This window comes from Salmo salar, chromosome ssa17, assembly GCF_905237065.1.
Source record: "Salmo salar chromosome ssa17, Ssal_v3.1, whole genome shotgun sequence".
In the NCBI taxonomy this organism is placed as follows: Eukaryota; Metazoa; Chordata; class Actinopteri; order Salmoniformes; family Salmonidae; genus Salmo; species Salmo salar.
Genome location: NC_059458.1, coordinates 18,782,808 through 18,854,896, shown reverse-complemented (window position 1 = coordinate 18,854,896; position 72,089 = coordinate 18,782,808). Strand labels below are relative to the sequence as shown.

The window sequence follows — 72,089 nt, the reverse complement described above, 5'->3', positions numbered from 1 at the left end:
GCTAGCTTGGATAGAAGAATGGAGGAAAGAACAAAGGGAAGGAGAAGAGAATTTATCCAGCCTGCCGACTAAGAAATGTAGATATGTTTTGCTCCCACTCTCGGTCTGCCTGACTGCCAGATTGCTGAGGGGCAACATAATCAATGTACATGCTAGGCTAAGTCTAACTTAGTGAATACCGAAGGTAATAGTTAATCATGATTCGTCTCGGTCTTTACAATTCCTGAAACATGTCAATGACCTGATGCATGACCTCTCCAACAGTGCTTGGCCACCCACTCGGTTAGCAGTGACCTTTTCAGCCACAGCCCAGCAAAAGGAGAGAACAGAACCGCCCCTCCTTAAATCCAGTCATTGACATTAAGTTGTGTGTCAAATGTTTTTTTTCTATTTGATACTCTGACCTTCAATGTGTAATGATTCCTACTAACCAGCTTGGTAAGAGCTAGGTTTGTACTAGCCAGAGTTGTGGACTCTAGTGACATGACTTGGACTCGAGTCTGACTTGAGTCACAAATTTGATGACTTGAGACTCGACTTGACATAAAATCACTCTAGACTTGACTTGGAGCCTCAAGACCTGGGACTTTGACTTGAAATTATCTGGCCAGGTTTTGTAACATTTTGTCACAAATTTTGTGGCAGAGTCTCCGTGGATTACCCTAGCAACAAAATGTGCAACAGATTGGCTATTGAAACACACTCGGTCCTCTGATTGGACCAGCAACCCCAGCCATTTCTTGATCTATTTTAAATGTAAGAATATGTTGCAGAATTAAACTTTAATTGGTGCCTATGGAAACAAATAGAAATATAATGAACAATCCAACTTTCACTATCCAACTTTATCCCTTGAAATACTTTTTACAGTATGTAATAAACTGTAGTCAAGTGGTCATTACCAAGTTATGATGGTCTTAACTATGACCAGTACATAATATAGTGGCCAGAATTATGACCAACTGGTCCTATGGTGGTCAGTAAAATATGTCATACCCTGGTCAGTAAAAAGGCGTAACAAAAAAGCACATTCAAACAGTGACGTCTTTTCAACCAGGTTTTGCCCACTGGGTAGTGATCTAGGTTAGAGAAGGTTCATTGACAGTAGAAGTAGTATCTTTACCTGTGGATAGTCTGACTTCGTCTCCTTGTGTTTTATGAAGCCAGACAACCAGGACAGTGTGGTGAGTATTTGTGTTTGTATTCCTGATGCTGCATCCCCACTCTTCCCCTTAATTTTCCTCCTCAGTCTGACATATCGATCTCTCAATTTCTTCCATTTCGTCCTGCAAATCTGTTCTTCTACTCTCAGAGTTCGGGCTATCTCCTTCCAGCTGTTGCTGGTTATTGTGAAGTCTTTATAGTCTTTCAATGAGGTGTTGTACAAATTGTTGTACCTTCTGACCTCTTCAATTAGCTTTTCCTCGAAACTTGGGTCGTCTTGCGTCTTGCTTGGCTTAGCGTCATCAGTATATAGGGGCTCATCTTCATCTTGGTTGTCATGCATTGTTTGGTTCAGTTCTTCCTTCTCAAGTTCCGCCATTTTATCGGATGTGTTATATATCTGAACAGAACGGCTGCGGGTAAAAACAGAGGCTGCAAACCAACGAAGTCTGGTGTGCTATTCTATAAACAAAATTTGTCTGCTTCTGCAGGTGGCAATTGAAGCTTTTGATTAGATTTGATTCAAAGAAAATAAAAATCCCATCATCAGCTCTCACGATCCAAGGCTTGTTGTTGCTACTGCATATCTATCCTACTGTCTACGGTATGCTATTCCTCTCTCCACATCAGACGCAGTGTGGTCACGTTTAGAAAGAACTAGACAAACAGAGCAACCTAAACTACCGATTGATAACGACTCTAGCTAACTATTTTCTGCAATCATTGGCACTTGAGAGTTGGCATTTTACATGATCCGATATGCAAATCACATGCACGGCGAAATGTCGTAAAATGCATACAGACGTTTCACTTTACTTCTCAATGCCGAGTATGGAAAGTCCAAAGGGCCAAGAAGTGGGGTCATCACTAGTTACCACAGCCACAAAGTCAAAATGTCTAAACCCCGCCTATTTAAAACATTTATATTTTTTTTAATCTGATTTTAAACCTAACCTTAACCGTAACCACACTTCTAACCCTTTGTCTAACCTTAAATGTTTTTTTTTTTTTTTATCTGATTTTTTACTCTAGACACTTTTGACTTTGTGTATGTGGTAACTAGTGGCAACCCAAAAAGTGTGCAGAAGAGAAAACTGGGTAAACCTGGTTGAAAAGACCTCAGTGTGATGTATTTTTATGAAGTCTTATTCTGGTCGGAAACTGGTTGAAAATTACGTTTTTTTTGTTGTTTTGTTTTACGATAATTGTGATAAATCTTACCAGCTGGTCATAATTGTGACCACTATATTATGTGCTATATTATGTAGCCTACTGGTCATTGTTAAAACCTCATCATAACCTGGTAATGACCACCTGACTACAGCTGATTATCAACATTCTTAGAAAAAAGGGTTCCAAAAGGGTTCTTTGGCTGTCTCCATTAGAGAACCCTTTTTGGTTCCAGGGTGAAGCCTTTTTGGTTCCACATACAACCCTTTTGTGTTCCATGTAGAACCCTCTGTGGAAAGGGTTCTACCTGGAACCAAAAAGGGTTCTTCAAAGGTTTATCCTATGGGGACAGCCGAATAACCCCTTTAGGTTCTAGAGGACACCTTTTTTTTCTAAGAGTGTACTGTAAAAAGTATTGCAGAGAATTAAGTTGGATATTGAAAACCTTGTTCATTAAATTTCTATTTGTTTCCATAGCCACCATAATCTGCAACATATTCTTACATTTAAAATAGATCAAGCAATGGCAAAAACAAATCTCCGTCAGTTTTTTGCACATCTGCATACAGTAATTGTTTCATATTTCACCCACAGACATTACATGCATAGAAATACTGGAACACAGAACATAAATGCCCATTGTTTTAGTTGATTAATGATTAATATGAGTGTTGTGATGGGGTAGATCGTCATCAAGGACCTCTGAGCACAGAAGGCGATGTGGAGCATAGTGGCCCTCTTGAAGAGTCATGTGATGGGTCAGATCTGCAGTGAAGAGAATCATTTTGTGGAATAGACATTGGCTGGAATGCGGTTTTAACCAATCAGCATTCAGGATTAGAACCACCCGTTGTATAAAAACGAGAATCTAACACCGGATCCGGAAGTTCAAATGTCGTCGCTAGCTAGAGTAAAAAAAAATAGTGCTTCGTCCCGTTTTCTTGGTAAACTAATCTGGCTCCTCAAGCCACCTAATGGATATACACTACACAAGGCGGACTTCCTCTCTGGGCGTAACGCAAGAGTCTGCTGCCCCCAAAAACGACTCCACCCACGAACATGCACGCACACGAATATGCACGCACGTAAACCGTGTAACCACCTATAGAGATGTTTTCAAAAAAGAGCAACTTGCTCATACTTTGCATCCTTTTCCACCACTACGGCAGAGCCATATTTTAGAACTTTCCAGGGGGCCCGCAACACACCAACTTCCAGAGTTTTCTGGCTTTTCAATGACAATTACTGTCAGCATAAAAAAAATATATAATAACGATTGGCATAATGTGGGCATGCCGGATACAACAGAACAGTAACTCACAGTAAAATATTTAAGTCAGAATCTACTAGTGCTGAGCGATTAACCGACATTGTTTTGTTTGTTATTAAACAACTAATTAACCGACGCTTCAATTACTTGAATTGCAATTTGTTTGTTTTGTGTATGTGAGCCTAACGCACTGTTTCTCTAATCATTCAAGTCAGAAATCAAGTCAGGATCTATGGGACACAGAGTTGTAGTTTTTATTAAGAAGATATTCAACCTAGTTTAAAAACCTCTATGGGCTAGGTGGGACGCTAGCGTCCCCCCCGTGGTGCACTCCATCAACAGCAGGTGCATTTCAAGAGCGGCAAATTTGAATCCAAATAAATGTCAAAATTCAAATTTTTCAAACATACAACTATTTTACACCCTTTGAAAGATAAACATCTCCTTAATCTAACCACGTTTTACGATTTCAAAAAGGTTTTACGGCGAAAGCATAAATTTAGAGTATGTTAGGACAGTACATTTACAAGAGTTGTGTGTAATGTTTTGTCAATTCAAAGACAGGGTCACCAAAACCATAAAACCAGCTAAAATGATACACTAACCTTTTACAATCTCCATCAGATGACACTCCTAGGACATTATGTTAGACAATGCATGCATTTTTAGTTCTATCAAGTTCATATTTATATCCAAAAACAGCATTTTACTATGGCATTGATGTTGAGGAAATCGTTTCCCTCCAATAACCGGCAGTCAAGTCAACACCACAAATTAAATAATTAAAATTAGAAAACATTGGTAAAATATTATATTGTCATTTAAAGAATTATAGATTTACATCTCTTGAACGCAATCAACTTGCCAGATTTAAAAATAACCTTACTGGGAAATCACACTTTGCAATAATCTGAGCACTGCGCCCAGAAAAATACGCGTTGCGATCAGACTAGACGTTATGTTGGGGAGATCTAAAATCGAAAATACTATGTAAATAATCCATTACCTTTGATTCTCTTCATCAGATGTCACTTCCAGGTATCACAGGTCCATAACGAATGTAGTTTTGTTCAAAAAAGCTCATCATTTATGTCCAAAAATCTCCGTCTTGTTAGCACATGACCTAAGCCAGCCGGACTTCTCGTCATGAACGAGGGGAAAAAATATATTTACGTTCGTTCAAACATGTCAAACGTTGTATAGCATAAATCATTAGGGCCTTTTTTAACCAGAACATGAATAATATTCAAGGTGGACGAATGCATACTCTTTTATAACGTATTGGAACGAGGGTACCCAACATGAACTCGCGCGCCAGGTGTCTAATGGGCCATCATCGTTCCATGGCTCTTGTTCGGTCAGATCTCCCTCCAGAAGACTCAAAACACTTTGTAAAGGCTGGTGACATCTAGTGGAAGCAATAGGAAGTGCCAAAATATTCCTCAGCCCCTGTGTTTTTCAATGGGATAGGTTTAAAGGTAATACAACACATCAGGTATCCACTTCCTGTCAGAAAATGTCTCAGGGTTTTGCCTGCCAAATGAGTTCTGTTATACTCACAGACACCATTCAAACAGTTTTAGAAACTTTAGTGTGTTTTCTATCCATATATAATAAGTATATGCATATTCTAGTTACTGGGTAGGATTAGTAACCAGATTAAATCGGGTACATTTTTTTTATCCAGCCGTGCAAATACTGCCCCCTAGCCCTATTAACTCAATGACCATAATCCATTTTGATATCTGTTTAGAACATCTTTCCTTGATGTTCTTCTCCCAAACATGCAGCTGCTTTACTTACAAATGTAAAACAAGATTGCAGGAAAACAGGAACTACCACAGCAGTCAAATCTTTTATTAGTTTTTTGTGTACATTTTGAGAAACTGTCTTTGTTTTCCAGCTGTTTTGTTGTGTAGACTACCTGCTCTGTCCCAACTGCTGTATGGAATGTTGACCGATGCACTCCAGCAAGCAGGCTGCCTGCATGCAGATATCTATTACTGCTAGCGAGGCACAGAGTCCAATCTAAATTACTGCACACATTGTTAATTGCTTAAAAGCTTTTTGGGAAAATATATAATAGTACTATTTTCAGGGTCAAATTCAGGTGCAACTAATTATTTGTGGAAATTCTTACACAGGGACTAAATGAATCATTGTTCATTTGTCAGCGCACTGGAGAGGTTCCAACTAACTCAATGCACCATACATGTTAACCAGGAGCTCTTTTTGGGCAGTCCCAGCAATTGTCTTATATATGGCTGTACACAGACAAGTTATATTTGCATGATTTAGCATAATTAATTCATCATTACTGTTTTGTTTCATTCATGTGACCGACCAATACTGGTTCATAACATGTGACAGACCAACACCTCACGAGGCTTCTCTCTAAACTCAGACTTTGAAACTGAGATATCTTTTGTTTGTTCTCAAAACAAGGTCTGGGTGTACTGCCAAATTGCAGTTACTGATAAGAGGATTTGTTCAGTCAACCACTTGAAATTGGTTGAACACAGAAATTGGTTTCTAGATCAGCACATGAATAGAACACAGAAATTAGTTATAAGAAAACCACAAACATTAAAAATCCCATTACAATAGGGTTTTGTAAATCTTACGCAAGACGACACAAGTTTGGAGGAAAAGATAATTGAAGAGGTCAGAAGGTACAACAATAGGGTTTTGTAAATCCTAATAATCTGTTAACATTTTAGTTAACAGATTATTAGATTATGTCAGTGATTAGGTAGGTTCTCACTTCCTGCAATGCCAAACACCACTTCTGCATTATAGATCGAGGAAATCTGAGACACCAGAGTAGTGCCTCTTCTCGTGGTGTTTTCTGTCGCCATCTTGGGAGAAGCGTTGCCCACAGACAGAGCATTGGTATGGTTTCTCTCCAGTGTGAACTAGCATGTGTACCTTAAGTTTCTCTTTTCGAAAGAATCGTTTTCCACAGTATCTGCACTGATGATTTCTCTCTCCAGTATGAACCCTCCTCACATGCATCACCATGCCATCTTTGCGAGTAAATGTCTTTCCGCATTCCAAACAAGGATAGGTTGCTCTTTCTCCAGAGGTATGTGTTAGTATGTGTCTTTGGTACGATTTTATGTATGGAAAACTCTTCCCGCACTCAGTGCAGTGATACGGTGTCTCTCCAGTGTGTACTCGCATGTGTATTTTGATGTTGCGATACTCCTTCCCACATATTGTGCAGAGAAATGTTTCTATTTTTCTCAAATGTGTTCTTCTGTGTCTTTCAAAAAGTCCCTTGTACAAGAACTGCTTGTCGCAGTCAGGACAGTGGAGGATCTCTCTGTGTACTAAAAAGTGTGCTTTCCAGTCAACCAGGTCTGAAAACCTTTCCTCACACTTTGAACAGCTGTAACTTTTCGTGTGTGTTAGCTGATGTTTTTCAAGCTGCTCCAATAGGACAAAGCTTTTCACACAGTCAGAGCAGTGGAAATTACGTTCCTCCTTCATGTGTGTTTTTTGGTGTAATTTAAGATTATCTAATCGGGCAAAACTTTTGTCACAGTCAGGGCAGTCGTAAGGCTTCTCTCCTGTATGTGTTCGCTGATGTCTTATAAGACGATTCTCTTGTTTGAAGCTCTTACCACAGTCGGAGCAGACGTAGGGCTTCTCTACAGTTCTGAAACTCTCGGTCCAGTTATCAGAAGTACTTTCAGGATCCTCTTCATTCTCCTGCGTTGTTTGGAGTTGTTGTCCTTTTTCTAAGTGTTTATTCTTTCTAACAGAACTTTTGCAAGGCGAGTCTTCGCCTGCCTGTGACTGGACCATTTTTTCCGCTGGTGCACTAGCTCGAATTTTACTCTTCTGCCTGCCTCTGCTGGCTGTTCTCTGCAGTGTGTGCACACGGTCTACATTCAGTTCAGCCTGTTCGATCCGTGTGACATGTTCCTCTTTCATGTGTCTCGTTTTGTGTAATTTAAGCTTATCTAATTGAGCAAAACTTTTGTCACAAACAGGGCAGTGGTGAGGCTTCTCTCCAGTATGTGATCGCTGGTGTCTTATAAGATCCCTCACTTTTCTAAAGCGCTTACTGCAGTCGGAGCAGTAGTGAGGCTTCTCTCCTCCAGGACTGAAACCCTCGATCCAATCATCAGAGTCATCAGTATCTAGGGGCTCCTCTTCCTTCTCCTGCGTTGTTTTGCTATGTGATGGTGTCCTTTTTCCAGGAGCTCTAGCTTGTATTTTACTCCTAACTACAAAATGTCCATCTTGCAGCTCATTATTAGAACTGTGGAAGCATTCCTGCTTGATCGGGTTGTCATCTTGCAGGTCTTCTGAGGTGTCCATCTCCTCTGCCTGGAAATTTAAAATAGCATAATTACTAATGGGCCTACCGTCTCTGTTCTCTAAAACATTAGTTTTGTAATATATAATATAGTCTACTTTTCGATACAAAGTCCAAATTAGAATAGATAGCATACAATAAATACCTAAACAAATAACTTACATTTGTATAGTAGTAGTTAGGTCTAATCATGTGAAATACCTAACAGTATCAACATGATAATGATGATTTCTTTGTCATTAGGCCCAGAGATCCCCATAGACTACTGATCTAGAATAGAGAAGGTTCATTGACAGTAGTAGTCTTTACCTTCTCCTCCTTGTGTTTAATGAAGCCAGACAACCAGGACAGTGTGGTGAGTATTTGTGGTTGTATTTCTGATGCTGCATCCCCACTCTTCCCCTTCATTTTCCTCCTCAGTCGAACATATCGGTCTCTCAAGTTCTTCCATTTCGTCCTGCAAATCTGTTCTTCTACTCTCAGAGTTTTGGCTATCTCCTTCCAGCTGTTGTTGGTCATGGTGAAGTCTTTATAGTCTTTCAATGAGGTGTTGTACAAATTGTTGTACCTTCTGACCTCTTCAATTACCTTTTCCTCCAAACTTGCGTCGTCTTGCGTCTTGCTTGGCTTAGCGTCATCAGTATATTGAGGCTCCTCGTCATCTTGGTTCTCCTGCATTGTTTGGGGCAGTCCTTCGTCCTTCTCAAAGTCCGCCATTTTCCCTGATGTTCGTTTTGTATCCGATCAGAGGGGGTGTGGGTAAAACCACAAGCTGCAAACGAAGTCTTCTGTGCTATTCTATACACAACAGCTGTCTACTTTTTCTTGTAACAATTTAAGCTTTTGGTTAGATTTGATTCGTAGTGAAACAAAATAAAAAGCCCATCATCTGACACGATCCTTGTTGTTGCTACTGCACATCTATCTCACTGGCTGGTTAGGTAGTCCTCTCTCCACACCAGACGCAGCGTGATGAGGTTTAGAAAGAACAAGACAAACACAGAAAGCTAAACTACCGACTGAAAACGAATATAGACGACTAGATCGGATATACAAATCACATGCATGTTGAAACGTCAAAATGCTTCTTCTTCGGGATTGTGTTGGCGGATCGCATTCAATTTAAGATGCTTACACCGCCACCTACTGCACTGGAGTTTAAGACCATTCACGGCCTACCTTCATTAAATGATTTGTGATATGGTCCTATACCATTTGGGGAAAGTAAAAATTACATTACCCTGCCAACTATTTTTGTTGTTGTTGTATTACCCTACCAACGGCCTGGGAGGACAGAACACTACCACTCAACACCCCCTGCAACTGTTCTGCAGTAAAACCTTGCAATCCCAAGTGTTTATCTGCCGCTGCCACTATTTTCTGGGACTTTCGATCCCTTTCTGCAGTACAATTGACAACCATAGCTACTGTATGAATGCCAATAAACCTACCTTACTGAAGCACATATTCTTTCCGACACTCTCTATTAGTCTCTGCCTACTCACAGGAATCCTCTCAGGATCCACATTATAGTGAATGGGGAAATGGTCAATATTCGTGGAATTATTATTCTTTAAATAAAAATATATAATCATGGTACCAACAATTGCTTCTATTACACAAGATGCAACGTTATGTCCTTGAACCGATTATTTTAATATCGCACACATAATAAGTTATAAAGATCATTTAGTTGCTCCACCAGCTTGTAGTACCCCGTCGGCCATCATCTTGAAATACTGGTCGTGTCCGAATACCGTACTTGCGTTTTAAATAGTAAGCATTTTGAGTATGCCAAAAATAAAGTTTTATAGTATGTTACATTTCGAAACTTCATCCCATACCCAATACCATAATTAGTTAGTCTAATTTCAATGTGAACATCTACCCCAACAGGGTATGTTCTTCAAATGATGTATTTAGTTAATTTCCTCTGCTGCTGTGGACACTTAAGGTAAGGAAACATAGTGTAGTGGTACCTGAGCGCGGAGAGGGGCTCACTCACTTTTTTCCAATCTGAGGATACAAGACGCTGGTAAAACTATTTCTGGAAAATATATTCTGATCAATTCAAAATTATATTTAATTACATCTAAAATTCCATGAAAAAAAAAGATGTATTGCAGACTGGAGGAAGGGAAATTGTGGTTTCTTCCGTGTCTTCTCTCTGCCTCTGGCAAGAATGATGAAGAACTACAGGCTACGTGTGTGCACGGCGGATCAGAATGTTGAAAAAAATTAATTCAACGTGTGTCTGCCTTGATGTTTATAAAACTCCATGGACCCACTCTCTACTCTTGCGCAGTGGAACCCAGAACGATATGTGAACACTTGGTTATGCCGAGGACAGCCAAACCAGAGTGGCCACCGCAAGGCTAAAAGGAGCCTGACCCTCTCGAAAAGTTCAGATAGCCCTGCTTGGGGTATTATAGCGTACATTGGCTATTGGTTGAAACGCAGGGCCCGTTATAGCTTGGTATGTCAGGGTGGGCAATTTGAAATGTCAATTGGGCGAAGGTAATAATACATTTAGCTCCTGGATGTTGTAGGGCCATGAGCCGTACCTGCTGTCTGTCTCCAGATTATTAATCCACTGAGGAGAGAGAGATTAGATTACCATCAACATTAGCAATGCAAAAAAATAGTTGGGTTATATACGTTTTTTAACAGCTTGATTGTATACTGAACAAAAATAGAAACGCAACATGCAACAATTTCAAAGATTCTACTGAGTTACAGTTATATAAGGAAACCAGTCAATTGAAAGAAATTCATTAGGCCCTAATCTATGGATTTCAAATGACTGTTTGTCACAGATACCTTTAAAAAAAAGATAGGGGCGTGGATCAGAAAACCAGTCAGTATCTGGTGTGACCAGTGGCGACCCTGTTTTGAGCCCCACATTTTTGCAAAAAAAAAAAAATACGTGTCACATATCAGTTTGCAAACAATGTAAAAAAATATATAAATCATTGAGTTAATAAAGCCGCGTACAAACATGGTCTCTTTTTTTGTTTTCTTGAGTAAGGCAGCTCCAACATGCATGTGTTTCAGCCCAGCTCAGTGCTTTCTGTGGTGGTGGGGCAAGCTAGCGGAAAATACAGTGCGTTGCACTGTGATTGGCTCAGTGTTCTGTCACTCATGGGTACACAACGTCACCGCCAAGTCTAAGGGTAGAGCTCGAAAATTCAAGCCCCTTGGGTGCTGCCATAGAGTTACATTAGAAGTGCCCATTCAAGAAGGCTTAAGGTCATTGGCCACAGATAAAATGATGTAAAATCACATTATATCTACAGTAGCTTTGATTGGACTGATTGGACAAAATCTTAGCTAGCAGTCATCATCATGAATCAAATCGACAATCTACTGGTAAATCCTTTTTAATCCTTGTCATATGAAGAGAAATAATTAAGAGAAATTATAGATAAAACGTATCGGTGCTCATCGGCCATTGGACAAGATTAAGGGTCTCTTTTCCTAGTTTAAAATTGTAAACATTCAATATTTGCCATGCTGTCAATGAAGCATGATTTGTGCCACGGTTAAAACAACGGCAAAATCTGACTTTAGTGTGTTCAAGACAACTGGGAAATCAGGGAAAATGAGCTACGACTGGGAAAAAAACTTTCATCCAACTCGGAATTGTAAATCGGGAATTCGGACCTCTTTCTAGAGCTACAACGTGAAGATCACTGACGTCATTATGATTCAACCTTTTTTTTTCTTTCGAGTTCACAGTTGTCTTGAAAGCACCATGAATCCAGAGAATGGCAGAGTTTGATGACAAAGTTTTGATGACAACATTTTCCCACGAAGGACCGCTGCACCACCTTCCTGTTCAAGTGAGCACAGCATAACAAGGTGAGTCCAAAAATGTCTTGTATGCTGCTGCATAAATTATGTAATATGCCAGGGAGATATGTATACTGTAGCTTAGAAAGAAATACTATGTTTATGTTGTGCAGTAAGCTGTTAGTGGCCCATGTGCCTCATCCTAATAATTTGGTCTATTTTCACCTCTTAAATTCACCTACTGTTCTGACTTGGTGGTGCACATGTAGCCTATAACCTGTTTTTGAGAAATGTAATCATCGAATATTGTAAGAGCTTTCATTGTCTGCTTATATAGCCCCTTTATTTATCCTACTGTTCTGACTTGGTGTACAGGGAGAGCACTGTAAGAATGGCCCATGTTCTGAATTCTGTCGCTGTACATTTCAAAAGTGAACAAATTAGTTATATTGACTACGTCCGTCCTAGCTAGCTCATTAATGTCTTAATCGAAATTACGGATTGCCCCTTATCCGCTTGTCATCCCCTTATGCCATCGTTTGTTCATCTCAATTGTCAGTAGAAACCATATTTGTTTAAGCAAGTCAGCCATATCACCTATGTTTTTTTAAAGGCAGTAAATGAGGCTGAATGAACTGTTTCGCTGCCAGACAAGGCTCCGCTGATAGCCAGGTGTAGCAGTGGTAAGGTGTTGGGACTTTGCTGTTGGGACTCTGCTGTTGGGACAGCTTTATGTAGGCTCTAACAGTTTGTGGGCACAATTTGTCACCGTTATAGTGCAATTAATGTATTGTTTAGTATTGTGTTGTGTTGTGTAGTGGCTTTGCTGGCATGCATCCCACATTTTTTGTTTTGTTTGCCCCACCAAGATTTACATGCTAAAATCACCACTGGGTGTGACACATTCCTTTGCATAGAGTTGATCAGGCTGTTGATTGTGGCCTGTGGAATGTTGTCCCACACCTCTTCAATGGCTGTGCGAAGTTGCTGGATATTGTCGGGAACTGGAACATGCTGTCATACATGTCGATCCAGAGCATCCCATGGGGCCGTGCATTATCAAGCTGAAACATGAGGTGATGGCGGCGGATGAATGGCACGACAATGGGCCTCAGGATCTCGTCACGGTATCTCTGTGCATTGAAATTGCCTGCTCATACCATAACACCACCGCCACCATGGGGCACTCTGTTCACAACGTTGACCTCAGCAAATCGCCCGCCCACACAATGCCATCTGCCATCTGCCCGGTAAAGTTGAAACTGAGATTTATCCGTGAAGAGCACACTTCTCCAGCGTGCCAGTGGCCGTCGAAGATGATCATTTTCCCACTGAAATCGATTACGACCCCGAACTGCATTCAGGTCAAGACCCTGGTGAGGACGACGAGCATGCAGATGAGCTTCCCTGAGACGGTTTCTGACAGTTTGTGCAAAAATTATTTGGTTGTGCAAACCCACAGTTTCATCAGTTGTCCGGGAAGCTGGTCTCAGATGATCCCGCTGGTGAAGAAGCGGATGTGGAGGTCCTGGGCTGGCGTGGTTACACATGGTCTGTGGTTGTGAGGCCGGTTGGATGCACTGCCAAATTCACTAAAACGATGTTGGAGGAGGCTTATGGTAGAGAAATGATCATTCAATTCTCTGCCAACAGCTCTGGTGGACATTCCTGCAGTCAGCATGCCAATTGCATGCTCCCTCAAAACTTGAGACACCTGTGGCATTGTGTTGTGTGACACCAGGTGCACCTATTTAATGATCATGCTGTTTAATCAGCTTTGTGATATGCCACACCTGTCAGATGGATGGATTATCTTGACAAAGGATAAAATGCTCACGAACAGGGATGTAAATATATTTTTGCACACAGTTATAGAGAAATAAGCTTTCTGTGCGTATGGAACATTTCTGGGATCATTTATTTCAGCTCATGAAACATGGGACCAACAATTTACTTTTTTTTGTGTAGTTTCAAAGGACACACACAAAGGTGTCTGTAATCATGGCCAGCTGTGGCATGATTTCATTGGTTGATTTACAACTATCAATAGAACATATAAAAAAGCAAGAATGGTTTACATATGATCATAGATACATCATATAGGCCTGCAAACACATTATGTACAATGGATAGCAAAAACACAATCACAGGAATGGCTTCAGATCAAACTCTACATTGAGACCGAAGGGAGTGAGGGTCTTTAAATTAAAGATCCAGACAGCCTCTCGTTTAAACAATAAATTGTCAAGGTTGTGTTCGAGGGACGAAATAGGGTGGTTCGCTTCAATAAAGTAGGGTACGTCGAGTTTTTGTACCTAATGGTGCTACGATGCACCATTTTACCACAAGGACAAGTTATAAGATAAATAACAGCCTTAGTGAAGCACGTTGTGACTAATTGGGTTCTGTTTCCCTGTTTGGGGGTGTTTGAAGAATCTACATTTGTTAGTGCCATTGCATTGAGCGCAGCATTTACACTTGTAGTTTCTGTCTGGTAGACGCGCAAGCAGACTTTGTGCGGGGGTATTTTGGGGTGGTAAATCAGAGTTACCAATTGATCTTTGAGATTTCTGTCCAGCAAGAATACTACAAAGGGAGGGCCCGAAAACACATTACCGATACTGTCATCTGATCTTAGAATGTGGCAATGTTTGAGAACGATTCCCTTTATTTGTTGTTAGGTTCTGACAGAGTGAAAAACCTAACGGACAACTTGTCAAAGCTCAAACCAAGTTTATTCACCCACTGGGTCAAACAGCTGCAAAAGACAAAGACATGTTTACACAAGCACATATATTTATACCCTCCTTTTAGAAGGTGTCCACTCCTTGCACCTCTAGACAGCCAATACAAATCAAAGTCACATGCGCCGAGTACAACCTTACAGTGAAATGCTTACTTACAGGCTCTAACCAATAGTGCAAAAAAGGTATTAGGTGAACAATGGGTAAGTAAAGAAATAAAACAACAGTAAAAAGACAGGCTATATACAGTAGCGAGGCTATAAAAGTAGCAAGGCTACATACAGACACCAGTTAGTCAGGCTGATTGAGGTAGTAAGTACATGTAGATATGGTTAAAGTAACTATGCATATATGATAAACAGAGAGTAGCAGTAGCGTAAAAGAGGGGTTGGCGGGTGGTGGGGGCACACAATGCAAATAGTCTGGGTAGCCATTTGATTATCTGTTCGGGAGTCTTATGGCTTGGAGGTAAAAACTGTTGAGAAGCCTTTTTGTCCTAGACTTGGCACTCCGGTACCGCTTGCCATGCGGTAGTAGAGAGAACAGTCTATGACTGGGGTGGCTGGGGGTCTTTGACAATTTTTAGGGCCTTCCTCTGACACCGCCTGGTGTAGAGGTCCTGGATGGCAGGCAGCTTAGCCCCAGTGATGTACTGGGCCATACGCACTACCCTCTGTAGTGCCTTGCGGTCAGAGGACATTCAATTGCCATACCAGGCAGTGATGCAACCAGTCAGGTTGCTCTCGATGTTGCAGCTGTAGAACCTTTTGAGGATCTCAGGACCCATGCCAAATATTTTTAGTTTCCTGAGGGGGAATAGGTTTTGTCGGGCCCTCTTCACGACTGTCTTGGTGTGTTTGGACCATTCTAGTTTGTTGGTGATGTGGACACCAAGGAACTTGAAGCTCTCAACCTGCTCCACTACAGCCCCGATGAGAATGGGGGCGTGCTCGGTCCTCCTTTTCCTGTTGTCCACAACCATCTCCTTAGTCTTGGTTACGTTGAGGGATAGGTTGTTATTCTGCCACCATCCGGCCAGGTCTCTGACCTCCTCCCTATAGGCTGTCTCGTCGTTGTCGGTGATCAGGCCTACCACTGTTGTGTCGTCTGCAAACTTAATGATGGTGTTGGAGTCGTGGCTGGCCATCTCTGTTGCTAGGCAGGAACTTAAGTGGTGACTGTTCCTTCTCACTTCATCTGACATGACATCGGCCTGAATTCCTCACTCCTCCCTAATTCACCGCTGCCTTATCAGTGACTGAAACCAGACGGTTACCCCTTTCCTCTCTCCCTAGGATCCATGAGATTCGACAATAACATGTTCTAACAGAATGTAAGGTCTCTACACTCCCTCTTCCTCACTCAGTAACTTTCCATACACCTAGTTGTTATCCCTCCATTTACCCCAACATATACATTCATTATACATGTACAATAATCAATAAGTTCTAATACAGTAACCCGAATACGTATATTTCAAGCTAGAATCCAACATTGTTCAGAGCACTTTAAATAGCGCATAGTGAGAACGCAATAATGATTATTTTGGCGAGATGGTCCTTGAAAGAGCACGTCTCGATTTGTTTTGGATTTTCTCAACAGCAGTATTGATTTGATCATTTTTGTACCCTCTTTCCTTGAAATTTCTTTGCATCTCAGCCATGTTTCCTGAAAAATCCTGAAATTTCCATCCCTAACTGTAACATTTTCCGACAAGATAGAACTGCTAAAGGGGGCGTAGTTGCAATCTACTGCAGAGATAGCCTGCAGAGTTCTGTCATACTATCCAGGTCTGTGCCCAAACAATTCGAGCTTCTACTTCTAAAAATCCACCTTTCCAGAAACAAGTCTCTCAACGTTGCCGCTTGTTATAGACCACCTTCTGCCCCCAGCTGTGCCCTGGACACCATAAGTGAATTGATTGCCCCCCATCTATCTTCAGAGTTTGTACTGTTAGGTAACCCTAACTGGGACATGCTTAACACCCCTGCCGTCCTACAATCTAAGCTAGATGCCCTCAATCTCACACAAATTATCAATGAACCTACCAGGTACAACCCCAAATCCGTAAACATGGGCACCCTCATAGATATCATCCTGACCAACCTGCCCTCTAAATACTCCTCTGCTGTCTTCAACCAGGATCTCATCAATCACTGCCTCATTGCCTGCTTCCGTAATGAATATGCAGTCAAAAGACCACCCTTCATCACTGTCAAACGCTCCCTAAAACACTTCAGCAAGCAGGCCTTTCTAATCGACCTGGCCCGGGTATCCTGGAAGGATATTGACCTCAATCCGTCAGTAGAGGATGCCTGGTTATTTTTTAAATGTGATTTCCTCACCATCTTAAATAAGCATGCGCCATTCCAAAAATGTAGAACCAGGAACAGATATAGCCCTTGGTTCACTCCAGACCTGACTGCCCTTGACCAGCACAAAAACATCCTGGGGCGTACTGCCTTAGCATGGAATAGCCCCCACGATATGCAACTTTTCAGGGAAGGTAGGAACCAATATACACAGGCAGTTTGAAAAGCTAGCCTTTGCTTTCCTAACAGAAATTTGCATCCTGTAGCACAAACTCCAAAACGTTCTGGGACACTGTAAAGTCCATGGAAAATAAGAGCACCTCCTCCCAGCTGCCCACTGCCCTGAGGCTAGGAAACACTGTCACCTCCGATAAATCCACGATAATTGAGAATTTCAATAAGCATTTTTCTATGGCTGGCCATGCTTTCCTGCTGGCTACCCCTACCAACAGCCCTGCACCCCCCACAGTAACTTGCCCAAACCTCCCCCATTTCTCCTTCACCCAAATCCAGATAGCTGATGTTCTGAAAGAGTTGCAAAATCTGGACCCCTACAAATCAGCTGGGCTAGACAATCTGGACCCTCTCTTTCTAAAATTATCCGCCTCAATTGTTGCAACCCCTATTACTAGCCTGTTAAACCTCTCTTTCGTATCGTCTGAGATCCCCAAAGATTGGAAAGCTGCCGCAGTCATCCCCCTCTTCAAAGGGGAGACACTCTAGACCCAAACTGTTACAGATCTATATCTATCCTACCCTGCCTTTCTAAGGTCTTCGAAAGCCAAGTTAACAAACAGATCACCGACCATTTCGAATCCCACCGTACCTTCTCCACTATGCAATCTGGTTTCCGAGCTGGTCATGGGTGCACCTCAGCCACGCTCAAGGTCCAAAATGATATCATAACCACCATCGATAAAAGACAATACTGTGCAGCCGTGTTCATCGACCTGGCCAAGGCTTTCGACTCTGTCAATCACCACATTCTTATCGGCACACTCAACATCCTTGGTTTCTCAAATGACTGCCTTGCCTGGTTCACCAACTACTTCTCAGACAGAGTTCAGTGTGTCAAATTGGAGGGCCTTTTGTCCGGATCTCTGGCAGTCTCTATGGGGGTGCCACAGGGTTCAATTCTCGGGCCGACTCTTTTCTCTGTATTTGTCAATGATGTCGCTCTTGCTGCTGGTGACTCTCTGATCCACCTCTACGCAGACGACACCATTCTGCATACTTCTGGCCCTTCTTTGGACACTGTGTTAACTAACCTCCAGATGATCTTCAATGCCATACAACTCTCCTTCTGTGGCCTCCAACTGCTCTTAAATGCAAGTAAAACTAAATGCATGCTCTTCAACCGATCGCTGCCTACACCTGCCCACCCGCCCAGCATCACTACTCTGGACGGTTCTGACTTAGAATATGTGGACAATTACAAATACCTAGGTGTCTGGTTAGACTGTAAACTCTCCTTCCAGACTGTAAACTCTCCTAAACTCTCCAATCCAAAATTAAATCTAGAATCGGTTTCCTATTTCGCAACAAAGTATCCTTCACTCATGCTGCCAAACATACCCTCGTAAAACTGACTATCCTACCGATCCTTGACTTCGGCGATGTCATTTACAAAATAGCCTCAATACACTAGTCACCAAATTGGATGCAGTCTATTACTGTCGCCCACAGAGCATTGGTATGGTTTCTCTCCAGTGTGAACTAGCATATGTATCTTCAGAGTATGTTTTCAAGAGAATCGGTTTCCACAGTATCTGCAATGATGATTTCTCTCTTCTCTCTCCATGTCTCACAGTGCCATCTCTGCGAGTAAAAGTCTGAGCATTCCATACAAGGATAGGTTGCTCTTCTCCAGAGGTATTATGTGTTAGTTTTTGTCTTTGGTACGATTTTATGTATGGAAAACTCTTCCCACACTCAGTGCAGTGATATGGTTTCTCTCCAGTGTGTACTCGCATGTGTGTTTTCATGTTGCGACACTCCTTCCCGCATATTGTGCAGAGACATTTTTGTATTTTGCTCAAATGTGTTCTCCGGTGTCTTTTAAACTTTTCTTGTGTGTTAGCTGATGTTTTTCAAGCTGCTTCAATCGGACAAAGCTTTTCACACAGTCAGAGCAGTGGAAATTACGTTCCTCCTTCATATGTGTTTTTTGGTGTAATTTAAGATGATCTAATCGAGCAAACTGAACTGAAAAAAAAGGTCTCCCTGGTGTTCTAGCTCGCATGTTACTCTTCTGCCTGCCTTGTCTTGCTGTTCTCTGCTGTGTGCGCACAGTCTACATTTAGTTCAGTTCGATGGTTCTGTGTGACAATATGTTCCTCTTTAATATGTATTGTTTTGTGTAATTTAAGTTTATCTAATCGAGAAAACCTTTGTTCACAAACAGCTTCTCTCCTGTATGTGTTCGCTGGTGTCTTATAAGATCCCTCCCTTTTCTAAAGCTCTTACTGCAGTCGGAGCAGTAGTGAGGCTTCTCTCCTCCAGGGCTGAAACCCTCGATCCAATCATCAGAGTCATCAGTATCTAGGGGCTCCTCTTCCTTCTCCTGCATTGTTTTACTATGTGATGGTGTTCTCATTCTGGGAGCTCTAGCTCGTATTTTACTCTGCTGCCTTTTACTCTCTCTGACTTTGCTGAATGTTCTCTGCTGTGTGAGCAGCCAGTCTACATTGGATGCACTGCTGGTAGCTTTGAAGTTATGCTCTGGCAGGTCCTGTTGCTTTTTTACAAGTTCAGTTTGATGAATGCGTGTGACTTAAGCTTTATCCAGTGTGAGTTCTGGACCCATTTGTAATTGCTTGGACAGTCTTCTGTCAAGTAAGCCTGCGACTAGTCTGTCTCTTATCATCTCACTGAGCAGAGCTCCATAACCACAATGTTCTGACAAACAATGAAGTGCAGTGATAAAATCATCAGCTGTCTCTCCTGCTTCTTGTTGTCTTTGGTTGAATTTAGTTCGTTCTAGTATTACATTCCTCCTAACTGCCAAATGTCCATCTTGCTGTTCATTATTAGAACTGTGGAAGTGTTCCTGCTTGATCAGGTTGTCATCTTGCAGGTCTTCTGAGGTGTCCATCTCCTCTGCCTGGAAAAACATTTAAAATAGCATAATTACTAGTATGCCCAATACCTAAACAAATAACTTAGGGTCTTCACATCTTTACAGTAGTAGCTAGGTCTAATCATGTGAAATACCTAGCAGTATCAACATGGTAATGATGATTTGTTTGTCATTAGGCCCAGAGATCACCATAGACTAGTGATCTAGGTTAGAGAAGGTTCATTGACAGTAGAAGTAGTATCTTTACCTGTGGATAGTCTGACTTCGTCTCCTTGTGTTTAATGAAGCCAGACAGCCAGGACAGTGTGGTGAGTATTTCTGGTTGTATTACTGATGCTGCATCCCCACACAACATGATGATGATTTATTGTCTGTCATTAGGTCTAGACATTACTATAGCATAAGTGGGCATACGACATGATAAAGATGTCTTTTTCTGGTTTAAATCTTTTTGATGTCATTAAAAAAAGTCTTATTTTGGATTATATCTTGTTTTTGATTGAAATCTGATTGAACTACAATCCAGTTATCTAAATGCTACTAAAGTAATAGACACCAATCTATATAAACATGTGCATAGTGTTTGTGGGCCATGCACCCATTGGATATAAGAGCATTAGAGCCATTACAATTAATACAATTAGAGTAAATGTTTGTTTTCAGCAGGGTTTGCATGATTCAGTTTAGCACAGTTGGCAAACAACAGCATACTCTACCCAGTCAACGTGCTGGGCTTGGGCCTATTCCATTTGAGACCTATAGCTATCAGACAGTGGTCCCTAATTTAGAGAATCTCTGATGCTATAAATGCTTTTGCTTTTACGACAGGCTATGGCAGTGTTTTTCATAGTTGCAGTCCACCCAATTGAAAAGTGCACATTCACTTCCATAACATTTGTTCTAGGCTACCAGCATGCAAGATAAACATCCACAATAATACAGGACACCCTTACAGGAATGCACTGACATTAAAATGCAGTACAATGAGATAATGGTTGTTTAATTAATGATACAGTGCATTCGGAAAGTATTCAGACTCCTTGTCTTTTTTTTTCTCATTTTGTTATGATACAGCCTTATTCAAAATTGTTTTATTTATTTTTATTATTCCCCATCATGTTTTTGCTTTGTAATTATGGGCTATCGTGTGTAGAACGATGAGGATTTTTTTTTTTATCCATTTAAGAATAAGGCTGTAACGTAACAAAATGTGGAACAGTCAAGGGGTCTGAATACTTTCTGAATGCACTGTATCTGGTCGCTTTTGCTGTGTGTGTTGGCTTCTAATGATAATATGTTGTCTGTGTTGGCTAATTGCACAGTTTTTATTGTGCAAAACATTTGTTCTGTTTCACTGAATGCAATTTCAATGTTCCATTATGACTAATTAAAATTGTTTTCAGAATTTCATAAATAACACAAAGGCCTAGGTATTTTATTTCAATATCCTACTTCAATCCACCAGGATTTACAAAACACTATTTTTAAATTGCATTTATTTCCATCAAGAATTAGTCAAAATTATTGCACCTGAATTTGACCCTGAAAATATGACTTTTCTATTTTCCCTTAAAGCTTAAAAGCAATTAACATTATGCGTGCAGTAATTTTATTTACATTTCAGTAGCTAAATAACGAGGTAGTCATATCAGTTCTAGCTAAAACTTGAATTGGAATCTGTGCCTCGTGTGCAGAAATAGATTATGTACGCAGGCAGCCTGGTTGCTCGAGTGCATTTCTTGAGCGTCAACATTCCATACAGCCTTTTTTTATTTTATTCATTTCACCTTTATTTAACTAGGTAGGCTAGTTGAGAACAAGTTCTCATTTACAACTGCGACCTGGCCAAGATAAAGCAAAGCAGTGCAACACAAACAACACAGAGTTACACATGGAATAAACAAACATACAGTCAATAATACAATAGAAAAAGTCTATATACAGCGTGTGCAAATGAGGTAGGATAACTGAGGTAAGGCAATTAATAGGCCATAGTGGCAAAATAATTACAATATAGCAATTAAACACTGGAGTGAAAGATGTGTAGAAAATGAGTGTACACGTAGACATACCGGGGTGCAAAGGAGCAAAATAAATGAAATAGATAACAGTATGGGGATGAGGTAGTAGGATGGACTAATTACAGATGGGCTATGTACAGGTGCAGTGATCTATGACCTGCTCTGACAGCTGGTGCTTAAAGCTAGTGAGCAAGATATGAGTATCCAGCTTCAATGATTTTTGCAGTTCATTCCAGTCATTGGCAGCAGAGAACTGGAAGGAAAGGCGGCCGAAGGAGGAATTGGCTTTGGGGGTGACCAGTGAAATATACCTGCTGGAGCGCGTGCTACGGGTGGGTGCTGCTATGGTGACCAGTGAGCTAAGGCGGGGCTTTACCTATCAAAGACTTATAGATGACCTGGAGCCAGTGAGTTTGGCGACGAATATGAAGCGAGGGTCAGCCAACGAGAGCATACAGGTTAGTTAACACAGTGTCCAAAGAAGGGCCAGAAGTATACAGAATGGTGTCATCTGCGTAGAGGTGGATCAGAGAGTCACCAGCAGCAAGAGCGACATCATTGATATATACTGAGAAAAGCATCGGCCCGAGAATTGAACCCTGTGGCACCCCCATAGAGACCGCCAGAGGTCCGGACAACAGGCCCTCCGATTTGACATACTGAACTCTATCGGAGAAGTAGTTGGTGAACCAGGCGAGGCAGTCATTTGAGAAACCAAGGTTGTTGAGTTTGCTGATAAGAATGTGGTGATTGACAGAGTCGAAAGCCTTGAACAGGTCGATGAATACAGCTGCACAGTATTGTCTCTTATCGATGGCGGTTATGATATCGTTTAGGACCTTGAGCATGGTCCTAAACGATATAGATATAGGTCTATAGCGGTTTGGGTCTAGAGTGTCTCCCCCTTTGAAGAGGGGGATGACCGCGGCAGCTTTCCAATCTTTGGGGATCTCAGACGATACAAAAGAGAGGTTGAACAGGTTAGTAATAGGGGTTGCAACAATTTCGGAGGATAATTTTAGAAAGACAGGGTCCAGATTGTCTAGCCCAGCTGATTCGTAGGGGTCCAGATTTTGCAGCTCTTTCAGAACATCAGCTATCTGAATTTGTTGAAAGAGAAATGGGGGAGGCTTGGGCAAGTTGCTGTGGGGGGTGCAGGGCTGTTGACTGGGGTAGGGGTAACCAGGTGGAAAGCATGCCCAGCCGTAGAAAAATGGTTATTGAAATTCTCAATTATCGTGGATTTATCGGTGGTGACAGTGTTTCCTAGCCTCAGTGCAGTGGGCAGCTGGGAGGAGGTGCTCTTATTCTCCATGGACTTTACAGTGTCCCAGAACTTTTGGGAGTTTGTGCTACAGGATGCACATTTCTGTGTTAAAAAGCTCGCCTTTGCTATCCTAACTGCCTGTGTATATTGGTTCCTAACTTCCCTGAAAAGTTGCATATCGCGGGGGCTATTCAATGCTAATGCAGAACGCCACAAGGACAGAGCACCCGGTAGGCTACACAACAAAGCTGGAAAACAACAACAGTTTCTCAAAATGTACACAATATTTTTTTAAGATTTGATTGCTAAGTAGTAGTCCCTGTTCTCCTGCATTCTTGTTTTACTTTTGTACATAAAGCTGTGGTTTGTTGGGGAGAAGAACACCAAGGAAAGATTTGCTAGCTAACATTAGCTCTCTGGCGAATACTCCAGGGTCGTTCCACCTCAAAAAGCACAAGAAAGAGGTTTGACATCCACCATCTAAAGATTGTTCTAAAATAATTTCTGTTGTTAGAAACGGATAAGATTAGGATTCCTGCAACATTATTTTGTTGGAATATAATTTGATCTGAGAAATTAAGCTAATTGATTGCACTCAAATGGGCCATTTTAAATTTGTGGGATTTATATCATATTCAATAAATATAGTGGCTAACTTCCAATTTGGACCAACATTTTTAGAACAATGAGCAAGACATGAGGAATCCAAAGAAATTGTCAAAAGCCCCCCATGAACCCACCACACCCCATGCCAATCCCACTCAAACAACAATTATATAGTATAGGTTCTCTCTGTCTGACAACTAGTATTAGATCTGCGGATCAGAGTATTGTTTTGTCATCCTACAGTATGTCATGTATTCTCAGTGAATTTGGTGATGTTTTTTCCCCATTCAGAGAAATTAGTCATTGAAGTTGTTAGGTTTATGTCCCATCCAACATCCTGATATTACCATGTTCTGACCACTAGATGGTGCTGTTCATGCTATTAGAGAATTCCCCCTCATGATTTGGTTTTGTTGGCCACTGTTTGAAATGCTAACTTCTAAGCACCCCAAAAAAAATGTGGCACAAATCCTATGCAAGTCAATGTTACAGCCTTATACTTTTCCCCCTAATCGATCCATTTTATAATAAGGCTGTAACACAATCAATTTTTAGATACTTAATGAGTATTTGGACACAAAGACTGAAAATGCTAATATACAGTGCATTCGGAAAGTATTCAAACCCCTTTACTTTTTCCACATTTTGTGACGTTACAGCCTTATACTTTTCCCCCTAATCGATCCATTTTATAATAATAGATGATTTGCATATGAAGCGCAAAAATTCTAACATAGGTACAATTGACTTGCATTGGATTTGTGCACCTAATGCAAAAAACATAGCATTTGAAACATTGGCCAGGTAAACAAAACCAAAGCATTGGTTGCTGTCATACCTGGTCCATAGACTGCTTACATGGGAAGAAAACCAATGTCATTTTGTAATTTGGGTGAATTATTCCTTTAACATTATTTTTTATATTCACCTAATAGCAGAAATAGTACCATCTAGGGGTCTGAACCTGGAAATATCAGGATTTTGGCTGACATTTTGCAAATGTTCTCATCAATTAAAGATTTGATCTCAATACAGTTTTCTGTTCCAAAAACTATAATATTACATTTTACATTACATTTAAGTCATTTAGCAGACGCTCTTATCCAGAGCGACTTACAAAATGGTGCATTCACCTTATGATATCCAGTGGAACAACCACTTTACAATAGTGCATCTAAATCTTTTAAGGGGGGGGGTTAGAAGGATTACTTTATCCTATCCTAGGTATTCCTTAAAGAGGTGGGGTTTCAGGTGTCTCCGGAAGGTGGTGATTGACTCCGCTGTCCTGGCGTCGTGAGGGAGCTTGTTCCACCATTGGGGTGCCAGAGCAGCGAACAGTTTTGACTGGGCTGAGCGGGAACTGTGCTTCCTCAGAGGTAGGGGGGCCAGCAGGCCAGTGGTGGATGAACGCAGTGCCCTTGTTTGGGTGTAGGGCCTGATCAGAGCCTGAAGGTATGGAGGTGCCGTTCCCTTCACAGCTCCGTAGGCAATCACCATGGTCTTGTAGCGGATGCGAGCTTCAACTGGAAGCCAGTGGAGAGAGCGGAGGAGCGGGGTGACGTGAGAGAACTTGGGAAGGTTGAACACCAGACGGGCTGCGGCGTTCTGGATGAGTTGTAGGGGTTTAATGGCACAGGCAGGGAGCCCAGCCAACAGCGAGTTGCAGTAATCCAGACGGGAGATGACAAGTGCCTGGATTAGGACCTGCGCCGCTTCCTGTGTGAGGCAGGGTCGTACTCTGCGAATGTTGTAGAGCATGAACCTACAGGATCGGGTCACCGCCTTGATGTTAGTGGAGAACGACAGGGTGTTGTCCAGGATCACGCCAAGGTTCTTAGCACTCTGGGAGGAGGACACAAGGGAGTTGTCAACCGTGATGGCGAGATCATGGAACGGGCAGTCCTTCCCCGGGAGGAAGAGCAGCTCCGTCTTGCCGAGGTTCAGCTTGAGCTGGTGATCCGTCATCCACACTGATATGTCTGACAGACATGCAGAGATGCGATTCGCCGCCTGGTTATCAGAAGGGGGGAAAGGAGAAGATTAATTGTGTGTCGTCTGCATAGCAATGATAGGAGAGACCATGTGAGGATATGACAGAGCCAAGTGACTTGGTGTATAGCGAGAATAGGAGAGGGCCTAGAACAGAGCCCTGGGGGACACCAGTGGTGAGAGCGCATGGTGCGGAGACAGATTCTCGCCACGCCACCTGGTAGGAGCGACCTGTCAGGTAGGACGCAATCCAAGCGTGGGCCGCGCCGGAGATGCCCAACTCGGAGAGGGTGGAGAGGAGGATCTGATGGTTCACAGTATCAAAGGCAGCAGATAGGTCTAGAAGGATGAGAGCAGAGGAGAGAGAGTTAGCTTTAGCAGTGCGGAGAGCCTCCCTGACACAGAGAAGAGCAGTCTCAGTTGAATGCCCAGTCTTGAAACCTGACTGATTAGGATCAAGAAGGTCATTCTGAGAGAGAGAGATAGCAGGAGAGCTGGCCAAGGACGGCACGTTCAAGAGTTTTGGAGAGAAAAGAAAGAAGGGATACTGGTCTGTAGTTGTTGACATCGGAGGGATCGAGTGTAGGTTTTTTCAGAAGGGGTGCAACTCTCGCTCTCTCTAGAATATGTCATAGAGTGGACTAAGTAGACTTTACCCTTTGCAAAAGTACACCTCCAATTGACTCAAATGATGTCAATTAGCATATCAGCAGCTTCTAAAGCCATGACATCATTTTCTGGAATTTTCCAAGCTGTTTAAAGGCAGTCAACTTAGTGTATGTAAACTTCTGACCCACTGGAATTGTGATACAGTGAAATAATCTGTCTGTAAACAATTGTTGGAAAAAAAAGATGTCCTAACCGACTTGCCAAAACTATAGTTTGTTAACAAGAAATTTGTGGAGTGGTTGAAAAACGAGTTTTAATGACTCATACCTAAGTGTATGTAAACTTCCGACTTCAACTGTATGTATAGGAGCAAGTTGCTCTTTTAAAGACATCTCTAAGCTATAACTGCCACAAACTTCAACTAGTAGGATGGAAAGAAATACTTTTAGCCAGCTGAGTTTACAATGTTTCTTCAGGAATGTTGTTTCTTTTTTAATCTCAAATTGATAAAGTTGTAATGCGCTGATTCTCTTCACTGCAGATCTGACCAATCACAGCACTCTTCAAGAGGACCACTACACTCCAGATCACCTTCTGTGCTCAGATTTATTTTTGCCATTGCTTGATATATTTTAAAATGTACGAATATGTTGCCAATTTAAACTTGAATTGGTGCCTATGGAAACAAATAGAAATGTAATCAACGTTTTCAATATCCAACTTCATCCGCAGCAATATTTTTTACAGTAGGTAATAAGCTGTAGTCAGGTGGTCATTACCAAGTTATGATGGTCTTAAGTATGACCAGTACATAATATAGCATATATAGTGGTCACAATTATGACCAACTGGTCATATAGTGGTCAGAAAAAGATGAAAAACCTTAATTTTTAACCAGTTTGCAACCAGAATTAGACATCATAAAAAGTCATTTAAGTATTTTCAACCAGGTTTTGCACACTGGGTAGTGATCTAGGCTAGAGAAGGTTTATTTACAGTAGAAGTGGTCTTTACCTTTGGACAGTTAGACACTGTCTCCTTGTATTTTATGAAGCCAGACAGCCAGGACAGTGAGTATTTGTTTGTATTCCTAATGCATCCCCACTCTTCCCCTTCATTTTCTTTCTCAGTCTAATGTATATCTCAAATTCTTCTATTTCGTCCAGCAAATGTGTTAGCCCAAACTCTAAGAGTAGAATCTCCTTCCAGCTATTGTTGGTCATGGTGAAATCTTTGTAGCCTTTCAATGAGGTATTGTACACATTTGTGAACCTTCATTTAGCGTTTCTTCTAAACTTGCAACATTTTTCATCCTGCTTGGCTTAGGATTCATCAATATCTTCTTTGAGCTCCTCTTCATCTTGGTTCTCCTGCATTTTTGGGGGCAGTCCTTCCTCAAATTCTGCCATTTTCTGTGTGTTTTGTATCCCAACGGAAGGAGTGCAGGTAAAACCAGAGGCTGCAAACCAAAGAAGTCTGCAGTGCTCTTCTATACACAACAGTTTGCCAGCTCCAGGACAGCGTGGCCAAAGAGTTTTTATAACTAAACCAAGATCGATCCCAGCCCATCGTTTCAAACGGAACAAATTAGTCATAGTGGGCAGAACAGGCATGCAAATAGCAAAGCCAAGCACGATCCTATTTGTGCGTTCTAGCATTCATGTGCATATTTCTGTTAGGGAACACCTACTCTGAAGTGTGCGTGTGCAATAACTCAATTCGCCTTTGCACTCCTAAACAACGCTATTTTTTACAACTTTGGCAAAGGGTAAAGTCTACAAAATGTAATACTCTGTTCGTAACATTTTAGTTTTGGGAACATAAAATTGTATGGAGATCAAATGTTTAATCGATTAGAAAATTGGCATTATGTCGGCCAAAATCCATCTCGTTCCATCTTCTCCCACTGCGGTTCACTGGGCTTCCTCACTACCATATTTGGTAGTGAGTGGAAACCCAAGCAGATGCTTCATTTATACATCCAGTGAAATATGTCTGGAGTGGCTATTTTTATTTAACTAGGCAAGTCAGTTAAGAACAAATTCTTATCTACAATGACGGCCTACCAAAAGGCAAAAGGCCTCCTGTGGGGGTTGGGATTGAAAATATAAATACATTAAAATATAGGACAAAACACACATGAGAAGAGAGTAGTCGGAAACTTTCCGGTAATTTTCCAATGGGAAGTTAAGCCCAGGAATTTGGGGGATTTTGCTTAAATTCATTAAAGTTAGCTTATAACAGTGAACCTTTTTTGTGGGATATACATAAGGTAATTCTAGGTATTGTGGCATATTTTGGTTAAACAATCCCCAATTCAATGGAATTGCAACCCTCTGCATGTACAGTGCATTCCTCTATCACATGTGCAGTGCACTCTTCCATCACATGTAGAGCTGATTCTCAAGATCTTGCACACTGAGACACAACACTCAAAGCACCCAACAGGCTGACCAATACAAGGGTTGAAACATTGGTGGCCATCTGGGCAAATTTGAGGCTTTTTGAGCCTGACAACGAGCCATCCTCAAAAAGGTTGGAAAGCGATAGTGAAGATGAGGCCTCAGAGTCTGATGTTCAAGAGGTGGACATTGAGGTCCAGGGAGAAGACATGGAAGCCTGAGAGGAAGACAACCAAAGCTTTAGTTTCTAGACTATCATTTTACAGATGCATGTTGAAAATGTTTTTGGGAGATGCGATGGATCATTGGGGAATATTCAATGTTCAGTGAAATCATCCCATGTGAAGAGTCAACTCATTTAATTAAAGTTCAATTCATAACCAGTTTTTTTTTTCTTTCTATTGGAAGGATTTAATCATTTGCACTTATGATACAGTAAAAGGTTTGTCTCCATATGATATGGTAAATATATCCAATGCAAAAAAAACATTACATTTAAATAGTATTAATTCCCACAGAAAGTTTCCACCTCTGAATACTCCCCAAAATGTGAGACCTAAGACAACATATGGTAGCAGCACAGAACAGGGTACAAACATTGTTGGGCACAGACAACTGCACAAAGAACAAGATAGAGACAACAATACATCACTCAAAGCAGCCACAACTATCAGTAAGAGTGTCCATGATTGAGATGAAAGTGTCCAGTTTGAGTGTTTGTTGCAGCTCGTTCCAGTCGCTAGCTGCAGCGAACTGAAAAGGCGAGCGACCCAGGAATGTGTGCGCTTTGGGGACCTTTAACAGAATGTGACTGGCAGAACGGGTGTTGTATGTGGAGGAGCTGCAGTAGATATCTCAGATAGGGGGGAGTGAGGCCTAAGAGGGTTTTATAAATAAGCATCAACCAGTGGCTCTCGCAACGGGTATACAGAGATGACCAGTTTACAGAAGACTATAGAGTGCAGTGATGTGTCCTATATGGAGCATTGGTAGCAAATCTGATGGCCGAATGGTAAAGAACATCTAGCCGCTCGAGAGCACCCTTACCTGCCGATCTATAAATGATGTCTCCATAATCTAGCATGGGTAGGATGGTCATCTGAATCGTTGTCGGCAGATGAAGACGCAAGTTTGGATGCCGGCAGGGTTATCAGTGTGTATGAGGAAGATTGTTTGTGCATCCAATAAGTGAGTTCTGGGGTTTCTTGTCTAGAGAGGGTTAATGCTATGTTATGGTGATTGACTGAAAGGCCTAATTCGGTGGAGGCTGCTGAGGGGAGGACGGCTCTTAATGTCCGCAAAGGAGAAAATGGAATGGCATTGTACACATGGAAACCGTAGCTGTGTTCGAATACTCATACTAACTGCACTAACCATACTATTTGTGATGTGAATTGAGTATATAGTATGCTTATTGGTCATAGTATGCCAAAAGTTCCCGGATGTCGTACTAAATACAAATTCATTTATTTAATTATGAAAAAATGTAATAAAATGTTGAGCAATGTAATAAAGTAATGACTTTTCAAATAAGTTACGTTACACATTATATTGGCTGACAATTTGTTAGCTACGCTATCCTTACGAACCACATAGGATTACAGCAGTAGGTACCAGTATGTTAGCTTGCAACCTAAACTTAGTTGGCTACTAATACATCGAACTTCCCAGGCAGTATTATTAACTAACTACCCAACATTTATTGACTTGATTATTCACATCATTGTTAGCTAAGTAGTATAGTCATTGTGCGTTTCGATGGACATTGTTCATTCTGGCTATCTACTCTTATTCTTAAAATGTTAGCAAGTAATTTGTTATGCTAACAAGCTAGCAAGAGATTGCATAGCAACTGCATCAACTTCTGGTAGACAGGCAAAGTTCTAGTACGCTCAACTGAAACGATACCGTTCGTTTACAGTATACTAAAATTAACTTATAGTATGTAGTATATACTCATTAAGTATGCAGTATGGGTATTCGAACACAGCTCGTGTGTTTGATTTATTTTATACCATTCCACTGATTCCACTCCAGCCATTACAAAAAGCCTGTCCTCCCCAATTAAGGTGCCACCAACCTCCTGTGTAATTACATTGTTACATTTGTAGCTGCATAGTACTGCTGCAGCTTATGTAAATTTCAGATACTCCATGTCGTTTATAAGTGCTTGTATTTCATTGATTGCATGTGTTTTACATTAGATGTTATTGTTTAGAGTTGGTTAAATCCTATGGCCTGTATGCGCACTTTACCGCTGCGTTTTCATAGTTCATGCTAGTGTTAAGTCATGGCCAGAGATTCTCGAACTTTCAGACTGTCCTCAGCGCTCCCGCATGCGCAGTAAAATGTATTACTCTGTGGCACCAGACACAGATCAGAGCTCCACCAGAGTGCCATAAATCTCGCCTAAGTAATTAGTTATCTCGCTCTCTGCGAGATGTTTATGCTGTTATGTAAATAGCCCTGTATAGATGCTATGCCATTCTTTCCTGTGTAGATATTCCTATTGCATAGCTTACAACATTATTTGTTCTTACCTTTCAGAACCACAAGTCCATCCTATGCACAAAAATACTTATATGGTGTGTGTGCGCAACTGTGTGGTGGTGACCAAGGTAAAATAAACATTGGATATGCAAAATCACATGCACGTTGAAATGTCGTAAAGTGCTTGCAGACGTTTTCACTTTGTCTGAATGCCGAGTATAGAAAGTCCAAAAGTGTCCTTGGCTCCCGCCTGCCCTCACTGCCGTTAACAGAATTGCGAGAAAACTGTTCCCAACAGGCTGGGGCGAAGTATAGTGCACCGGTCACCCATGCATCTCAGCTGGCCTGCTGTGTACGGGAGTCCTGCTTGCTAGTTAGCGACACCGGTAGACAGCATCATTCTCCGGTACACTCACTGAAGGTTGTAGCTGTGAACCTTTCATTGACTTGTTTTTAAACTAGCTTACGGTCCACTTGATAATCAAAACAATATAAACATTAACACAATATGAAGTAACTGAACCACCATCGTTCAATAATGACTGCTATTGGTAGTATACTTTTGTTGAAACAAAATATTCAAATACCGTTTAAAAAAACATACATACATATACATATATATATACACATATATATATATATATATATATATATACACATATATATACATATACACATATATATACATATACATATATATATATATATATATATATATATATATATATATATATCGGAAATGAAATTATTTTCCAATAATTTCGTTCTGAACATTACTTTTTTTTCCCTCCACTGTTCCGACCAATTAAATATGTCAATCCATAATTTTATTAAACAGCTCTGCCTATTTTCTGAATTACACTCGTTACGTCATCAGTAGGCTACAGTAACCTATGTTTCAGAGGGGAGGGTATCCAAAACACACGCACACCCACTGGCAAAGACTTCCAGCTGGCAGGCAGACGCTGGAATAAGTTTCTGAGTGACAGAGTGAGGGCTTTGCATATGCACTTTGTTTACGATTTTTGTGGGACTGGAAAACGTAAAATAATGTTATTAATCGGTTCCCATGCTTTTAAAATAATGGTTCTGTTCCGGAACAGTATAGATCACTTTAGTTTTCAGTTAGTGTTACTCAAATAATGTAGTTATTTTCCATATTTTAAGTCCGGTTCGCTGAACCGATTACAACCCTTGATTTAAAATAACCAACTTTTGAAAAAAAAAAAATACTGCTATGAAGACAGTAATACTCAGTCTTGTATCAGCAACAGTCTGTCTGTGAGTCTCTTCAACAGTCTGTGGTGCCAATTCCAGGCCACCAACATTGTAGTTAACAGATTATTAGATTATCAAGTCACAGTGATTAGGTAGGTTCCCACTTCCTGCAATGCCAAACACATTTTACATGACATTTTAGTCATTTAGCACTCTTATTCAAGGCGACTTACAGGAGCAATTAGGATTAAGTGCCTGACTCAAGGACACCGACAGATTCTTCACCTAGTAAGTTTGGGGATTTGAACCAGCAGCCTTTCGGTTACTGGCCCAATGCTTTTAACCGCTAGGCTACTGTACCTGCACCACTTCTGCATTATAGATTGAGGAAATTTGAGACACCAGAGTAGTGCCTCTTCTCGTGGCGTTTTCTGTCTCCATCTTGGGAAAAGCGTTGACCACAGATAGAGCATTGGTATGGTTTCTCTCCAGTGTGAACTAGCATGTGTCTCTTCAGTGTCTCTTTTCGAAAGAATCGCTTTCCACAGTCTTTGCACTGATGATTTCTCTCTCCAGTATGAATCCTTCTCACGTGTCTCAACATGCCATCTCTGCGAGTAAAACACTTTCCACATTCCAAACAAGGATAGGTTTCTCTTTCTCCAGAGGTATTATGTGTTAGTATGTGTCTTTGGTACGATTTTGTATATGGAAAACTCTTCCCACACTCAGTGCAGTGATACGGTGTCTCTCCAGTGTGTATTCGCATGTGTATTTTCATGTTGCGACACTCCTTCCCGCAAATTGTGCAGAGAAATTGTTTTCTTTTGCTCAAATGAGTTCTGTGTCTTTCAAAACTTTTTTTGTGTGTTAGCTGATGTTTTTCAAGCTGCTTCAGTCGGACAAAGCTTTTCAAACAGTCAGAGCAGTGGAAATTACATTCCTCCTTCATATGTGTTTTTTGGTGTAATTTAAGATTATCTAATCGAGCAAAACTTTTTTCACAGTCAGGGCAGTCGTAAGGCTTCTCTCCTGTATGTGTTCGCTGATGTCTTATAAGACGATTCGCTTGTTTGAAGCTCTTACCACAGTCGGAGCAGATGTATGGCTTCTCTACAGTACTGAAACTCTCGGTCCAGTCATCAGAAGTATCTTCAGGATCCTCTTCATTCTCCTGCGTTGTTTGGGGTTGCAGTTTTTCTGAGTGTTGATTCTTTCTAATTGAACTTTTACAAGACAATTCTTTTCCTGGCTGTGACTGGACTATTTTACCTGGTGTTCCTGCACGCATTTTACTCTTCTTCCTGGCTCTGCTGGCGGTTCTTTGCTGTGTGTGCACACGGTCTACCTTCAGTTTAGTTTCTTCCGTCTGTGTGACATGTTTCTCTTTCATATGCATTTTTGTGTGTAATTTAAGCTTATCTAATTGAGCAAAACTTCTGTCGCAAACAGTGCAGTGGTGAGGCTTCTCTCCAGTATGTGATCGCTGGTGTCTTATAAGATCCCTCACTTTTCTAAAGCTCTTACTGCAGTCGGAGCAGTAGTGTGGCTTCTCTCCTCCAGGACTGAAACCCTCGATCCACTCATCAGAGTCATCAGTATCTAGGGGCTCCTCTCCATTCTCCTGCGTTGTTTGAGGTTGTGGTCTTTCTGAGTTTTGCTTCTTCTTCTTCTCTGATTGGCACTGGGTATTGGCTGGGCATTGCTGTTTGCTATGTGAAAGCACACCGTCTACATTTGCTGCACTGCTGGCAACTTTGAAGCTATTCTCCGGCAGGTCCTGTGGCTTTTTCACAAGTTCAGTTTGACGAATGCGTGTGACAGCTTTATCCAGTGTTATTTCTGGGTCCATTTGTAATTGCTTGGACAGTCTTCTGTCATATAAGCCTGCGACTAGTCTGTCTCTTATCATCTCACTGAGCAGAGCTCCATAACCACAATGTTCTGACAAACAATGAAGTGCAGTGATAAAATCATCAGCTGTCTCTCCTGCTTCTTGTTGTCTTTGGTTGAATTTAGTTCGTTCTAGTATTACATTCCTCCTAACTGCCAAATGTCCATCTTGCTGTTCATTATTAGAACTGTGGAAGTGTTCCCGCTTGATCAGGTTGTCATCTTGCAGGTCTTCTGAGGTGTCCATCTCCTCTGCCTGGAAATACATTTAAAATAGCATAATTACTAGTAGGCCTATCGTCTCTGTTCTCTCAAACAACATTCATTTTGTAATACATAAAATAGCCTACTTTGATACAGTTGAAGTCCAAATTAGAATAGATAGCTATTACAATAAATAGCTAAACAAATAACTTAGGTTATTTTACAGTAGTAGTTAGGTATTTCATATGATTAGACCTAACAGTATCAACATGATAATGATTTGTTTGTCATTACCATAGACTAGTGATCTAGGTTAGAGAAAGTTCATTGACAGTATAAGTTGAGAAATGTATTTTCACAAAACATTTTTTTTTGAAATCTATAAATCAAAGCAAGTTGTAGGGCTCATTCAGTAGTTTTTACAACATTAAGTAGAATCATATTGAAAATAATGTTAAACGTATCATTTATATTCCTAAAACATAAGTTGACATTGATACGGTTGTCATCGATTTTAGATTTATAGCCCAGTGTCAAAACACCGATTTATAAACGTCCAAAATCATCATCAATACCTGCAGAAATAAGTTGGGATATTTTGAAGACCAAACATAAAAATGACTACCTCCACATACGTGTCACACGTGTTCAGATGACTTATATTTTGCTAGCTTCGATGCAACCAAGAGTTGTGACATTGTGCACCCTCTTGGTTGCTAACATTTTGATAAATTAGTACCTTATAAAACGGCACACATAACATTTACCAAGCGGCCACTCTAAGTTTGATTTGATTAGCTTGTTCTACTGTAATCAATAGCATGCGTATTCTAGCCAAGGCTCATCTTCTATAACTAGTGCTGTAAACACCTTATCTATTCATATATACTTTCCATTATGTCTGTCTTTACACCATCGTATACACACTGAGGGTACAAAACATTAGGAACACCTTCCTAATATTGGAGTTGCACGCCCTTTTGCCCTCAGAACAGCCTCAATTCGTTGGGACATGGACTCTACAAGTTGTCGAAAGCTTTCCATAGGGATGCTGGCCTGTGTTGACTCCAATGCTTCCCACAGTTGTGTCAAGTTGGCTGGTAGTGGATCTCTACTCCGAATAGCTCATTCCATCTCATCCCACAGATCCTCACTTGGATTGAGATCTGGTGACCGGGCAGGCCATTGCAGTAAGCTTGATTCATTCATGTTCGTGGAACCATTCCTGGACAATCCTAGCCTTGTAGCATGGGGCATTATCCCGCAGAAAACAATCTATTCGCAGATGGATACAATGAAGGGATGCACCTGACTGGCAATGATGTTCAGATATCCTGTGGCATTCAAACATAGCTCGATTTTTTTTTTTATCAAGGGGCCAAATGTTTTTTACTGAAAGAAGTGGAACTAAGGTTGTTGACTACCATACCCCATTCGCTGAACACAAATATAAACGCAAAATGTAGTGTTGGTCCCATGTTTCATGAGCTGAAATAAAATTTGTTTACATCCCTGTTAGTGAGCATTTTATCCTTTGCCAAGAAAATCCCTCCACCTGACAGGTGTGGCATATCAAGAAGCTGATTAAACAGCATGATTATTACACAGGTCCACCTTGTGCTGGGGACAATAAAAGGCCACTAAAATGTGCAGTTTTGTAGCACAACACAATTCCACAGAGGTCTCAAATTGAGGGAGTGTGCAATTGTCATGATTTTTTAAATTTCTTTAACTATGCAAGTCAGTTAAGAACAAATTCTTATTTACAATGACAGCCTACCAAAAGGCAAAAGGACTCCTGCGGGACAGGAAATAATTTTAAATATTAAAAAAAATATATATAGGACAAAAACACACATGACAAAAGAAACAACACTACATAAAGAAACACATAAGAAAACATAGCAAGGCAGCTACACATGACAACACAGCATGGTAGCAACAACATGGTACAAACATTATTGGGCACAGACAACAGCAAAAAGGGAAAGAAGGTAGAGACAACAATATATCACCCAAAGCAGCCACAACTGTCAGCAAGAGTGTCCATGTTTGAGTCTTTGAATGAAGAGATTGAGAACTGTCCCGTTTGAGTGTTTGTTGCAGCTCATTCCAGTGACTACCTCAAGCTCTAAACCCTCAGAGGTAGTAATCACACTTGTGGGGAGATGGGCATTCTTCTTACCAAACCACATGACCTTTGTTTTGGAGGTGTTCAGAACAAGGTTAAGGGTAAGGAAAGCTTGTTGGACACTAAGAAAGCTTTGTTGTAGAGCATTTAACACAAAATCTGGGGAGGGGCCAGCTGAATATAAGACTATCGTCTGCATATAAATGGATGGGAGAGCTTCCTACTGCCTGAGCTATGTTGTTGATGTAAATTGAGAAGATTATGGGGCCTAGGGTAGAGCTTTGGGGTACTCCCTTGGTGACTGGCAGTGGTTGAGACAACAGATGTTCTGACTTTGTACACTGTACTCTGAGATAGGTAGTTAGCAAAAAGGACCAAAGACCGCTCAGAGACACCAATACTCCTTAGCCCACCCACAAGAATGGAATGGTTTACCGTGTCAAAAGCTTTGGCCAAGTCAATAAAAATAGCAGCACAACATTGCTTAGAATCAAGGGCAATGGTGACATCATTGAGGAACTTTAAGGTTGCAGTGACACATTCATAACCTGAGTGGAAACCAGATCGCATACCAGAGTGAATACTATAGACATCAAGAAAGCCAGTCAGTTGATTATTGAAGTTTTTCCAACACTTTTGATAAACAGGGCAAAATATAAATAGGCTTATAACAGCTAGGATTAGCTTAATCTCCCCCTTTAAATAAAGGACGAACCGTGGCGTTATTCCAAGCAATGGGAACCTCCCCAGAGAGGAGAGACAGGTTAAAAAGGTTGGATATAGGCTTGGCGATGATAGGGGCAGCAACCTTAAAGAAGGGTCTAATCCATCTGACACAAATGTTTTTTTGTGGTCAAGTTTAAGGAGTTCTTTTACCACCTCGGACTCAGTGACCGCCTGCAGAGAGAAACTTTGTAGCAGGGGAAAAAGAGGGCGATGCATCGGGGATAGTCACATTAGAAGGGGTGGAAGATGAGGAAATGTTGGACGGGCAAGGAGGCATGGCTGAGTCAAACAGGAATCCTGGTTTAATGAAGTGGTGATTAGAGCTCAGCCATGTGCTTCTTGTCAGTAACAACCACATCATCAACATTAAGGGACATGGGCAGATGTGAGGAGGGTTTATTCTCCAGGTCTTTAACCGGTTTCCAGAACTTCTTGGGGTTAGATCCACAGAGAGAGAAAAGATGACTGCAGGAATGTCCACCAGAGCTGTTTAGAGAATGCAATGTTCATTTCTCTACCATAAGCCACCTCCAACGTCATTTTAGAAAATGTAGCAGTATGTCCAACCGGGCCTCAAATCAAATCACATTTTATTGGTCACATACACATGGTTAGCAGATGTTAACGCGTGAGTAGCAAAATGCTTGTGCTTCTAGTTCCGACAGTGCAGTAATATCTAACAAGTAATCTAACAATCCCACAAGTAATCTAACAGCCGCAGACCACGTGTAATCACACCAGCCCAGGACCTCCACATCCGGCTTCTTCACCTTTTATTTTATTTAACCAGATGGACCAGTTGAGAACAAGTTCTCATTTACAACTGCGACCTGGCCAAGATAAAGCAAAGCGACAAACAAAAACACAGATTTACACATGGAATAAACAAACGTACAGTCAATAACACAATAGAAAAAGTCTATATACAGTGTGTGCAAATGACATGAGGTAAGGCAGTAAATAGGCCATAGTAGCGAAGTAATTACAATTTAGCAAATTAACGAGTGATGGATGTGCGGATGATGATGTGCAAGTAGAAATAATGGTGTGCAAAAGAGCAAACAAAAAGTAAATAAAAACAATATGGGGATGAGGTAGGTAGTTGGATGGGCCATTTACAGATTGGCTGTGTACAGCTGCAGCGATCAGTAAGCTGCTCAGATAGCTGATGCTTACAGTTAGTGAGGGCGATATCGGTCTCCAACTTCAGCAATTTTTGCAATTAGTTCCAGTCACTGGCAGCAGAGAACTGGAAGGAAAGGCGGCCAAAAGAGGTGTTGGCTTTGGGGATGACCAGTGAGATATACCTACTGGAGCGCGTGCTATGGGTGGGTGTTGTTATGGTGACCAGTGAGCTGAGATAAGGCGGAGCTTTACCTAGCAAAGACTTATAGATGACCTGGAGCCAGTGGGTCTGGCGACGAATATGCGGAGAGGGCCAGCCGACGAGAGCATACAGGTCGCAGGTGGGTGGTATGTGGGGCTTTGGTAACAAAACGGATGGCACTGCGATAGACTGCATCCAGTTTCCTGAGTATAGTGTTGGAGGCCATTTTGTAAATGACATCGCCAAAGTCAAGGATCGGTAGGATAGTCAGTTTTACGAGGGTATGTTTGGCAGCATGAGTGAAGGAGGCTTTGTTGCAAAATAGGAAGCAGATTTTAGATTTACATTTTGTATTGGAGATATTTAATATGAGTCTGGAAGGAGTTTACAGTCTAGCCAGACACCTGCGGGAATGTCTGAGGGTAGGGTGAGCAGGGTGTTGGGGAGTATTTTTGTCTGTAATAAAGCCCTTTTGTGGGGGGAAACTAATTCTCATTGGCTGGGCCTGGCTCCCAAGTGATTGGGCCTATGTCCTCCCAGGCTCACCCGTGGCTGCGCCCCAGTAAAATCCATTGATTAGGGTCTAATTAATTTATTTCAATTGACTGATTTCCTTATATGAACTAACTCAGCAAAAGCTTTGAAATTGTTGCATGTTGCTTTTTGTTCAGTATAGTGGTTGATAAACTGAAGTCAGGTTAATTACAACTGGGGTTGGAGCGACCTAGGCCATCAACCGCCAGCCAGGGTTTCATTGCATAAGCTTTAGACAATACTTTTTATTGCACATTTAGATATAATTAAACTGATGCATTTGGCAATGTTCAACTTCAATTTACTGGCACTATGAAGAATAACTTAGTCGTACTCATTGAATGCCTAATGTATATTTTAATATACTTTGTGAATTTACGAGGCATTGCTAGATACATATTACCAAGATATAGCCTATATGCACGGTTCTGACTGTCCCTCTGCCTGCCCTGATCCTCTCTCTAGTGTGTTTGGGTCTTCGGTCTGTAGTGTGTAGAATAGCTCAGCATACTCATTGATAGCCTCTACGTTAGTGAACTTGCGCAAGACATTGCAAGCGAAGAAATTGCGAAATACAGCATTGCTATAGCCTACATCTTTTGATTGCCGATGCACAGTTGACTGGCAAACATACCGACCTATGCCCCTTCCATCTCTCTCTCCGCCTTGCTCTTTATTTATTTGCTGTGAAAGACGCAAGAGCTGGTTCTCATAGTAGAATAAGTAAAACCGTTTCCTGCGTTGCAAAAATACTGAATCTTAGGAGTGATGCCTAGCGGAATCGATGCTTGACACGCAGCAATTGGAGCCGAATAATCGATTATTTGAGTCGACTCCCCACTACTACCAGTGTGCAGCAGCCTGGACGTTCGACGTTCCTAGTAGTAGTCTTCTTTTTGTACCTTCTTACCTCTTCAATGAGCTTTTCCTCAACTTGCGTTGTCTTGCATCTTGATTGGCTTAATCATCAGTATCTTGGGGCTCCTCTTTATCTCGGTTCTCCTACATTGTTTGGGGCAGTGCTTCGTCCTCACATTCCGCCATTTTCTCTGTGTTTTGGATCCCAAACGAAAGGGGTGCGGATAAAACCAGAAGCTGAAAACCAACGAAGTCTGCTGTGCTATTGTATACACATCAGTTTTGTCTGCTTGTCTTTCACTTAGATTTTGATTCAAAGTGAAATAATGTTTTTTAAAGCCCATCTCACACGATCCTTGTTGCTACTGCACATCTATCCCACGGTATGATTCGCTATTCGAAACCAGACGCAGTGTGTTGAGGTTTATAAAACAAGCTTATCTGGTTAGCTAGCTAAACTACTGATTGAGAACGAATCTAGCTGACTATTTTCTGCAGTCATTGCCACTCTATAATTACAATTTTACATGACCGGATGCAAATCACATGCACATCGAAGTGTCATAAAAAGCTTGCATACTTTACGTCTGAATGCGGAGTATGGACGAGGAAGAGGCGAAGCGAGAGGATTTACTCCGTCCAACATATGCCCGCGAAATAAGCCTTTTTTGTATGGAGGTCTAAGAGAGTGTTGAATTACCTGAGGCTTATTTGATCATTCGTTAGACTTTTACAAATGAATTTATATGTGGATGCAGGTGGCATTCCGCAAACGACTCAAGCCTTGTTCACATTGGCAGTTTGAAGTGACTTAAATCCTATTTTTTCGCATATCCAATTCGAATCGGCTATTTCAAACCACCTTTGTAGGAAATCAGATACAAATCATGTGACTTGTCTGAGAGGTCAAATCTGATTTATTTAAAGGGAGTCCAAAGTTCCCCATTATAAGTACTTGGGATTTTGATTGACGATAAGCTCTCTTTTTTAAAACACACATTGAAAAAAACAGAGAATTAATATTGGTTTCTTTTGTAGAAATACATCCTTCCTCACTTTGGAAAGAAGGAAGATTGTTCAAGCAACGCTTCTCCCAGTACTTTATTATGGTGATATATTCTACATGCATGTGGCAGCCTCTGTTTTAAAACCTTTAGACTCAGTCTATGACTCAACACTGCGTTTTATCACTGGGGACAATTTTCACACACACATCACTGCATTTTGTATAGTTCTGTTGGCTGGGAGTCTCTGACTACCAGAAGGGCCCAGCATTGGCAACGTTTTGTATATAAAGCTGTTCTTCAGAGACTCCCCCACTACCTCAGCTCACATATTAATTGGAGATCCAGAAATGTTCAACCCGTTCTCTGGACTGGCTGGTTCTGGAAGTCCCACAGGTCTCCACTGAGCTGGGGGAAAATGCTTTTAGTTTTTATGCCCCCGGCTCATGGAATAGCCTTCAGGCCACCTTGAAGCTGGACTTGCTGGACACCATTGGAGAGTTTAGATCAATTGTGGGAGATGTGATCATTGTGTTTGTTTGGATTAATCTTGTTGTATTTATTGTATTGTGTTGTTGTTATTTTGCTTTATATTGTACTGAATTGTGTGTTCAGGTTCACAGGGCTCCCTTGAGAATGAGACCCTGGTCTCAATGGTGACCCCCCCTGTCTAAATAAAAGTTAAATATTTTTTTTTTTAACAAAAACTGGGAATAGTTACAGGGGAGAGGAAGGGGGAATTAGAAGCTGGGGATGATTAGGTGGTCATGATGGGATGAGGGCCAGATTGGGAATTTAGCCAGGACACTGGGGGTTAACACCCCTACTGTTATGAAAAGCGCCATGGGACACCCGTTTAACGTCTGTGTGGGTCTGACTTTCCCAAGGAACCTACACCAGGCTACTCCCTGGTTTTTACCTGGGTCAGCCACCCATAAAAATAGAATGGGTCAGCCATCAACCCTGAAACTGCCTCACTTGTAGACAGGGTTTCTTATCAAGGTACACCAGCTGTACTATCCCACTGGGCGCAAACTGGTTGAATCAACTTTGTTTCCACATTATTTCAACCCCAAAAATGTGATGACATTGACTCACCGTGGAAAACTGACTGCATTTGAAAAAAGTAAAACAACTGAAGGGCATTGTCATTTTTCACCCAACTTTTAACCTAAATCAATGACATGGTGAAATGTTTTGTTGATTTCACATTGAATTCACATTCACAGTTGACAACTCAACCAAATGTAAATCACAACTAGACATTGAACTAAAGTCTGTGGCGGTTGGTGCCGTTTAAGATGAGGGAGGATAATACAATTATGATCATGGCCTTATTTCTATTACAGCATATTGGATGACAGTCATTCATATTCCATTCACCCAGCTCAATGTAAGGTCGATAGGTTTAGACTACTACATGATACTTGAAAAATTCCCTGTACCCATCATGAGGTTGCTACAGTGAAGTGAAGAGGCGACTCTGGGATGCTGGCCTTCTAGGCAGAGTTCCTCTGTCTAGTTTCTGTGTTCTTTTACCCATCTTAAATCTTTTATTGGCCAGTCAGATACGGCTTTTTCTTTGCAACTCTGCCTAGAAGGCCAGCATCCTGGAGTCGCCTCTTCATTGTTGACGTTGAGACTGGTGTTTTGCGGGTACAATTTAATGAAGCTGCCAGTTGAGGACTTGTGAAGCGTCTGTTTTTCAAACTAGACACTAATGTACTTGTCCTCTTGCTCGGTTGTGCACCGGGGCCTCCCACTTCTCTTTCTATCCTGGTTAGAGCCCGTTTCTGCTGTTCTGTGAAGGGAGTAGTACACAGCGTTGTACGAGATCTTCAGTTTCTGGTATGGAATAGCCTTCATTTCTCAGAACAAGAATAGACTGACGAGTTTCAGAAGAAAGTTATTTGTTTCTGGCCATTTTGAGCCTGTAATCGAACACACAAATGCTGATGTTCCAGATACTCACCTAGTCTAAAGAAGGCCAGTTTTATTGGTTCTTTAAAATCAGCTGTGCTAACATAATTGCAAAAGGGTTTTCTAATGATCAATTAGCCTTTTAAAATGATCAACTTGGATTAGCTAACAACGTGCCATTGGAACACAGGAGTGATGGTTGCTGATAATGGGCCTCTACACCCATGTAGATATTCCATAAAATGCTGCCATTTCCAGCATTAACTATGTCTACACTGTATTTCTGATCAATTTGATGTTATTTTAATAGACAAAAAATGTGCTTTTCTTTCAAAAACAAGGACATTTCTAAGTGACCCCAAACTTTTGAATGGTAGTGTACATATGAGATGAGTAAAGCAGTATTGTAAACATTATTTAAACATTATATAAAAAGTGACTAGTGTTCCATTATTAAAGTGGCCAGTGATTCCAAGTCTATATGGGGCAGCAGCCTCTAAGGTGCAGCCAGCTAGTGATGGTTATTTAACAGTCTGACAGCCTTGAGATAGGTGTTTTTTAGTCTCAGCTTTGATGCACCTTTACTGACCTTGCTTTCTGGATGATAGCGGAGTGAACATGCCATGGCTCGGGTGGTTGATGTTGTTGATCTTTTTGGCCTTCCTGTGACATTGGGTGCTGTAAGTGTCCTGGAGGGCTAGTATTTTGCCCCCGGTGATGCGCTGGGCAGTCCGCACCACCCACTGGAGAACCCTGTGGTTGTGGGCGGTGCAGTTGCCGTACCAGGCGGTGATACAGCCCGACAGGATGCTCTCGATTGTGCATCTGTAAATGTTTGAGGGTTTTAGGTGCCAAGCCAACTTTCTTCAGCCTCCTGAGTTTGAAGAGGTGCTGCTGCGCTGCCTTCACCACACTGTCTGTGTGGATAATTTCAGATCGTCAGTGATGTGTACGCCGAGGAACTTGAAGCTTTCCACTTTCTCCACTGAGGTCCCATCGATGTGGATAGGGGCATGCTCCATCTGCTGTTTCCTGAAGTCCACGATCAGCTCCTTTGTTTTGTTGACGTTGAGTGAGAGGCACCACTCCGCCAGGGCCCTCACCTCCTCCCTGTGGGCTGTCTCGTCAATGTTGGTAATCAGGACTACTATTGTTGTGTTGTCTGTAAACTTGATGATTGAGTTGGAAGCGTGTGTGGCTACACAGTCATGGGGGAACAGGGAGTACAGGAGGGGGCTGAGCACACACCCTTGTGAGGCCCATCTGTTGAGGATCAGCAAAGTTGAGGTGTTGTTTCCTACTTCACCACCTGGGGGCGGCCCGTCAGGAAGTCCAGGACTCAGTTGCACCGGGCAGGGTTCAGACCCAGGGCCCCGAGCTTAATGATGAGCTTGGAGGGCACTATGGTATTGAATGCTGAGCTATAGTCAATGAACAGCATCCTTACATAGGTATTCCTCTTGTCCAGATGGGATAGGGCAGTGTGCAGTGCGATCTATTGGGGCGGTAAGTGGGTCTAGGGTGTCAGGTAAGGTGGAGGTGATATGATCCTTAAATAGCCTCTCAAAGCACTTCAAGATGACAGAAGTGAGTGCTACGGGGCGATAGTCATTTAGTTCAGTTACCTTTGCTTTCTTGGGTACAGGAACAATGGTGGACATTTGGAAGCAAGTGGGGACAGCAGACTTGGATAGGAAGATTGAATATGTCCGTAAACACTCCAGCCAGCTGGTCTGCGCATGCTCTGAGGATGCGGCTAGGGATGCCGTCTGGGCCGGCAGCCTTGTGAGGGTTAACACACTTAAATGTCTTACTCATGTCGGCCACGGAGAAGGAGAGCCCACAGTCCTTGGTAGCGGGCCGCATCGGTGGCACTGTGTTATCCTCAAAGCGGGCGAAGGTGGTGTTTAGCTTGTCCGGAAGCAAGACGTGTCCACGACGTGACTATTTTCCCTTTGTCATCCATGATTGTCATTACATTATTTACCATTCAATTCTATTGGACACAAAATAATCTGAAACAATTAAAAAGTTGCAGTTGCCTTGCTATGTTGTTGTCTTAGGTATCTCTTTATGTAGCGTTGTCTCTTGTTGTGATGTGTGTTTAGTCCTATTTATTTTTATTTTATCCCAGCCCCCCATCCCCGCAGGAAGGCCTTTTGGTAGGACATTAACTAGGCAAGTCAGTTAAGAACAAATTCTTATTTTTCAATGACGACCTAGGAACAGTGGGTTGTTCAGGGTCAAAGCGACAGATTTTAACCTTGTCAGCTCGGGGATTCGATCTTGCAACCTTTCAGTTACTAGTCCAACGCTCTAACCACTAGGCTACCTGCCGCCCCTGAAATAAAGCTCAGTATTTGAGTTATTTATTTTATACAGTTATCATTATTAGACTCCACTGTACGTGTAAAGAATTTATAACAATTATCAACTGAGAATACACAAGCTATCACACACGGGTAATGGGTAAAACACTCAAGGAGCGAGACAACCAAAACTGACCAACCAAACCCCTCTCAGCTGTGAGATATGGTTGAAGGGCTTCATCTCCATCGGTTCTCTGTAAATAGATGGAGAACTTCACAGGAGAAAACATATACACTTGTTCCACATGCGGAAAGACTTTTCTCCATAAAGTTACTTTTGACTATCACCAGAAATTACACACTGGAGAGAAGCCCAATGCTTGTGGTCGTGGTGGAAAGAGATTTATTACAAAACAATCTCTTAAGATACATGAGCTGATCAATACAAGTGAGAAAACCACATAAGTGCAGTGATTGTGGGAGACTTTCTACTAATCCGTTATCGCAAAAGGCAAGTCCATGAGAGAAGCCTTTCAGCTGTGACGTCTGCGGGAGAAGATTCAGCAAAGCCATTCATGTCGCAGCCAACATGCAAGTGCACACAGGAGTCAGACCATACTCATGCAAGAGATGTGGAAAAGGCTTTTAGGATTCAAGACACTTAAAAAAAAAAGTCAAACTCAGCTACGGTTACCTTCTGACGGCTCTTTGAGGTTTAGGAGAGTACAACCTAAATAACATGGACATCTAATAACAGTTCACCAGTTTGAATACTGAGAAATTGTTATTTTTAATTGGATTTCCCAAATTATTCCATACATGATTTATACTCTGATCACGTCGCTGATATTCACACCTTGGTTCTAATAGTCCATGTTTACTACAGTTACTGTAATCTTTGAAATAGTACTTTGGGTAGTTTAACTGGGCAAATAATTACCCATTTGGTTGTTTGGCCTTATGGAATGCTTTAGGTGCAGGGGAGGGTTGATGAACTCAATTTATACAGGGTGGAAACTAAGAGAATGATGAGATTTTTTTAAATGTGATATATAAAATAAAGTTTACTATTAGTGAAAATAAAAATCTGAAATAAGTCAGTTATACTGTTACTTTATTGCATTTTTGTGTCTGTTGTAGTAGTCCTTATTGAGTGTCTCCATGACTTTGCCTTTCAGACTGCAGAATAGAGGTCGTCTCCTCTCCAGAGTGTTGCCTCTTCTGGTGGCGTTTTCTGTCATTAATTTGAGAGAAGCTTTGTCCACAGTCTGAGCAGTGGTATGGTTTCTCTCCAGTGTGAATTCTCATGTGTATTGTGAGTGAGTTCTTTTGGAAAAATCTTTTTCCACAGCAGGAGCACTGGAAAGGTCTCTCTTTATTATGCACCCTTCTCACATGAGTCATCACGTCACATGAACGAGAAAAGGTATTTCCACATTCCGAGCAAGGATAGGCTGCCCTTTCTCCAGAGAGTTTGAACTTGTGTGCTTGCTTGTGACACTTAAATGTTTTTTCAAGTGCAAAACTCTTCCCACAATCAGTGCAGTGGTATGGTTTCTCTCCAGTGTGTATTCGCTGGTGCGTTTCCAACCTTTGCATATTTGTAAAACCCTCCCCACAGTCAGTGCAGAGGTATAGTACACTTTCAGTGTGTGTTCTTTGATGTCTTTCAAACTTTGCCTTGTTTAAGAAACACTTTCCACAGTCAGAACAGTGGAGTGCCAGATCTCCAGTATGTACTGGAAGGTGTGATCTTAGTTTTGCCATGTCAGGAAATCTTTTATCACACCTTGAACAGTGGTAAGGTTTCTTTCCTGTATGAGTTTCTTGTGGAAGGTATGCCTTTTCTCCAGCATGTACATGCATGTGTGTTTTTAGATCTTCTGGTTTGGAGAAAAGTTCCTCACAATGATTGCAGCGGAAGTATTTCCCTTTCATATGCTTTCGCTGGCGGTGTCTTTTCAAATGGTACGATTGAGAATAACTTTTGTCACAATCAGGGCATTGGTGAGCCTTCACTCCTGTATGTGTTAGCTGGTGTGACTTAAGACGATCTAATCGACCGAAACCTCTGTCGCAATCAGGGCAGTGGTAAGGCTTCTCTCCAGTATGTGTTCGTTGGTGTCTTTTAAGATCCCCCACTTGTCGAAAGCTCTTCCCACATTCGGAGCACTGATTCATTTCAGAGCAGTGGTAAGGCTTCTTACCTGTATGAGTTTCTTGCTGAAGGTATGCCTTTTCTCCAGCATGTACATGCATGTGTGTTTTTAGATCTTTAGGCCTGGAGAAAAGTTCCTCACAATGATTGCAGTGGAAGTATTTCCCTTTCATATGCTTTCGCTGGTGGTGTCTTTTCAAATGATACGATTGAGAATAACTTTTGTCACAATCAGGGCATTGGTGAGCCTTCACTCCTGTATGTGTTAGCTGGTGTGACTTAAGACGATCTAATCGAGCAAAACTTTGTTCACAATCAGGGCAGTGGTGAGGCTTCTCTCCAGTATGTGTTCGCTGGTGTCTTATAAGATCCCTCACTTTTCTAAAGCTCTTACTGCAGTCAAAGCAGTAGTGAGGCTTCTCTCCTCCAGGACTGAAACCCTCGATCCACTCATCAGTGCCACCAGTATGTTGGGGCTCCTCTTCATTCTCCTGTGTTGTTTGGGGTTGTTGTGGTCTTTCTGAGTTTTGAGTCTTCTTCTTCTCTGATTGGCACTGGGTATTGGCTAGGCATTGCTGTTTGCTATGTGAAAGCACACCGTCTACATTTGCTGCACTGCTGGCAGCTTTGAAGGTATTCTCCGGCAGGTCCTGTTGCTTTTCCACAAGTTCAGTTTGACGAATGCGTGTGACAGCTTTATCCAGTGTTATTTCTGGGTCCATTTGTAATTGCTCGGAAAGTCTTCTGTCAAGTAAGCCCATGACTAGTCTGTCTCTTATCATCTCACTGAGCAGAGCTCCATAACCACAATGTTCTGACAAACAATGAAGTGCAGTGATAAAATCATCAGCTGTCTCTCCTGCTTCTTGTTGTCTTTGGTTGAATTTAGTTCGTTCTAATATTACATTCCTCCTAACTGCCAAATGTCCATCTTGCTGTTCATTATTAGAACTGTGGAAGTGTTCCTGCTTGATCAGGTTGTCATCTTGCAGGTCTTCTGAGGTGTCCATCTCCTCTGCCTGGAAAAACATTTAAAATAGCATAATTACTAGTAGGCCTATCGTCTCTGTTCTCTAAAACAACATTTTGTAATACATAAAATAGTCTACTTTTCATTATGGTTCAAGTCCAAATTAGAATAGATAGCATATACAATAAATAGCTAAACAAATAACTTAGGTCTATACATCTTTACAGTAGTAGTTAGGTCTAATCATGTGTATTACCTAGCAGTATCAACATGATAATGATGATTTGTTGTTTGTCATTAGGCTTAGAGATCACCATGATATAACATATTGATTGCATTGGCTTGTGATCGAGGCCAGAGAAGGTTCATTGACTAGTATTAGTAGTGTGCATTTCCATGTAAAAAGCCCCATGATCACTAGCATGTGAAGTGTCAAATGAAAGTTAAGAGCCTATATTTGAGAAATTAAGGCATATCAAATGTTCAACCATTTTCCATCCTAAAAAGTTAAGAATAAGGAAATGCTTTGATTTTTGGTGTTGGATTCTAGCTTGAAATATACTTATTATATACTAGAACGTATTTATTACTTTACATGTATAAGAAATGTATATGTTGGGGGTCAATGAAGGGTGAATAGGAACGCTGTGTATGGAAAGTTACAAGGGGTGACAAGTGCAGAAAGTTCATATTCTGTTCAAACATGTTGTTGCTGAATATGAATATTCGTGAGCAAGGAGGCAAAGAGCAATAGTCTAGTTTCATTTCCTGATAAGGCAGGCCAGTTGCTTTGGAACTAGGACCATGAGGGATGTGGAACTCAGCTCGAGATAAGGTCACCAGTTGAAGAGAGAAGACACTGCTGGGAGGGGGGCCACAGGGGCCCACCCAGAAGACCATCTGATTTCAGTCCACACAGGATCTTACACTTAGGCAGGCCATGGCAATACCAGTAAGAGGAACCTACTGTGTTTCTGCCTAACAGAGAAGGATTGTTTATCTTAGACATGCAAGATGAAGCCGCCAGCCGGAAGATATAAATATATGCTTGTGTGACTTGTATGTCGTGTCTGCAGCTAAAGCACCCAGTGGGTTGAATAAACTTGGTTTGATCTTTTTCTAGTCGTCCATTCGAGTTTCTACTCTGTTTGTTCAGAACCTAACAGTTGGTGTTGCTAGTGATTCACCACGATTTACAGTCGAACTGGAGAGTCCGAATCAGTTGAGCTGGAGCCGGCACCAAAAACAAGGCAGGCACAGTTCCTACACCTGTTACCACTCATTCTGACATCTCTGGGAGATGAGTCATAGGCTGAACACATATTATAGGATACGGACCTAGGAAACCTGAGATTCTTCAGTAGTCCCATTGTGTTACGAACAGCCATAGATGTATGGTGTAGGGTAGGTTCTGCAAGGATAGGTCCAGAGTGGAGTTGGGTCCCTGCGAGATCCGTGGGTGACCCCACGGTGAAGGGTAGATTCCGTGTAGGGTTGGTTCCCTGAGAGATCCGTAAGCGGGACGAAGGTCCCAGGGGGTGAAAGCCCCAGCCGTGGTGGCCATAAAGTGTGTATATGGATAAATTGTCATTCTTGTATACTAGTACAGTAAGTTGTAGAGAAGTAGTCCATGTAGAAGGGGAAAGGCCGACGTGCTCTCGGTGGAGAATAGCAGATATCTGTGCTTAAAGATGAAACATTGTCAGTGAGTGGGAATGTGGATGGTGATAGAAGGTTGCCTGTAAGTTCTAGAGGGCAGCCCCCTCCTTGGTTAGTTGTCCACAATAGTCTGTGGTGAATTGGCATACAATACAACACAGTGTCGTCCAGCGCCTACACTGTTACTACTCTCCGGGGGAGTGTGTATCACTGCCTTGGGAAAGTCCTTAATAGAAGGTGAGTGTTAGAACCGTGGGTACAGAAACCTAAACACTGTTGGGGGTGGAGCGGAGCCTATAATACCTGATATGGCATCTGGAGGCCAGGAGACTCCTGGAGCGGGAGGGGAGAATGTTACCAAAGCATTAGAAGCGCTGAAAAAAGGGCATACTATCAGCACCAAGAATCAAATAAGTGGTGAGGCAAGTTAACCAAAAATCAGACAAAATTGGTACACATCCCATCAAATGGACAGTTTAAATCCAGCCAAGAGTGTATGGGTGCCATCATATTGTGGAACACTGAAATCAAAGAATGACCCAGACCACAATACACCGGTATCCTAACCACGGCACTTTATCAGCAAAGGATAAAAAATGGAAAAAAGGTCAAAAATAAAAACCTGCCAGGTAAAATGGAGCAATAAAATGACTAATAAAAACATTAAAAACTAGGCACATCCGAAGGGCATGCGTACAGAAGCAGGAATTGGCTAATGCGTTACAAAAGAGTAAAAAGGAAAATCAGGAATGAGTGACCCAGCAACCACAAATGACCAAAAAAATTGAGGGATTCTTAACAGCAGTTGGGAATATTTTGTTATATAAAGTACCAGTCAAAAGTTCACACCACTATTATTCTACAATGTAGAATAAAAACCTGGAATGAGTAGGTGTCCAAACTTTTGACTGGTACTGTATCTGGCCTCTGTGCAGTCGATTTGTGGTTCAGCAAGATAACGGTTTCTTTGTGGAAGGAGACGTAGGAGGCTACGTCAAACACAGCTTCCTAGTAGATACCGGCGCTCAAATATCACTAATTGCTTAGAATGAGAAATTAGCTAAATTTGCGACAGGTAAAAAGTACCACATTCAGCGGGGTAACGGGCGGAATGGAAAGCGATACAAATATTATCCATGTCCTATATCATAGGACCAGTTGTTCATTTTACATGGCGACGGGTGTGGAACCAATGTTGGGGTTGGATAATCTCTGCGAAAAGCTAGGGGAGTGGATTCTCAAAAGGTAACAAATTAACATTGGCAGTACAGACGGTGAAAGCCGAGCAATAGTTGTTTCAGGATCATCCCCTATGGGCAAAAGACGCATTAGATTGCGGTCAGATTGAAGGCTGTAACCCTGTTGTGGTGGAGGTACATCCACTGTCAACGATAAAGCAATATCCTATTAAACCGGAGGCTGAGAAATCGGTGGCAATATTACTAGAGCGAGGCATAGCCATCATTGTAAATAGGTAGGCCGTCATTGTAAATAAGAATGTTCTTAACTGACTTACCTAGTTAGATTTAAAGAATTGCGGTACTAGGACCAGTCCGATGCAACAGCACTTTATTTATAGTAAAGAAAGGACTAAAATGGCGTTTTAAAGTGAATTTTCACGACATAAACAAACATGCAATGAAAATCACACCAGTAGTAGTGGATTTGGCAGACCTACTGGCATCTATTCCCTCAGACTGGTACAGCGTAGTGCTGGGTGATATGGCCAAAATATCCTATCATGGTATTTTTCACATTTTAGACGGTATGACAGTATTTTATGTTGTTGATGAATAAAAGTTCTACATTTGCTTTATGAGTAGTACGTGACCCTAGGATGGCAACACATAGATTCTAAATTATTTCAAGGGGTATTTCTCCATTCTGATTGGTTTATACTGTTCAATTCAACCTAAAAATCATTTCCTGCACTCATTTGAGATCCTTTCCACACTGCCACGATATGGGCAAAAATACTAGGCCTTACTTTTAACCAAATGTTGCAATTGCAATTTAGATTAAAACACTTGGGTGAACTTTTGGAATCATGGAAATAGATTATACAGTGTTTGACATGACAACGAATGGAAATGCCATGGATGAGTTATTGTGACAGGGTAGGAACCAAAGTGATGTTCCGTGTTTCCTAGGGGACCCTATAATCATTGGCTACATTAAATCTTTATTCATATAGCCAACATATTCATGCTTCCCCTATTCCTCTTTGATTTATAAAATACTGTTGCACAAACATGCTGATTTAGGCCTCCAAGAGCACTGGTATCAGGCTGTATTAGCTAGCTACGTTTGCTTTATTAGTTAATTAGCCAGCTAACTAGAGATTAGCATTAGTGGCTAACACGATTTAGCTTAACTTGCTAAGAAAATACTAACTAGCTGTTTGCAGATGTAAGAAACACAAACTAATATTGTAATTATAGAACGCTTGTGGGTTTATATAAAGATCAAATTCTGTCAAATGGCGCCGGAACAGAAGGCAGACGTGTTACGTGTCCCCAACCTATTGTTTTTTTGTTCGTAACTTATTTATTAACTATTTTTGTACAAAATGTTGCCGCTACCGTCTCTTACGACCGAAAATAACTTCTACACATCAGGACTCCGATTACTCACCACGGACTAGCAGAATCCTTTTTCTTCTTTCACGACTCTGATGAACCCGAGGCGGAGGATATACGGCTCCCTTGGGAACAGGCCCCGACCCCAGTGATCTGCGTGAAGAGGCGGAGAAAGAGGCCGGAAGGCAGGCTGCCTTCTGAGGAGGAGGGGGCGATGAAATAAACCCCCACTCCCCTCAATTCTGCTCGCAAACATGCAATCTTTGGACAATAAAATGGACGAGATATTGGGAAGATTAATCTACCAACACTGTAACATCTTATGTTTCACGGAGTCGTGGCTGAACGATAACAATATCAACATACCAGCTGGCTGGTTATATGATGTACCGGCAGGATAGAACATCAGCGTCTGGTAAGACAAAGGGTGGCGGTCTATGTATTTTTATAAACAGCTGGTGCACGATATCTAAGGAAGTCTCGAGCCATTGCTCGCCTGAGGTAGAGTTTGATAAGCTGCAGACCACATTACCTACCGAGGGAGCTTTCGTCTATATTCTTTGCAGCTGTTTACATACCACCACAGTCAAAGGCTGGCACCAAGATAGCATTGAATGAGCTGTATTCCGCCATAAGCAAACAAGAAAACGTTCACCCAGAGGTGGAGCTCCTAGTAGCCGGGGACTTTAACCTGTTAGGGCTAGGGGGCAGCATTTGCACGTCTGGATAAAAAAAATGTACCCGATTTAATCTGGTTACTAATCCTACCCAGTAACTAGAATATGCATATACTTATTATATATGGATAGAAAACACTCTAAAGTTTCTAAAACTGTTTGAATGGTGTCTGTGAGTATAACAGAACTCATTTGGCAGGCAAAACCCTGAGACATTTTCTGACAGGAAGTGGATACCTGATGTGTTGTATTGACTTTAAACCTATCCCATTGAAAAACACAGGGGCTGAGGAATATTTTGGCACTTCCTATTGCTTCCACTAGATGTCACCAGCCTTTACAAAGTGTTTTGAGTCTTCTGGAGGGAGATCTGACCGAACAAGAGCCATGGAACGATGATGTCCCATTAGACACCTGGCGCGCGAGTTCATGTTGGGTACCCTCGTTCCAATACGTTATAAAAGAGTATGCATTCGTCCACCTTGAATATTATTCATGTTCTGGTTAAAAAGGCCCTAATGATTTATGCTATACAACGTTTGACATGTTTGAACGAACGGAAATATATTTTTTCCCCTCGTTCATGACGAGAAGTCCGGCTGGCTTAGATCATGTGCTAACAAGACGGAGATTTTTGGACATAAATGATGAGCTTTTTTGAACAAAACTACATTCGTTATGGACCTGTGATACCTGGAAGTGACATCTGATGAAGAGAATCAAAGGTAATGGATTATTTACATAGTATTTTCGATTTTAGATCTCCCCAACATGACGTCTAGTCTGTATCGCAACGCGTATTTTTCTGGGCGCAGTGCTCAGATTATTGCAAAGTGTGATTTCCCAGTAAGGTTATTTTTAAATCTGGCAAGTTGATTGCGTTCAAGAGATGTAAATCTATAATTCTTTAAATGACAATATAATATTTTACCAATGTTTTCTAATTTTAATTATTAGTGACGCTGACTTGACTGCCGGTTATTGGAGGGAAACGATTTCCTCAACATCAATGCCATAGTAAAACGCTGTTTTTGGATATAAATATGAACTTGATAGAACTAAAAATGCATGCATTGTCTAACATAATGTCCTAGGAGTGTCATCTGATGGAGATTGTAAAAGGTTAGTGCATCATTTTAGCTGGTTTTATGGTTTTGGTGACCCTGTCTTTGACTTGACAAAACATTACACACAACTCTTGTAAATGTACTGTCCTAACATACTCTAAATTTATGCTTTCGCCGTAAAACCTTTTTGAAATCGTAAAACGTGGTTAGATTAAGGAGATGTTTATCTTTCAAATGGTGTAAAATAGTTGTATTTTTGAAAAATTTTTATTTTGACATTTATTTGGATTCAAATTTGCCGCTCTTGAAATGCACCTGCTGTTGATGGAGTGCACCACGGGTGGCACGCTAGCGTCCCACCTAGCCCATAGAGGTTAATGCAGGGAAACTTAAATCAGTTTTACCTAATTTCTATCAACATGTTAAATGTGCAACCAAAGGGAAAATAACTCTGGACCACCTATACTCCACACACAGAGATGCATACAAAGCTCTCCCTCCATTTGGCAAATCTGACCATAATTCTATTCTCTTGATTCCTGCTTACAAGCAAAAATTAAAGCAGGAAACACCAGTGACTAGATCAATAAAAAGGTGGTCAGATAAAGCAGATGCTAAGCTACAGGACTGTTTTGCTAGCACAGACTGGAATATGTTCCGGGATTCCTCCAATGGCATTGAGGAGTACACCACATCTATCAATGGCTTCATCAATAAGTGCATCGATGACGGCATCCCCATAGTGACCATACGTACATACCCCAACCAGAAACCATGGACTACAGGCAGCATCCGCACTGAGCTAAAGGCTAGAGCTGACGCTTTCAAGAAGCGGGACTCTAACCCAGAAGCTTATAAGAAATCCCGCTATGCCCGCCGACGAAACATCAAACAGGCAAAGCAACAATACAGGACTAAGATTGAGTTGTACTACACCGGCTCTGATGCTCGTCGGATGTGGCAGGGCTTGCAAACCACAGACTACAAAAGGGAAGCACAGTCGAGAGCTGCCCAATGACACAAGCCTACCGGACGAGCTAAAGTACTTCTATGCTCGCTTCGAGGCAAATAACACTGAAACATGCACGAGAGCACTAGCTGTACCGGAAGACTGTGTGATCACGCTCTTCGCAGCAGATGTAAGACCTTTAGACAGGTCAACATTCAGACAGATTACCAGGACGTGTACTGCGAGCATGCGCTGACCAACTAGCAAGTGTCTTCACTGACATTTTCAACCTCTCCCTGTCCGAGTCTGTAATACCAACATGTTTTAAGCAGACCACCATAGAGCCTGTGCCCAAGAACACTAAGGTAACCCTGCCTAAATGACCAGTAGCACTCACATCTGTAGCCATGAAGCGCTTTGAAAGGCTGGTCATTGCTCACATCAACACCATCATCCCAGAAACCCTAGACCCACTCCAATTTGAATACCGCCCCAACAGATCCACAGATGATGCAGTCTCTATTGCACTCCACATTGCCCTTTCCCACCTGGACAAAAGGAACATCTATGTGAGAATGCTATTCATTGACTACAGCTCAGCGTTCAACACCATAGTGCCCTCAAACCTCATCAATAAGCTAAGGACCCTGGGACTAAACACCTCCCTCTGCAACTGTATCATGGACTTCCTGATGGGCCACCCGAAGGTGATAAGGGTAGGTAACAACACATCTGCCACGCTGATCCTCAACACAGGGGCCCCTCAGGGGTGCGTGCTCAGCCCCCTCCTGTTCTCCCTGTTCCCTCATGACTGCACGGCCAGGCACGACTCCAACATTACATTTGCCGATGACACAACAGTGGTAGGCCTGATCACCGACAACAACGAGACAGCCTATAGGGAGGAGGTCAGAGACCTGGGCATGTGGTGCCAGGACAACAACCTCTCCCTCAACGTAATCAAGACAAAGGAGATGATTGTGGACTACAGGAAAAAGAGGACCGAGCACGCCCCCATTCTCATCGACGGGCTGCAGTGGAGCAGGTTGAGAGCTTCAAGTTCCTTGGTGTCCACATCACCAACAAACTATCATGGTCCAAACACACCATGACAGGCATGAAGCAGGCACGACAAAACCTATTCCCCCTCAGGAGACTGACAAGATTTGGCATGGGTCCTCAGATCCCCAAAAGGTTCTACAGCTGCACCATCGAGAGCATCCTGACTGGTTCCATCAATGCCTGGTATGGCAACTACCTTAGCCTCCGACTGCAAGGCACTACAGAGGTTAGTGCGAACGGCCCAGTACGTCACTGGGGCCAAGCTTCCTGCCATCCAGGACCTCTATACCAGGCGGTGTCAGAGGAAGGGCCCTAAAAATTGTCAAAGACTCCAGCCACCCTAGTCATAGACTGTTCTCTCTGCTACCACACGGCAAGCAGTACTGGAGCACAAAGTCTAGCTTGGCCCCAGTGACTACGCGCATTGCCCACCCCCACCACTCTGTTGTCATCTATGCATAGTCACTATAATAACTCTACCTACATGTACATACTACCTCAACTAACCAGCACCCCCCGTATATATTGTTATTTTTTTTACTACTCCTCTTTACTTTTCTCTTATTCTTATCCATATTTTTTTAAACTGCACTGTCGGTTAGGGGCTCGTAAGTAAGCATTTCACTCTAAGGTCCACACCTGTTGTATTTGGTGCATGTGACTAATAAAATTTGATACATTGTTGCCATGTGCTGCATTGACCATGCAGACTTAACGAAAGTGTCTCGTGGTCAAGCAACGACAAATGTGCTCCTTGAGTGACAGGAAGTGGGACTAGGTCTGTGTGGAAAGCGGTGTGGAGAGAGAGCGGAGAGGGATGACTCAAATAGCGGAGTAAACTATAAAAATGGACGTTACACACGGCGCATCACATTTAAGTTCTCTAGGGTAGGGGGCAGTATTTTCACGGCCGGATGAAAAACGTACCCAAATTAAACGGCCTACTACTCGGGCCCAGGAACTAGAATATGCATATTATTAGTAGATTTGGATAGAAAACACTCTGAAGTTTCTAAAACTGTTTGAATGATGTGTGTGAGTATAAACAGAACTCATATGGCAGGCAAAAACATGAGAAAAATTCTAACCAGGAAGTGGAAAATCTGGTGCTTGTAGTCCTTTCAAGTCATTGCCTATCGAACACACAGTGACTTAGGGTTCATTTTGCACTGCCTAAGGCTTCCACTAGATGTCAACAGTCTTTAGAAAGTTGTTTGAGGCGTCTATGATGAACAGAGAGCGAACAGAGGAAGTTGGAATTTGTTGACTCAGGAAAGCACAGGAGTTCATTGGCACGCGTTCACATAATGGGTAGCTGTGTTCCAAAACGTTTTTCAAGACATTGGAATCGTCCGGTTGGAATATTATTGTAGTTATAAGTTAAAAAGGCCCTAAAGATTGATGCTATACAACGTTTGACATGTTTGAATGAACGTAAATATAACTTCTTTTATACTTTTCTTCGTGACATTTTGGCCACGCTTCCTACACTTGGAGTAGCTTACTGAACGCGGAAACAACAAGGAGGTATTTGGACATAAATTATGGACTTTATCGAACAAAACAACATTTATTGTGGACCTGGGATTCCTGGAAGTGCCCTCTGATGAAGATCCAAGGTAAGTGAATATTTCTAATGCCATTTATGATTTTAGATGACTCCAAAATGGCGGGTATCTGTATTGCTTGATGTCTTTTTCTGAGCACAGTACTCAGATTATTGCAAGTGTGCTTTCCCCGTGAAGCTTTTTTGAAATCTGTCACAGCGGTTGCATAAAGGAGATGTTCATCTATAATTCTTTGAATAACAGTTTAATATTTTATCAACGTTTATGAGTATTTTTGTAAATTGTTGTGCTGATTCACCGGCAGTATTGGAGGCAAAATATTTTCTGAACATCACACGGCAATGTAAAATGCTGTTTTTGGATATAAATATGAACTTGATCGAACAAAAAATGCATGTATTGTGTAACATGATGTCCTAGGAGTGTAATCTGATGAAGATCGTCAAAGGTTAGTGCCTAATTTTAGCTGGTTTTCTGGTTTTTGTGACGCCTGTCCTTGCTAGGAAAATGGCTGTGTGGTTTTTCTTGTGTTGGAACTGTCCTAACATAATCTAACTTTATGCTTTTGCCGTAAATCCTTTTTGAAATCGGACAATGTGGTTACATTAAGGAGACGTGCATCTTTAAAATTATGTAAAATAGTCGTATGTTTGAGAACTTTGAATTATGACATTTTGTGGTTTTGAATTTGGCGCTCTGATTTTTCACTGGCTGTTGAATAGTGTGAACCGTGGCGTCCCACCTCCCCAAGAGAGGTTAACAAACCCAACATTCAAATAACGTTATAGAAGGTAAAATAAAAACCCAAACCAGTCCATGCATCCATACCAGTATATAGTAAAATATGGTATACCGCCCAGCCCTAGTACAGCGTGCGTGACATGAAAAAATGATTTTGGTCAGTGCAGGTGGCTGTGTAGGAGTCACGATACTGGTTCGGATTTTGTTGTCAGAGGGAGCAGTTTACGTAGTCAAGGGTACCAATGGGATTTACAAACAGTAACTTTGTAACACACAGCATAAAAAAAAAATCTCAAAAATATATCTATATATTTTTTTTTAAGTAGTACATTTGAGGGTTCCGTCTGGTACAGTACATAGATGATTTGTTGTTGGTGTCAAAAGACAAAGCAACTCATACAGAGACCTTACAACAATAGTAAACTATTTGGCAGAGCAGGGTCACAAAGCATCATATAAGAAAGCCCAAATGGCCAAACAGGAGTTAACATATAATGTGCACAAAGCACATTACACGCGATCCAGTAGAGACAATGAGTTCTCTGGCGACCACGACAAAACACTCATCGCACACTCAGGAAAACTATAGGGCTTCTCAATTTTGTGAGACATTTTATTCCGTCATATTCTAAATTCAAAAGGCACTCGCACATCTGAGCTGTCCTTTTTGCAGGTGCATGGTAACAGTTGAATAAAATGAGAAAAAAGAAGAAACCCGCACACTGCTCTTGATAGCATCATTGCTCTTTAATAAGCTTTACGTATCGGCCTCAAGGCCTTCACTCTGACCGAATACAACAGGTGTAGCATTAACAGGACAGAAATATCTAACTATTAATATCAAACAAATCAGGTAAATTTGTAATTTCTCTCACAGTTTGAGTTAAAAAAGCAATTGTGTCAAGCGCCAGCATTGGGGTTACCAAACCTAAAATAACCTTTTAACATTATTGTACATGAGCAGGAAGGACATTGTAGTGCGGTGGGTACGCAAAATCATGGGGGTAAAGAGAGACCACGTACTGGAGTAAATCGTTAGACTCGGTAGCGAGAGGAATGCTGCAGTGTCTGAGGGCAGTACAGGCGACAGAAATGGTTTTGCATAACACTGCATCGATCCACATGCTGTAGCAACCACAGTTAACAGCACATTACTAGTGCGAGATGGACAGAATGGGAGTTAACATTAAATGGGGAAAATCTACAAAGCCATAAAATCGGTGCTTTGAATCCTGCGTCGTTAACGCCGTTGCCTGGGGAGGAAGAAACGCATGTATGTAACCCAGATCAAATTACACAGACGGCTCTAGTTACATGACCACAGAAGGGAAGAGGGTGACGGGGTATGCTGTGTGTGACAGGAACACCAATCAAAAATGGGCAAATAGAAGCATTATTTGAAGCGTGTCAATTACCCAGTAGTGAAATGTGAAGCGCATATGAGTCATACAGATAAAATAGCCATAGGGAATCGCCAAGCCTTAGTAAGAGTACATTCCACTGTAAACAAGCAGTTGGATGGGGTATAGGAGCTACTTTTAACCACCCTAGTCTGTGTCAGTTGCTGTAATGGTCAATGCCACATGTAAGACGGATAGATTGACAAAACGCATAGAATGGGTGGCCAAATACAAAGACACGAGAGTACATTGGGAAGAGTCAGGACTACCGCCACACAGACCAGAGAGGTCACTAATCACAAAAGGCACAGTACTCTGGGTGGAACAACTTGATAACAGGACTAGTACATTGGGCATAGGCTGTTCAGAACAAGGTGTAATCTTGGTACAGAAAGAAGTATGGAAGGAAAGTAATGGCACAGAGTCTAAGGAATTAAACTACATTTTCTCTCCTGCCTTAAATTAACATAATGGGCTTGGGTTCTCAATCAGCTGAGGGTCAGTTAATATATTTCAGACTAGTGCTACCTCGGAGTGTTGAGGTGACCGTATTACAGCCACACTGGCGGTCACGAGTCAAGAAGGCAGTCAAATTCCACATGACCGTTTAGTCATGGTAATTAGGCTTCTCCATGCCCTGATGCTGCTGATGGTCATTAGTAGCCTACCAAACTTACTAACTGCCTGGTACTCAGCACTCCATTGTCACTCTAATCACTCTGATATCAACGCAAATTAAATCGAAAATCGAATCAAACACTTCATAGGCTATGCAATTGCGCGAGAAAACAGAGTGATGGGATCCTCTTTTTAGTAGAGGCCATCAGCTTTATATAGACTAGGCCTACTATATTTATTTCTCAACTTTCCTAATATTAAGCACATTGTTTATGTTTATCTTTACAACAGGAGTATAGTCTATGAATAATAAGCATTGATGGCGACGGTGGGTAGGGCTGCCGTCTTATCGGCCCTCAACCAATCATGCTATTTTGTTAGTTTTTTCACGTTGTTCGTAACTTGTTTTGTACATAATGCTGCTCTTTAATTATTTGTTTTTCTTAACTCTTACTTTTTTAACTTTTATTTTTTAGGTATTTTCTTAACGGCATCGTTGGTTAAGGGCTTGTAAGTAAGCATTTCACTCTAAGGTCTACATCTGTTGTATTCGGCGCATGTGACAAATACATTTTGATTTGATTTGTGGCTGGCAGGAAAATGAACCACAGGAAAAGCTTCCTCCATTCTCTAAGTGCATAGATGACATGTATTTTTTCCCGCTGCCCCTGTTTCGAGACATGTGCATGATAATGGTCCATTCTAAAAATCAAAACAAATTTTACACACATTAAGTATTTGTAAAGACAAGATTAAATCAAGAATAGTCTGATGGTGACAATATTAGCCTGTCACTTGTGAATATATAATCACTTGTGAATGATGCCTAGCATAAGAAACAAAGCATTTTTTGATGATTTTTTCAAATCATAGTCATACCTCATGTAGCCTAGCCCATAGGGCTATATGTTTTGTATCACAACTTAAGTGGCCAAATAACTTCTTAAAATGAAACACATTAATCCGCTTTACAATGGGTGTAGAGCCTAACTGGCATAGATAAGCAGCGCATGAGTTTGACATTTGGGGAAGAACATTTTCACCATAAAAATGCACCTTTATAATAAAAGCATTACATGCATGATCACATTTGCGGTCACTTTTTATAATGGCGTTTTCCCGCTAATGGAACATTTGTGCTTATAGCCTACTACCATGTGCGCATAGTTGCGCTTATAATGTGAAGAAACAGCCTAATAGTTTATCAACATTTTAAGCTAAACGTTCTGATCTGTTGCATCAGCCACATTGCGTAAAAAAAGTTTTTGATGCTAGTGGTTATATTAATTTGGGATCTATTGCATCCCACAACTGTCCCGGACTATGTTTGGAATATTTATTTGTAGCACAGAATAGGTTAACTTTTGTACTATGGGGGATAGTAGATGGACATAGGCTAGTGCTTTTGCTGTTCGTTAGGCCTACTCATCTTGTTGGCTTACGAAAAGTAAATGTGGACAGTTTTTACAGTATCTTCAATATGTACCTCGGAAATAGATAAGGACGCGCGCAGTTGTGTCCCCGATGTATCGGTCTTCACTTGTAGCCTGTGAAAAAGACCAGATCACGTGATGACGAGCCATGTGAGTGAGATGCGCTTCGGATTGCACAGCACTCAGGGAGAAGGGCACAACGCAGCACTCTGGGCCATGTTGCCCGCTTTAAGGATAACACAGTGTCACCGACACGGCCCGCTACCAAGGACTGTGGGCTCTCCTCCATGGCCGACATAAGACATTAAAACGTGTTAACCCTCGCAAGGCTGCCGGCCCAGACGGCATCCCTACCCTCGTCAACAGAGCATGCGGAGACCAGCTGGCTGGTGTGTTTACGGACATATTCAATCTCTCCCTATCCGAGTCTGCTGTCCCCACATGTTTCAAGATGGCCACCATTGTCTTCTTGGGTACAGGAACAAAGGTAACTGAATTAAATGACTATCACCCAGTAGCACTCACTTCTGTCATCACGAAGTGCTTTGAGAGACTAGTTAAGGATCATATCACCTCCACCTAACCCGTCACCCTAGACCCACAGCAATTTGCATACCGCCCCAATAGGGCCACAGACGATGCAATCGTTATCACACTGCCCTATCCCATCTGGACAAGAGGAATACCTATGTAAGAATGCTGTTCATCAACTACAGCTCAGCATTCAACACCATAGTACCCTCATCACCCTCATCATAGTACCCTGGGTCTCAACCCCACCCTGTGCGATTGGGTCCTGGACTTCCTGACAAGCCACCCCCAGGTGGTGATGGTAGGAAACAACATCTCCACTTCGCTGATCCTCAACACTGGGGCCCCACAAGGGTGCGTTCTCAGCCCTCTCCTGTACTCCCTTTTCACCCACGACTGTGTGGCCATGCACACCTTCAACTCAATCATCAAGTTTGCAGATGACAACAGTAGTAGGCTTGATCATCAACAACGACGAGACAGCCTATAGGGAGGTGGTGAGGGCACTCAGGAGTGTGGTGTCAGGAAAACAACCTCTCACTCAACATCAACAAAACAAAGGAGATGATCTTGGACTTCAGGAAACAACAGAGGGAGCACCCCCCATCCACAGATGGGACAGCAATGGAGAAGGTGGAAAGCTTTAAGTTCCTCTGCATACACATCACGGACAAACTGAAATGGTTCACCCACACAGACAGTGTGATGAAGGCGGCGCAGCAGCACCTCTTCAACCTCAGGAGGCTGAAGAAATTAGACTTGGCCCCTAAAAAACATTTACAGATGCACAAATGAGAGCATCCAGTCAGGCTGTATCACCGCCTAGCACGGCAACTGCACCGCCCACAGCCACAAGGTTCTCCAGTGGGTGGTGCGGTCTGTCAAACGCATCACCGGGGGCACACTGCCTGCCCTCCAGGACACCTACAGCACCCGATGTCACAGGAAGGCCAAAAAGATCATCACGGACAACAACCAACCGAGCTATTGCCTGTTCACCCACAACCATCCAGAAGGCGATGTCAGTACAGGTGCATCAAAGCTGGGACCGAGAGACTGAAAAACAGCTTCTATCTCAAGGCCATCAGACTGTTAAACAGCCATCACTAGCACTGAGAGGCTGCTGCCAACATAGACTTGAAATCATTGGCCACGCTAACAAATGCATCACTAGTCACGTTATTAATGCCACTTTAATAATGATGTTTACATATCTAGCATTACTCATCCCATACACATACATATACATATACATATATATATATATATATATATATATATATACATACATACATACATACATACATAGATATACATACACATATACACATATATACATACATATACACATACATACATATACACATACATACATACATACACACACATACATACATACACATACATATATACATACATACATACACATACATATATACATACATACATACACATACATACATACACATATACATACATACACATATACATACATACATACTGTATTCTATACCATCTTGCCTATGCCACTCGGTCATTGCTCATCCATATATGTACATATTCTTATTCCATACCTTTACTTACGTGTGTGTATTAGGTAGTTGTTGTGGAATTGTTAGATTACTTGTTGATATTGCTCCACTGTAGGAACTAGAAGCACAAGCATTTTGCTAGACTCGCAATAACATCTGCTAAACATGTGTATGTGACCAATAACATTATTTGATTTGGGGAAGTGCTATCATGTAAGAGGTTACATTCATCAGTATAACCCCTACAGTACTGCAACTAAAGGAGTAAAGTGGTCAGGGAAGGTTTTAGACACCAGCAGACCACGAGGACTGAATATGGTAACCAAACTATTCTCACGGTCAAGCATCAGGGGGAAGAGGTATATGAGCAGATGAAGGCATACTTACACATTTGTTTAGGGGCTGAACTAGTGACAGAAATTAAATCAGTGTAAACGATATGATGGCGGAGTTTACTGAAACGTTGATTTACTGAAACGTTGATTATTGTGCATTGTCCCTGTAAAAATAAAATAAAAAAATGTATTGTGGGAATAAGAATAATGTTTTATTTTCTGTTCATTTATAAGTAATGTCAACGTTTATATAAAATGTTAAACAGTATGGAGATACTATTCAAAAAGGAGACTGTTTGGATTTGAGCTTGAAATATACTTATGTTACCATACCAGAAGTTATTACTTTACCTGTATAAGAAATGTATATGTTGGGGGTCAATGAAAGGTGAATAGGAACGCTGTGTATGGAAAGTTACAAGGGGTGACAAGTGCAGAAAGTTCATATTCTGTTAAAACATGTTGTTGCTGAATATGAATATTCGTGAGCAAGGAGGCAAAGAGCAATAGTCTAGTTTCATTTCCTGATAAGGCAGGCCAGTTGCTTTGGAACTAGGACCATGAGGGATGTGGAACTCAGCTCGAGATAAGGTCACCAGTTGAAGAGAGAAGACACTGCTGGGAGGGGGGCCACAGGGGCCCACCCAGAAGACCATCTCTCTCACACACACACACACACACACACACACACTTCCACGCCCATGAGGATCATAGACTTAGGCAGGCCATGGCAATACCAGTAAGAGGAATCTACTGTGTTTCTGCCTAACAGAGAAGGATTGTTTATCTTAGACATGCAAGATGAAGCCGCCAGCCGGAAGATATAAATATATGCTTGTGTGACTTGTATGTCGTGTCTGCAGCTAAAGCACCCAGTGGGTTGAATAAACTTGGTTTGATCTTTTTCTAGTCGTCCATTCGAGTTTCTACTCTGTTTGTTCAGAACCTAACACTGGTCAAACAGATGGAAAAAAGGTCTTAGAAAACATCTAGCAGAAATAGTCTTAAAATATATTAGAAATACATAAAAACAATCATGTGTAAAGACACCTGCCAACTAATATCAACATTTAAATGTAGTTTTGCAGAAATTATTTGCCTTCTGTAAATGTAAGTAATTCTGTTACCAAAATGCTAAGATCTTTTCTTAGTTCACAGAAGTAACAAGTAAAGTTAGACCTACTTTCTCTTTCTGTCAGGTGGTGGTCAAAGCAGGATTGTGACATCTGGACAACCCCTCCCTCTCCCTGTCTCTCTCTCCAGTTAATGTTAACTACCCTGCGCTTACTGACACCTACACATTAGCCCCCTCTCTTTCCATTTACTGTAATCAGCATCCTCACCCACTGAGCGCCAACCGACCATGGATGTTGAAACGTAGTTGAAATTTGGGAAGTCCAAATCTGAACTAATCAGATGTCTGTTTCACAAGTTTGGACAGTACAGTAAAATAAAAGTAGGGCAGAGTATAGTCCGGTACAACAGAGTACTGTACAGTAGAATTTAGTACACTAAAGTTCAGTATAATTTACTGTCTTCTCTACTGAACTATACACTACCATGCTGTACTTTAATGTCCAAACTTGTTTAACATAGATGTTTATGATCGGTACAGATTTGGTCTGGTCCAGACAAACCAAACTTGGTCTTGTTTGGGGAGAGAACTCAGAATAATAGCCAGTGCGTAGAATACCCAAACATGCAAAGGAGGATATTACATTTTTCTACCTTTGTGTACTCAGAATGCATCACCATGAAGAGAATAACATTCATAATTATGGATTTCTGTACAGATCAGGGCCCCATGATGTGATTATATTACCATCATTCTGTTACTGGGTGTTAATCCAATTCACTTACTGTAGCTCAATAAGCGAAATATATACATATTTATATATATTTTCTTTTTACTTGAGTCTTCATATCATAGCTGACGCCGCATTCTTTCTGCCGACATCTTTGAATCATAATTCGGGGTAGAGGTTTGGAAAACGTGGTCAAACTGATGGAGGTTATAGTGTCATTCTGTTAACAAACTTTATCTGTACTGTTCGAGTAAATGTGTTTGTGTAAAATCTTCAGTGGAAATTGTTAAAAGTAGTTGTGCAAAGAGTTGTATGGTTTGTTTAACTTTGCAATCAATGTTTTTTTGTTTGGCATACTTTTGAAGTGAAAAATCGATGTCTCGGCGTCATTGTGTTACCTTTGAATTGCCCGGCTCCTCTTCATCTCGGGTCTCCTGCATTGTTTGGGGCAGTCCTGCGTCCTCAAGTTCCGCCATTTTCAATGGTGTGTTTTGTATCCCAACAGAGGTGTTTTGCTGGTAAAACCAGAGGCTGCAAACCAACCAAGTCTGCTGTTCTATTCTATACACAATATTTTTGTCTGCTTTTGCAGGTTGCAAATGGAAGCTTTTGGTTAGATTTGATTCAAAGTAAATAATAAAACAATCTCACACGACTGTTGTTGTGCTGCTGCACGTCTATCCACTGCTGGTATTCCTCTCTCCACACCAGAACGTGATGCGGTTTAAAAAGAAGAAAAACGCAGCAAGCCTGAACTACCCACCGAGAACGAAGTGTCGTAAAATGCTTGCAGACGTTTCACTTTACGTATGAATGCAGAGTATTCATTTCTAAAAACAAATACATCGCGAGACTTCTGGGAAAGCTTGCGAAGCAAACTGACATGACAACGCCGGGGTTTGTCGGGTTTAGGGAAGGCAATGAGAGACAGTGTTGATTTTAGCTTGTAAATCTTGGTGGGGCAAACCAAAAAAAAAAGTTTGATGCATGCCAGCAAAGCCACTACACAACACAACACTAAGCAATACATTCATTGCATTATAACGGTGACAAACGGTGCCCACAAACTGTTAAGGCCTACATAAATTTGTCCCAACAGCAGAGCTTTCTTTTCAGCACCATGGAGTGAATCATTGCCACCTGTCTATCAGCGGAGCCTTGTCTGGCAGCGAAACAGTTCATTCAGCCTCATTTACTGACTTTTTAAAAAACATTGCTGATAGAATTTGTTCTTAACTGACTTAACTAGTTAAATAATTGTTTAAAAATATGGCTGCCTTGCTTAAAAGGATCTGACCCTTTTTTCAATGTTTCACCTAAAATGACATACCCAAATCTAACTGCCTGTAGCTCAGGAACTGAAGCTACAGGCAGTTTGAAATGCAAGAGAAAGGCCATAATGTATTATTACACCCCAGGTGCAATTTAGATTTTGGCCACTAGATGGCAGCAGTGTATGTGCAAAGTTTTTGACTAATCCAATTAACCATTGCATATCTGTTCAAAATGTTGTATCAAGACTGCCCAAATGTGGCTAATTGGTTTATTAATACATTTTCAAGTTCATAATTGTGCACTCTCCTCAAACAATAGCATGGCATTCTTTCACTGTAATAGCTACTGTAAATTGGACAGTGCAGTTAGATTAACAAGAATGTAAGCTTTCTGCCCATATCAGATATGTCTATGCCCTGGGAAATGTACATGTTACTTACAACCTCATGCTAATCACATTAGCTTACATTAGCTTAACCACCCTGTAGGGGGGACCTATGGCATAATCCATAATTTCAATTAAGAAATTAATGAGCAAGCTAGGAAGGATGTAGTCAATATAACTATTTGTTCAGTATTTTTGAAAATGTACAGCACTAGAATTCAGAACATATTCTCCCTGTACACCAAGTAAAAACCATAGGTTTCAGTTGTTTTGAATGCGGCAGAAGTCATTCTGGATTGACAGCATTGCCAATGTATTCAAACTTTTCTGGGCCATGGCGTTACCCCATTTTTCATGATATCCAATTGGTAGTTACAATCTTGTCTCATCGCTGCAACTCCCCTACGGACTTGGCGAAGGTCGAGAGCCAAGCCGCACTGGTTCTTGACACACTGCTCGCTTAACCCGGAAGCCAGCCGCACCAATGTGTCAGAGGAAACACTGTCGAACTGACGACCAAAGTTAGCTTGCAGGCGCCCAGCCCTCCACAAGCAGTCGCTAGAGCACAATGAGACAAGGACATCCCGGCTGGCCAAACCCTCCCCTAACCCGGACGATGCTGGGCCAATTGTGCGCAACCTCACGGGTCTCCCAGTCACAGCCGGCTGTGACACAGCCTGGTATCGAACCCAGGACTGCAGTGGCGCCTTAGCACTCATTGTTGAATTTGCGATTTCCAATTTATTTAATGTTTATGTCTTCTAATGGCCAATGAGCACCGATACATTTTATCTATAATTTCTCTTCATGAAAAAGGTTTGAAAAGGATTTGCCAATAGATTGCCGACCTGATTTTTGAAAATGACTGCCTTCTAGATTGCTAGCTAAGATTTTGAAAGTATGATGTTGACATGATCAGTCCAATCAAAGCTACGCTAGATATAACATGATTTGACCAATGACCTTGAGCCTTCTTTGATGGGCACTTCTAACGTAAGTATGACAGCACCGAACGAGCTTGAATTTTCGAGCTCTTCCCGTAGATTTTGCAGTGATGTATTGTCCCTATGAGTGACAGACCGCTGAGCCAATCACAGTGCAACTAGAGAATAATACCAACCCCTACGCTCCGTATTTTCCACTGGCTGTCCCACCACCACAGAAAGCACTGAGCTAGGATGAAACACTTGCATTTTGGAGCTGCCTTACTCAAGAAAGCAAAAAAGAGACCATGTTTGTATGCAGCTTTATTAACTCAATTATTATTGAATTTTTTACATTGTTTGCAAACTGATATGTGGCACGTATTAATGCCAAAATAACATGCAAAACAGGCAACAACAAAAAAATCCTAAACAGGTGGGGCTCAAAACCTGCCCTGAATGAAGCATCACCGCTTCTGAGAGAAGGGAAACATTCTTCCTTAGTAGTTAATGCGAGTGGCTGTAGGACTGTACTGTACTCCTTGAGAAAAGCAATCTCACAAGGATGTAGTTTGCTGCTCACACCCAGGTCTTCACAGATTTGCCCCAGCTGGTCATCTGTTAAGGCTACGATTTTGGAGATGGCACGGTACTCTGAGCTCCATCTTGTCACACATGGTACAATTACTTTCATGCTTGCAATGTCCTCTATTGCCTCTGAAGCGAATGTGGACCTGTGTGCTTTGTTCCAAATGCTGGAACATTTTGACTTTGCACTTCTGTACAATTTCCGTGATGGACCTTGGGATGCAGCTTTGTCCACCTCATTGGTGGCGAGGAGGTTGAGGTTGTGTGCCACACAAATTTGATGTGAAGGGATAAAAAAATGAAGTTCTTGCTCAACCTCCTCCTCAAGAATCGCACCCACATCATCAAAACTCACTCCATCTTCCGAATTTTAAAGTCTGCATGTATTTCACTTAACTTGGCAGCAATCACATTGTAGGTATGACGTCCTCTCAGTCTCGCACAAGCCAAAGCAGCTGACTTCCTCTCCAAGGTGTCCTCCTCGAGCCAGTGGCATGTCATGCTGAAAAAGCTTCTGTTATGGGCAGACCAGATATCTGCTGTGGTGCAGACTGACTTTACACTCTGGAGTTTGGCGGAGAGAGCTTCTTTCATGGACTCAAATTCCCTTTCAATTTGTTGAATCAAAATTATTTCTACACATGACCTTTGTCCCACCACTGATTCCTTCTACTAGCTTGCAGAATGAAGGCACCTCTACTAGTGAAAAGGGTTGCACATCCTCTATGATGAAGTCAAATACCAGGTGATTAACCCGGTTTAGTGAGGTGTGTTGTGGTCCTCCTGGTTGTAGTTTTGCTTGTTTCAATGGTGTACAAGATGTCCCTTTTGGCCATCTGTAGATGGCTGTGCATCTCTGCACTCTTCCATGTCGTCTGGCTGACTTTTTCTGCTCAGGGTCTTCCGTTGATTATTATGCATCCTCTGAAAAAACAAAATGTAAATTACTTAACTATAACACCACAGTATTAGTAAAATAACAGTGGAGTGAGCACCTTGTTATTGTTTGAATTAAGGATTGTAGCTACATATTTTTCACTTTCTATAGCCTGCCCATGTCTGATAAACACAGGGCTGGGGTTGGAACATGTACCCACTCACACACGGACAAAACTGTGGATACAAGGACGTCTATGGTGGTTTATATTGTTTGTCTAGAAATACTCAAATATAAAAAATAAAAACAATGGACTGATACAGTATTATACTTTGAGTTATGATTGAATAATACAGACATTTATTTGGGTTGAAAAAACAATTGAACAGCAGGAAAACCCCAGTGTGGCTTTATTGATTTGGGAAGTGGCGATTTTAGCATGTAAATCTTGGTGGGGCCCAAAAAAATTCAACATGTGGGACGCATGCAAGCTAAACTACTCCACTACACAACACAACACTAAACAATACATGAATTGCACTATACCACTGCTACACCTGGTTATCAGCAGAGCCTTGTCTGGCAGCTAAACAGTTCATTCAGCCTCATTTACTGCCTTTTAAAAAAAACATAGCTGATATGGCTGACTTGGTTCGATTTCAACCGGCCGTGATTGGGAATCCCATAGGGTGGCTCACAATTGGCCCAGCAACTTCCGGGTTTGGCCAGGGTAGATAAGAATTTGTTCTTAACTGACTTGCCTAGTTAAATATATAATACATTTGTTTTATTTGTTTATACATTATAATCTCTTCATTATTTCTCTACATATGACAAGGATTAAAAAGGGTTTGCCAGTAGAATGTCGACTTGATTCATGATGACTGCTAGCTAAGATTTTGACAGTATGATGTTGCCATCATACTTTCATGATGATGTTGTCAGTCCAATCAAAGCTACTGTAGATATAATGTGATTTGACATTTTATTTTGTATTTAACCTTTATTTAACTAGGCTAGTCAATTAAGAACAAATTTACAATGAAGGCTACACCGGCCAAACCCTAACCCGGACGACGCTGGGCCAATTGTGCGCCGCCCTATGGGACTCCCAATCACGGCAGGTTGTGATACAGCCTGTAATCGAACGAGGGTCTGTAGTGACGCCTCTAGCACTGAGATGCAGTGCTTTAGACCGCTGCGCCATTTTATCTGAGGTCAATGACCTTGAGCCTTCTTGGATGGGCACTTCCAATATAACTTTATGGCAGCACCCAAAGGGATTGAATTTTCAATGTCTATCCTTAGACTTGGCGATGACGTAGTGTCCCCCATTAGTGACAGAACCCTGAACCAATCACGGCGCAATGCTCCGTATTTTCAGCTGGCTTGCCCCATCACCACAGAAAACACCAAGCTAGGCTGAAACACCCGCATTTTGGAGCTGCCTTACTCAAGAAAACAAAACAAAGAGACCATGTTTTGATGCAGCTTTATTAACTCTTATGATAAATATTTTTTCTTACATTGCAAACAAACTGATATGTGACACATATTAATGTCAAAACAACATGCAAACAGGCAACCCCCC

General features: G+C 41.6%; 3 protein-coding genes across 4 annotated transcripts; all 3 read right to left on the bottom strand.

Annotated features, from left to right (window-relative positions):
• Positions 1 to 5,440: 5,440 nt before the first annotated feature.
• On the bottom strand, positions 5,441 to 9,037 carry LOC106575378 (zinc finger protein 2). Its single transcript, XM_014151875.2, has 2 exons — positions 8,241 to 9,037; positions 5,441 to 7,942 (listed from the first exon to the last, which is right to left on the bottom strand). Exons 1-2 carry the CDS (start codon positions 8,646 to 8,648, stop codon positions 6,398 to 6,400), a joined length of 1,953 nt encoding a protein of 650 aa, XP_014007350.1. The 5' UTR covers positions 8,649 to 9,037; the 3' UTR covers positions 5,441 to 6,397.
• A 23,015-nt stretch (positions 9,038 to 32,052) lies between these two features.
• LOC106575375 (oocyte zinc finger protein XlCOF6-like) lies at positions 32,053 to 41,091 on the bottom strand. 2 transcript variants are annotated; one of them, XM_045698938.1, is made up of 2 exons: positions 40,186 to 41,091; positions 32,053 to 34,609 (listed from the first exon to the last, which is right to left on the bottom strand). In XM_045698938.1, exon 2 carries the CDS (start codon positions 34,598 to 34,600, stop codon positions 32,837 to 32,839), a length of 1,764 nt encoding a protein of 587 aa, XP_045554894.1. In that variant the 5' UTR covers positions 34,601 to 34,609; positions 40,186 to 41,091; the 3' UTR covers positions 32,053 to 32,836. The 2 variants fall into 2 exon arrangements, with proteins under 2 accessions (XP_045554894.1, XP_014007347.2); XM_014151872.2 differs by having other exon boundaries at positions 40,714 to 41,090.
• A 4,661-nt stretch (positions 41,092 to 45,752) lies between these two features.
• Positions 45,753 to 67,230, bottom strand: LOC106575374 (zinc finger protein 271). The gene is made up of 2 exons (XM_014151871.2): positions 66,849 to 67,230; positions 45,753 to 48,543 (listed from the first exon to the last, which is right to left on the bottom strand). Exons 1-2 carry the CDS (start codon positions 66,924 to 66,926, stop codon positions 46,513 to 46,515), a joined length of 2,109 nt encoding a protein of 702 aa, XP_014007346.1. The 5' UTR covers positions 66,927 to 67,230; the 3' UTR covers positions 45,753 to 46,512.
• Positions 67,231 to 72,089: the final 4,859 nt, after the last annotated feature.

Coding starts and splice junctions, on each gene's coding strand:
- LOC106575375 (XM_014151872.2), bottom strand. CDS start 40,779: ATGTTGGACGGAGTAAATCCTCTCGCTTCGCCTCTTCCTCGTCCATAC. Junction 34,610..40,713: donor ACTCCGCATTCAGACGTAAA/GTATGCAAGCTT, acceptor ATGTATTTCCAG/GCAGAGGAGATGGACACCTC.
- LOC106575374 (XM_014151871.2), bottom strand. CDS start 66,926: ATGGCGGAACTTGAGGACGCAGGACTGCCCCAAACAATGCAGGAGACC. Junction 48,544..66,848: donor AGGAGCCGGGCAATTCAAAG/GTAACACAATGA, acceptor ATGTTTTTCCAG/GCAGAGGAGATGGACACCTC.
- LOC106575378 (XM_014151875.2), bottom strand. CDS start 8,648: ATGGCGGACTTTGAGAAGGACGAAGGACTGCCCCAAACAATGCAGGAG. Junction 7,943..8,240: donor TTAAACACAAGGAGGAGAAG/GTAAAGACTACT, acceptor TTAAATTTCCAG/GCAGAGGAGATGGACACCTC.